The sequence below is a fragment of the Anser anser genome, assembly GCF_964211835.1.
Source record: "Anser anser genome assembly, chromosome: 2".
Lineage (NCBI taxonomy): Eukaryota > Metazoa > Chordata > Aves > Anseriformes > Anatidae > Anser > Anser anser.
In genome coordinates, this window is record NC_139721.1 from 51,429,073 (window position 1) to 51,495,848 (window position 66,776).

The window sequence follows — 66,776 nt, forward strand, 5'->3', positions numbered from 1 at the left end:
TTGGGCCAGATACCTGTAACCCTAGCCGCTTACTTCCCATTAAATTTATAGTGTCTATTCGAAATCACTGAGGCACTTTCCTGTTTGAACTGCAAGGGTATTACTTTGAGCATTGTAGTAATACATGTGGATTGGGTGGGAAGTCATTTTCTTCACAGAAAAGATCTGCTATGGCTCAAACGTCCCCAAGAAAAAGTGACCTTGACTGAAGACAAGCATGCACTATTTCAAGGTGAAAAGCAAATATTTGACAGAGACTCAAATATATCTCTCCAAATGAATACCATATGCAGCCTTAATGTGAGAAGGACTCTGCTGCACTAAAAATATCTATCCATTTCTTCAGGCCTCATGAGCAGGACTGGCCCAGGGTATGGGTGCTGGTCTCAAGCTGAGGTGTCATCTAGGGGTGAGATCTGATTTACAACCAAGCACAAGCATTCTCAGACCCAACAGATATTTGTAACAAAGATAAAGTGGGCTCTAACACAGACACAAGCACAGAATCTGACACTTCAACCTTATTTTTGCTCTGATTTCTAAACAAAAGGTATTATATGTGAGGACAGTGAGGTGCTTTTCATTGACCTCAACTCTACTACTACAATGAAAGATCCCATCACTCTTTCTTCAGATTTTAAGATATTGTTAGACTGCACATCCCTTGTTCTGTCTGGTTGCTCACCTTAAAATGTGATATAGAAAACACTTAATTTTTTTCCCATGGTTCAATGATGACCTCATCAGATGAGTCAAATTTAAGCTTTCATTTAAAAGAAACAAAGAGAAATAAGGGAACAAAAAATACATTTTCTGGCTCTGAAATTAAATTCTGAAATTTAATATTCTGAAATTCTGAAACTAAAACATGATTTGATGTTGTTGAGGTTTCTGGTTAAAAGACAGATTTTCCCAGAAGTATCTCTAGTGCTTATTCTGAAGAAATGGGTTTGCTTAAACACATTTTTGCAGAAGCCTCAAGTAACCAAAATGCAATTTTAAAGGGTCATATCTACTTCTTCTCCAACGTACTTATTCATACTGCCCCTCCCTAAAGTAAGGGGTAGAGAAGGAGGGGAATCTTTGGCCACCAAGAACTTCTTGTTGGAAAGACCTGATTTTTCAGGCACGAGAGAAGACAAAACTTGAGCCTTCTGAGGCCAATCATCATCTGAAAACTGCACCCAAAGGTCTTCACTGCTTTAAGATTTCACAGAGGGAAATCAAAAGTAGATAGGGGATGAGGGTGAATGGTGTACTTCACTGCCTGGGCAGTTTTGGAAGAGATTCCAAGCACTCCTTTGTATACTTAAGGGTTGCTGCTGGCACCAAAATCCTCCTGTTTTACAATGTTGCTTTGTACCTAGGAGAGTGAACTGTCAGCTTCAGGACAAAGATCATCTGACTGGTGAGGTTCTTTGTCTTCCAAACCAGCTTTTAGATTTTTTCAAGCTCTTTTCTTTTTTCTTGTTTCCTTTTTTCTTTTCCTGAAGAATTTCAGCCTGATGCATATTGGCAGTGCAAGGCACATTAAATAATGCATGAAGAGAGGGATGGACACAAGAAGTGTCAGTTTTCCTTTTTATGCCCTTTTCCCCTGCAGCCTTTGAAACATATTTTATGCAGTTGCTTTATAAGCCATACACATATATAAAGGCTAACCCTGCATATTAGGTTCTGATGAATATGCTATGTAAATTCATATGCAAAGCAGATGTAGCCCTCAGGCCATTGGCATATGCCCAGCTGCAAAAGAGGCACTACCGTGTTATGCAGCATTTTGTCATTTCTGGCAATCCCTCTGAATTCAGCTCAGGAATTAAACTAAATGCAACAAACAAAGCCAATATATTTTACACTCTTTACACCAAAAGCACAAGCACAGATCAGCATTCTCTCTTGTCCTATTTTTAGCTGTCTCCAAAGTAAATAAACCTTCTCTTGCTATTCTTCCTTCCCTTCTAAAATCCACACGCTTCTGTCAGTGATTTCAAGGTAGTGGTATAGTAAGACATTATTGCAAAAAAATGATTCCATACATAAAACAAACACCCTTATTTCAAATATATGAATGTTTATATTGCTTGCTTTGAGCTAAACTATGACTAAAACAAATGGATAATCTCATTCAAGAAATCTTTCCAGTAATACTTCTTAACATCATATACTTTGACAAAAAAACATACCTTGACTTACTAAGAACCTGCTGTAAAACTACTGTCGATACCAAACTAAAAACATTTATCTTGAAAATATTGCTATGGCATGATCCAAAGCCAACTGAAGTCACTGGAGACTTCCACAATTTTTCCTGAACTTAGCCCTCTAATCCCCTGCAGCAATCACAGTTCATCACGTATTGGTACTCCCACCTAAATGAAGAAGCAATATTTGCACATCAGAGAACAATTAGTCTGAGAAAAACAAGAAAAAAGCAATATTTTCAAAGAACAGTTTCGCCTAAAAATGTAGTATTAATATTTTACCAGTAGGCTAAAACACCAGAGAAAACAGCATATTCTAACCCTGAACGGTGACACAAGAAATCCATTAAAATCCTAATTAAAGTGCATTCTGCATAACAGCAGCGTAAGTCATCTACCAAACACTATGAAATGTGTCTGAGATTTTGAAAGAATGAAGGTAATTCTTTTTAAGATATAATTTAGCTTAAAAGATGAGGAAGATTCTTAGCATTTGACTTGCCCAACACTTTAAGTTTGCCTGAAAATGCATATTCATCATATAATATGATTCTTATAAATATTATTTGTACCAAACTAACAAGCTTGGGGTCCCAGTAAACCAATACTGTACAGACAGGCCACAGCTTTTTCCAGAATCATTTAACACTTGTAGATCTGATCGCACAAATGCCCTCCACCATAATCTCTTTGGCATTAATAATTTGTTATGCTTAATGAGACTTCTAACATGCAGAAAATTAGACAAGTCGTTATGTCTTCAAAGGACCATTTCCTGCCAGCAGAAAGAAAGAAAGCAACAGACACAAGATAGAGGAATGATCATTCTGGCTTAGAGAAAGAGCTCGTGAATTCTTTTTATCTCCTTTTACAATCACAGAATATATCGAGTTGGAAGAGACCCACAAGGACCATTGAGTCCAACTTCTGGCTCCACACAGGACCACCCAAAAATCAGACCACATGTCTGAGAGCACTGCCCAAACACTTGAACTCCAGCAGGCCCAGGGCCATGACCACTGCCCTGGGGAGCCTGTCCCAGTGCCCGACCACCCTCTGGGTGCAGAACCTTTCCCTAACCCCCAGCCTGACCCTCCCCTGTCCCAGCTCCATGCCGTTCCCTCGGGTCCTGTCGCTGTCCCCAGAGAGCAGAGCTCAGCGCCTGCCCCTCCGCTCCCCTCGTGAGGGAGCTGCAGGCCGCCATGAGGCCTCCCCTCAGCCTGCTCTGCTCGGGGCTGAGCAAACCAAGGGGCCTCAGCGGCTCGTCATGTCTTCCCCTCCAAACCATTCACCATCTTTGTAGCCCTCGTTTGAACACTCTCTAATAGTTTTAATTTTTTATGAATATGAATTAACCACCTCCAATTACCTCTTACAAAGCCATTGTTACTTGATGTTTAAATACAACTGTATTGCTCAAATATTTTTTCAAGTGTTGCATACCTGTGCATTAGCATTAATGTTAATCAAGACTCTGTTAAGTTCTCTGTTCTTGATATGTTTTTCAAAAGCTGAAGGTAATTTCCTCCTTCAACTGAGGTTGCTCCTTGTTAAAAAGCCTAACCTAAAATCAGTACTCTTCTCTTTAAAAACATATTTTGTTCATCTCTTTGCCAGCAGTAATTCTATTCCTTTACACAAAATCTTGGTATTTCTTGACACCATGACAGCCCTTTCCCACAGCAATAAAAGCATGGTTCTTGTCCTCTTCCACTACTCCTTCCCTACCTTCTGATTATACATGCAACAGACTGGAGATAGATGTCAAGGATTTTTATGAAAAAAAATACTTCCCCAGATGCCTTTCCTGGATAAGGTTGACTGGTTCAGATTAAAACTTCAGATTGATGCATGCTCAGAAAATAGCTCTTACTTCAGCCAGAACATCTCCATCACACATAATCAGAAGCGAACATTGTTCTTGACAAGTAAGAAGGCAATTTCTTCACCCTTGTGAAGAAATTTTAAGACCAAGGAGATTGAAATATCTGACCAAAGTCGGCACCTGTTCCTAACTGAGCTTCTATGGATGAAAGGATGAGCGTAATTTTTCTTCTGGCTCCAAAAGCAGATGCTCCTATAGGCTGTCAAAACAGCAAGCACGGGAGCTGCAGAATGCTCTCTTGACTTCAGATCATTCTTCCTCTGAAAAACAGTGAACTGAAGACATTCATACTATCAACAAAGGCAAGCCACAAAAGCTTCCAGCACACCTCTGAAAGCAGTAAATTACCCGTGCAGGAGAAATCTGAAAAAGAAGTCATCAAATGACTCTGTGGGTGCTAACTTTAATGGTTTTGTAAATATATTCCCGTAGACATCTTTGCAAGGATTAAATCAGCCTGTGCACTCGTCATGTTGCCTGGGTATGGTTTTAGTTTTAGGTTAGAATGCAGTATAAAGAAGACAAAAGGAAGAGAAGAGAAAAATGGGAAGATGCTGGGGTAGAGGAAAGCACAGAGACCAACATAAAATGGAAGGCCAGTTTTAGAAATAATAGGATATGTATTAACACTAGGAAAATAAAGCCTTGTAGGATTAGATAAGGCAGGTGAGTATAAGACTAAAGTACATGGATTTTAGATTTCTAGGGTAAGAAATACACCCAAAAGAGACTAATTTTCAGGATCTGATCTGCTTTCTGCTTTTCCATTCAAATATCACAGATCCAGGTCCCACTTTTTTATGCTGTGGGACTGTTCCATGTGAGAGAAGAAAAGTAGGAGATGAAAATGAACTTTACCCACTGTAGAGGCTAAATATTGACTTAGAACTGGCCACTGTTTCCTTAAGGGACCTTGGAGGAAGAGGCTGTAATCAAGACACAAGATTCAGTTGGTTTGTTTCAACATCTTACATTGCTCCAAGACAGCATGTTAGAGCATGTGCAGAATGAGGGCAGACTTAATCAGTCACCAACTTTTGGCTTATTTTGTGACCAGCATAGAATAAGTGTAAATATATATATATATGCTAAGGGAGAGCAAATATAATATCTACAGTTTTTCCTGTGCTATGATTATTTTAGCTACCACATTTTCAATGTACCAAATAGAATGCAAGCATCAGTGCTTCTTGTGGTTTCTTCCACGTTTACCTTTTCTCATTAGAATTTATCTTAATAATTATACGTTACTATGAAGCAGCAAAAATGTGTCCTTGATTCTGTCAGAAATATTGCTTTCAGTATGCAAAGTTGTTTTTAATCTTCAGATTGGTCTGCATGCATATAGATAATGCCTTACAGCATTGTTTTTGCAGCCTTAATGGGGAACATGTACGCACTGGGGCAAAGTAATTGGATTTCAGCCGAGAAGCAGCATTTGAATGAAATCAATAAAGATTCTGTCATCTAATATTTTAAGTTTCGTACAATGTGTACACTGCAGGTCAGCGTAAATTCATTAAAAAGATCAATGCAATGGAATTTGTCTTGGGTGCCTCAAAATATCCTAGGATGAAGTTGCCAAGGAAACAAGAGATGCAACTCAGAGAAACATTTAGGTGTTTTAAGTTGATGGCTGAATTCTACTGAGTTTATAAGATATTATAATATAGGAAGTTGTCATGGAAACAAAATCCAACAAATGGTTAATGAAGAGCCTAGCTGGGCAATTGCTGCAGGTGGCAGTGTCAAAAAGAGTTTGGGAAAGAACACCCTTAAAAATGTTAACTCTCTACAGGTTCTTGGTTTTTTGTTTTGGGGTGTTTGGGTTTGTTTTGGTTTTATCCCTCAGATAAAAAGAGCAAATGGTGCTTCAGGACCAAAATGGCAGCAGCATTAACAAAACTATTAACAGATAAACTTCTTTATAGCTGGGTTCATTGTGGATGTTATAAATCACAACTACTTGAGTAGCAGCAAGAAGCTCTACAATAGGTAATAATTCTGCTTGGAATTTCAAATATATTTCTTTGTATTACCATTCATATTAAATGAAACATTTTAATTAGAAATACTTTATAAACTCAATTTTTGTCTTAATTTGTGTCTTCTCCCTAACAAGGCTTACTGTTTGTGGTGATGCTTTGTTTTTATTCTTTTTTTTTTCCTGGGCTTTATTCTCACACTTACTTTTCTTTAATAATAAATCCTTGTTGAAGTTATTTTAATTTCTGTAACAGAACATAACAGTCATTTTCCAGGATCATGAATGTATCATTGTTTTTTTTTCCCTTATCATTCTGTCTTAGCTCCTCGATTTCCTCTCTTTATTAGGTATGACACATTTCTTACATTGTGTACACTGCTTTAGGGTCTCAACAATGATGTGAAAACTCAACTTTCTATCAAATTAAAAAAAAAAATCCAAGAACTTATACAGTAATACGTAATCCATTTTCTTTTTTTATGCATTGATGTGATCCATGACATTGGCACTCTCAGGGACGTTAGCTGATACAGACACTGTAACTGAAGATGTAGAGGCTGTGCTTTCATTCTCTTATATATGGAAAAAATCATGTCTAATATATAGAAAAGATAGATCAAGTAACATTTCCACATGAAAATTCCTCTCCCAAAGCTATTAATAATTTACAATAAGTTTACTTCCCCAATTAAATCCTTTTTCAAGCTCCAAAACACTTCTTCCTGGGAAGCTTTTCCTTTCCAACAGCCCTCCAAAGAACAACATGCTATTTAAGATGCTCAAAATCTCCTGCCTATTACAGTGTAGAATCACCCTGCCGTTTATTAAAATAACAGCTTTTGAGGATATTTCACAAACATTTTTGTCTGCCTTAATCAGCAAGGAATTGGGATGCCAAATACTATGTAACAGCATTTATCTATCCCACCAATTTAAGTTATAACTATAATTATAACTTTTACACTGTCACTTTCCCCAGCTCCACCACCCCCACCCCCACCCACACCCCCCCCCAAATTGTATATTTCAAAGTGTAGCTGTGCTTGCACAGAAATAGGGGTAAAGAAAGCTTGTGCCATTTGCTGGGCCAGTAGAAATGCTGTACACCACTAATGAGGTTTGGCTTTTCTTTGAACATACAAAATTCCTATTCCTCCTTTCACCCTTTCTTTACCATTGCACCCCAAGAGTGCTGCCTACAGTGCTACAGGAGCATCTCTGAGCAGATAGGCTTTGCTCTGCTCTGAGAGGGACTGAATACAGCCACTTGTCTTCATATCTAGCTCTCAAAAGCAGAGGACACGGATTGGTGGAGCATCCACACACCCAGTGGTCCTGTTTACCCTCTTTATGCAGTGCAGCACTGGCTGCAGCTGCACTGATGGCTGATGTAAGGGAAATAAAGAAAGAAATAAAGAATCAGGAAATCCGGCCCCAAAAGTGCAAAATCTTCTAGCCAAGAAAGACCTGTCTGGTTTTCTATATTTGGATCTAAAGAAAACAAATATAAGAAAGAGTGCTGTTTTCACATTTGTCTTCACATCAGCCTTGCACAGGACAGGTGGATGCTTGGGTAGGAGAAAACAGAGAATCTCGCTCTCATGATTTCTTAAAATTTCAGCATTTCCCCAGACCTTTGAGTAATGTTTTCCAGGAGAATCTCAGCTTTGATATAAAGAATAAGTTTCTAGACTTCATGGTCACGGAGAAAAGGTGTTTAAAAGGTTTAGAAAGAGAGAAAAAAAGAAAATAATCCCTGTGTAATGTGGCTTTTGGGTTGTTTTTGCTTGTTTGTTTTGTTACTTTTCTTATTTTATTTTTTGTTTTGTTTTATGTTTTTTAAAATCACTGCATTTTTGAGAGGCTTAAATCATAAACTGTGAATGGTTAGGACTGGTCAAGAATCAGTACTCTAAATGTTAACCATTTTTATCGTGAATGTATGTCCCTGGAAACCACAGACAATTTCTTTTTTCTTCACTCCTCCTAACAGATAAACTAAATACAATAATGATTTTACTGAGCACCAGATGCTGTCCCTGAGCTATGAAGGGTACAGTAAGACAGAAACAAGCAAAAAAAAAAAAAATTCTTTGTCATTTGCAATGCTGTAGTTAAGCCTACCTTGCCCTTAAATACATTTTGCAACCTGCATGATTTTGTAATTGTATGACTTCATGCTAAAGAAAACAGAATAGCCTTGAATTGTGCTTCATAGCAACACAATCAATTAACTGCTTACATGAGGACAAATACTTGAATACATCGTATTGCAACTGGATGCTACGTTATACTTCTCTCACATACTGCATTCAATTAACTCAAGGCTGCTGCTAGCTCCTGAGTGTGCAGGAGAAAAAAAGCCCTTTAGAGAAAGGGCATTTGCCTCTTGTGCGTCAACATATTCAAACTTTCAACTTGAATGCATCCTCTAAAAGTTTAATTTGAACGTTGTCATTAGTGCTAGAAAGTATCTTTTTAAGTCTTGTTGCAGTTTAAGGCAGCTGAGGAAACGGATCAGATCCTGGCTCACTGCTCATTGCCCAAGGACTGTGCAGCCAGCTGGATAAAGGCAAAAACACTTCTTTTTGTTTTCCATCTTTGCTATGATATCGAATGCCAGATGTTCTCTGTTTTTTTCTAGAATTTATTAGAAGTTATTAACTTCTTGAGACCTTAATTAAAGGGGCATGGGAATAAGAAACTTTTGAAGTATTTTTTTCTTTTGTTTTGTTTTTCATTTTCATTTTGTATTAAATAAGGAACAAGAGAAAACTAAAGGCTCAGCTGTAAAAACGGTGTTGGCCCAGCAAACAATTTTACTAGGTGCTACGCAAACAGAAGTGGAAGAGAAGTTGGAGCCCTGAAAATCCTGAGTTACGCTAAGCTACACTGCTTTAAGAGTTGTCTGTCCTTAAATGCACACACAGGTTGGTGCTGACTTATGCGAAAATTAGTGGCATCAGTGGGGCTACTTCATACACTGTGATCACCAGGGCTACAACATTCATTCAGGGATAATAAATTGTGCTTTACCTTACTCATATGACAAGGATTTCAGATCGCAACCAGTCCCAAAAGGCTATTTGCATCCCTCAAAAAATATTTGTGCAGAAATACACGCAGAAATTTTTATGGACGTATCTGAGAAATTTCCGGCAGATGTGTATAGGAAAAGGCAAAACTCCTCAAATGACTCTTTAAAGATCATCTTTCCAGTTGTAAATGTGAAAACTGAACCTTAAAAGAAATCAACAGTCCTATTTCCGTTATCGTAACTTTCAAAACGAACAGCTTTGTGAGCTTTTTATTCTTTAGAAACATAGCCAAACCAACTACGGAGGCCAGTGCTGTCTTCCCAGGAGACGCCTGTTAAATAATAAATATAAAAACCAATAACATTAAGGCACTTCAAACCAGCCACAAAATACAGAAAACTCACTGTTGTTAGTCAGTCTATCAGATCCAGGGCTACAGGCCATTTTTATTTACTTGTGCAACATGGAGCCGTGTGTTTCTCACTCAAGTGCTGTTCAAACAAAGCATCCACCACAGAGAAACATTTAAAATATCTCGTGTAACTTCCCATGAGGAAAAGCAGTCGATGTTATGACAATTAAACAAATCAGAAATTAAGTCTGTACATGAGCCCCTCAAAGGAGGAGCGAGGGAAGGTTTTTTTCACAAATGTGTTCTTCCCAGTGTTTCAGGGAAAATCCTCCCATTGCATACATGTTCCTTCAGACATTTGTAACTTTCTTTTAATCTGTAGGCCTCCCTGCACCTTCCTGGTGTGGACTGGTGTGAAAGTCTATGGCCTAGCACTGACCTAGCAAGGAAAGGCCCCCAAAAAGGTATGATTTGAGACAGAGAAATCCATCAGTCCCCTGTTAACACTACAAACAAGGTCTTCTACTGCAGGAGGTGAGCACGCACACACATCAGCCACGTCGATAGTAAAATTGGCCTGGCTTTGCAACAAACTGCAAGTGGGGAGGGAGCATAGAGCAAACACCATGGTGGGGCCACAAAATGCTGGTTGTCCCTGCTGGGGGGCTGCTGCCTCTGGGGGGTCCTCCAGCAGTGGCTCCAGCTTCTCTTCCCATTGGAAAAACAGAGCACCTGGGCTCAAATGCAACTGTTTTGAGGTCTGCTGACCCTGCTGGTGGCTTCCTTCATCCCAGGGTGAGATATGCCAGGGTGTTTCATTCTCTCCTAGCACTCTGAAGCCACTCCCTGGCCCTGTGGTTCATGGCACAGCTGCATCTCCTGGTTGGATGTTCAGAGAGTGCCCTTTAGCAGTACCATGGCTTTAACCTTTGGCCAGCAAATGCCTGTTCAAAGCTCAGATAAGCCTAGGTGAAAAATTTCAGCATGCTGCTGACAGAGAGATTTGTACTAAAATGTTGGGGGGAGCCTGCACTAAGCCTGCGGTGAAGACATGCTCTCAGCCTAGATGATCTGTCACAGAAGTGGCAGATGCAGCATGCATCAATGCCTATTTATTGTCCTAAATCATACTGTTGCTTGTGTCAGGAAAGAAAAACAAATAAAGCAAAGAGAAAATACCAGGTAAGGGCAAAACAAAGACTGAAAATACATATTTATGTTCATATGCAGACACACACATATACAGCATAACATAATTACATTTCCTCTGATAACACTTCAGGGACATGGTTCAGTCTCGGTCACAAAATACAACTCCCAGCTTCCTAGGTATGTCATAGACTTCAAGACTAGTTTCTAACTACCTGTTGATAGACTGAGGTTGAAAGCATCGCCTTCATTCATTTCACTGAGAGTAACTGTGGTGTGCAAAGCCATTAATTAAAAATGATAACCTAAAACAAGGCCAGAAGGGAGAGAGAACCTCTCAGCTCCCTCCTATCTCTACTTGCTTCCCACTCGTCAGTGCTGGATTCCTTAACCTTTGCCACAACTTGCTGGTAAATAGTCTGGGCTAAAATTAGATATATAGCAAAGGGTAGGTGTAACCATCTGCTGCATGTTGTTAATTCTTGATGGCCTGATAACATCTATTTTTGATGTTCTTTATTAGCTTTCTGGGGAGGAAGACAGAGGGATAGGCCTCTAGTGCCACCATCAGTGGTTTTTGATATTTGCTGCTTTTCTTCAGTTGACAGCCAGTTTTGGCACAACAGAGGGTTCCCAGAAGAACACGGTGCTTAAGATAGGGGACCATGGACACGAGTCTCGAGCACACAGTAAAAGAACTGGCGTCAGCCTCTGGATCTGCATTCAGTTCATTTGGTAACCTGCATGTCTTCTTTTGATGCAAATGTGGACTGTTTTCCCTGCTGTGATCTTTTTGTTGTCTTACTCGATAGTCGAATTAGAAGTAAGCAACAGACTGCCCATCCATCTTGATTGTCTGGCAAGACAAAACCTCTCCCAGGCACTGAGAACATTCAAAATCTATGCACACCACAATTATCAGCTTAGGTTGGAAATGGGCAACTGATGACACTACTAGGTCAAGCAAAAAAAGTACTATTTTGTTCTATTAATTGGCTGAGGAAGTACCAGCTGTACCTGCTGAGCATTTTTGTTGTTTAGAGCTAAAGAAACACAATACTTCTGTCTCTAACTGCATTTTCAAGAGCCAGACGGCCATGTTTAGTGATATTCAAAATCATGTGAAAGCATAAATAAATCTCAAGCAAATGCAGGTCTAGAATGACAGAAGATCAATTGCTGTGAACACCACAATGTACCACAGCATTGTCTAATGGAATGCTGTTCCTTTAAATTACATTATTTCAGGCAATCCTTTATTGCAGCATTTTGAAACCATCACTTCTGCTTTTTCTCATCTTGTTTTGGAGCTTCTGTTTTCTTTTTTCTCCTACAATTATCCTTCCAAAGGTGGACTAAATAAAGCAGAAAACTGTGTTATGGTTGTTCGCATACATGACTCTGAGCCACTTACTTAACAATGAGAGTGTAAAAGGTAGTTCTTTAAATACAACAGCTGAAGGCCTGAGTTGTCTTTCTGATTTTTTTTATTATACATGGCTGAGCATTTTGCATCATGCATGGCTGAGCATACTGCCAATATAAACTGGGAGGAGAAAATAACTCAGAAATGAGCTCAGACTACACAAGTTAAATGAAACTTTCATCACAAGCAAAATTTTCAAGAAATAAGGGAAAGGTTCATTAAACATTTTAAAGGTTAGTAGTAGAGACTTCCTTTCTCTTTTTTAACACAACTTTGGCATGCATTCAATTACTACTTTTCACCGGGAATCCTAATGTTTATACTGACCCTTTGTTTTGGAACTCAGAGTTTGTCAAGGCTTCTTACTTTTTTCTTGGAGGTTCTCATAAAAGCTCCTTCATTTCATGCTACCAGTCATCTCTTCCTGGACTCCTCGATGGTCATACTCAACAATTCCCTTTTTTCTCCTAGGTGCTATACATTGCCTGACACCATCCATGACAGTTAAGTGCTTCCTTCTCTAATGAACCAGATGATGAAGCAGTCCAGCTCCTGCTCCCGTTGAGTTGCCATCCTGGCTGAAGTGTTTCTGCCATCCTGACCTGTCTGCCCAAAATCCTTCCTAAAAAGTCTGCTTTCATCCTTCCAACTTCATGAAACAGCCAAGCAGCCAAGCGCTGCTACAGGGCTGGCAAGTGTATTTGTTTTCAGCATCTCTGCAGTGACTCAGTGAGACAGATGTACTCTTCGGGGCTAGCAAAGTTGCATTGCCTTTTTATGGATAGCTGAGGTATTCGAAACTGCAAAACAACTTCCCAGAGGAGACAAGTGAGCCTCAGCCTGAGATTGCTCAGACCCTCCTGGAAGACTCGCTGCCTGGAAATGTTAGAAGGTAAGAAATGGCAACAGCAACTGTAAATGTCAAAGAAGAAAACATTCTAGTCACCGGTGATACATTAAAGATCCCCATCCAGGGGGAGAACTCCATGATATTAAGCTCTCCCCAGGCATCGAGCTGTATTAGGTAGAGCGAGGGTATTTCTAACTGAAGTAGATAAATGCTCCAGCTGCTTTTAGAAAAGATCCTGAAATATTTGGTGTTTTTCAACCTAAACAGATTTATATCACAACATGAACATGTTAAATAAGGGCAGGTAGATAAAAGGGAACGTCTGCTGGTAAAGGTGTTACCGTAAAAGACAGAGCATAGCTTCAACATGCTGCATGACTTAGATGCAAGCATTGCTAGACACTTAGCTCAGTATTTCTAAACCTATAGTTTGTGATGTTTGTAAGGGTCAATAAAAGATATAAAAGATGTTGAAAATGTTAAATAGCAGCAGCAGCTGTAGTTCATTTCTACAGGAGGTGGTTTAGGAAAGCAAATTATAATACCAGGCTGCAACGTTCACAAGGCAGGGAACTGCAAACACCCTTAACTGCCAGCAGCAGCTCAGCTCCTTCAAGGCAAAGGATTAAGCATAAACACATGCAGCCTGTAATTTTGGCTTGGTTTGATGCCCCTGCAATACATGATAGGAAATACTGATGAAGAGAGCAAAAAGACTAGGGTCACATTAAAAAAAAAAAAAAATAGTCACAGATGGTTTACTACACCTGCCTTATAGGGATCTGCCTGTTATTTTTTACAGCCTGAACATGCTGAGAAATGCATAGAAGGGCTCAACGGTGATGGGGAAAGTGGATATCAATAACTGCCAGACAAAGGACTACGGTTTTCCTTCTGTAAAACAGCACAGTTTCATTAACTTCAGTGAAACTTCCAAAGTCCATGGACTGTCACATGTACCTCCGGGACCCGCTATGCATAAAGGTGAGAAAAAATAAAGGTTTGACAAAAATGAAGTCTTCACCTATGGTACCCACAGGGAGAAAGAGAACTAAGTACCTTAGTACTTGTAACTCTTACTTATATACCCCCTTCTCTCACAAACACAAATACAGAAAGTATGCAAAAAGATGAGCACCATTTGCTAATCCCTGGATACTGTGAAGAACTATAAGTAATCCTCTGTAATCAGATCTGTATGAGGCTTCCATTTTTTCATAATAAAACATTCATGTTACAGATGCCCTGACAGATTTTACCATCTTGCCATTTTATTGATTCTTAAATAGGAAAGCTATCATACTTCTGACTGCTTCTCATGAGGAGACTAATTAGATTATTTCATCATCTGGTTCATCAAAGCAGGAAATACTTAAGTGTCACAGCTGGTCTCAAACTAAATATCTAGTACCAAGATTTTAAATGAAAACTATTACATCTTCACTGGGTAAGCATTTCATAAATGGCTAGACAGTAAAAAAATGATGAAGACAACAGGTATCATCTCACATCTCGAGGCTGCAAGGGGAGTCTTAAGTCTACCAGTGCATCTGGATTTATTTGCACTTGCTTTTGCTACTACTGTCATGAAAAAATAAAGGCTTTGCATAATGATCAGATCTGGAAAACTCAGGGAGATATTTAGATTTCCAGTGAAGATTTATGACCGAGAATTTAAAACTTAGAATGTTCATTTTAAGTGAATCCCCTGTTCTTGATGCAACCTTTCCAAACAGAATGCTCACCACTGCAGAGGGACCAACAGCAAGGAAGTGCATCCCCCAGAGAGGACCAATCCCATTGTCTGGTCCACTCACTGCCCATCCTTTCCCTCTGGATTGCTGGGATATCTTGTTCTTTTGCACACACAGCTGTGCATAAGAGGCAAATCCTCCTGAAAAGAAGCGTATTTGCCAAAGGCAGGCGTGCTCTTTCTGTGCTTCACCTTCTCATACTTGTGTGCAGGGGACAAGAACAGACAAGCTGCTCCTTTAAAAGGAGAGTTTGTTCTCCATGGCAATTTGGAGTAAAAATGCTAACTATAACCAGCAGACAGTTAGCAAAAAGCCTAGGCTTTCAAGGTCTACTTAGGACCACAAAACCAGCAGCGTGATAATGGATAAATCATTTCCTTTAAATAGCATTTTCATGAAAATTATATGTAAAAGCAGAGTCTTAGTATTAGTACAATGCCAATAGCTCGGTAACTTTGTTATGGAATAATATAATCCTGTTTCTCTTACAGACCTATAATGTTATTATGTAAATGGCTATACAAAGCCATGATTATATCAACAAAATGAAATTGTTGGGTAAGACAGTTCCCAGTCTCCGTAAACGTGGCTTTTCAGCACTATAAAAACAGAAAGTTTCCTCCTGTAATGGTAGGTCTTAATACTGTTGATTCCTCCTGAATTTTCGACTTTGAGGGTTATCATAATGAACCCTGATGATCACCGTACCAAAAAAAATAATGCACATGTAAGTTGCATCACACAGTGAAAATTCTAATAATATTTACATTCCTCTTAGGTTCTGCACTTCCTTGACCTTATTAGAAATTTAGAAATCATTGCAACTCTGGTTGCCCATTAGCTGGTCAAAAATTGCTCTTTGTAATCTAAAACCTTTTGTGGTTTTTTTTTTGTTGTTTTGTTTTTTTTTAATGAGTTAGGCTGCGGGCCTCATAAAATTTTCGATGAATACTTTGATGTGGGGAAACGTAATTTTTATGTCAGAACTGTCTCTTTGAAGTTACATGAACCAATAGATGAACCATGAACCTTGGAAAAGGACACATGCTTTCTTTCTGAACTCAGCCTAACTTCTGGAGTGCAGAAAGTAATGAAATACACAAAGGCCACATAGTTAAAACGACACACTGAACAAGTTGAGGGCAGTAACAGTGTCATAAAAATATTTTCAATAAGCTTTCTCCTGAATTAATAGCATATAACTATTATATGACAATGCCATTAAGTAAAACACTAAAATATAGCTACAAACTTCAGTTAATAGTCCTGTAAAAATCATGACCTGCATTGCTGATTTTTAACATATTACTTTATTACCGATTCTTTCCGTTTCTAATATGAGTATAATAATGTCTCCTTCCTCTAAGTATATGAAGAAAAAAAAAAAAGTCATTTTTCTCTGTATATGTTTTTCTCTTGCAATCTGCATGAGTAACACAATTGTCTATGTGGATCCTCCTTTAAACAAAATAGGGTGGCTTTTTTGTTTGTTTCTTTGTTTGTTTTTTTAAAAAAAAAGGAAAATACAATAGGGGAAAAAGGTCAGAAATCAAATTCAGATTTCTGTACATTCTGCAACTGACCTTTAACCAGCAGCATGCAACATTTACTGTGCTAACGATGCTGGCCACAGGAACTGCGCTCACTCTTTCGTGTTGAAAAACGATGCCATCTCCGAAAGGCTGAAAACTGGATTTTTACAGCTTGTAAAACTCGGGCTTCTTTATGAATTGGTCAACAACAGTGGGTTATAAAGACATGGGCATTGCAGTGGTAGTAGCTGTGGACTAGAAATTATAAAATTAACTCTTTATTGTTCTACTGCATTTTGGGCATCACTTTCCACTTTGTTATCTCCTGTTTACGTTCCCTCATTTTCTTACCCATAAACTGGTAAAGAAATGCTCCTTCAGGAGGGAAAGAGAATGGAAAAAGCAGCAGGTCTAAGACAGGCCCAGGTGAGAAATATCCCAGCAGCCCTGGACAGTTACCAGACTGTCAGCTCCACAAGGTTCAATCTGAAGCAAATAGAGGCAATGTTACAGGCAAAATGAGAATGCCTGACTTCCCTCTCTCTCAGCAGATGTTGTTTATTTAGCACAAACAAGAAGGAAAACTGAATAAGGGTGACCAAGATTCCCGCTAATGATAAGCAATGTTGTTATTTTATTTTAACATAATTTACCTATTGGCAGGGCGGAAAAGATGACATAGGACTGAATATTTAATTTCAGGGGGAAAAAATCTTACTCAAATATTTGCTTTCAGAGCATTTTATTAGTAGTATGTTAAACATTACTATCTCCCTAGCTGATCTGAAATAAGTCCCCTATATTCAGATGTACAGCTATCATTTCCTTCAGGGTCACCAAACGAGGCCTCACTCTTTCCTTCTGCTATCAAACACATAGTACAAGAAAATTGATAAATAAAATTCCAGTTATGGGAAACAATACTTCTATGATACTATTATTGTATTTACATCATTTGCTGCTGATTATTTTCTGTCCTTACCCCTACAAATTAGGCAACAAAAGAATTAACAGAGAAGTCACAGCTTTCCCTCAAGTGTCTTTCACATTTTGATGTCCTTGTGACAGCAGACAATTTCGCTATTGCCACAATTTCAATTCCTCAATTCAAAGTGTGGCCACATGGTACTTCAGATGCCCTAGGTACTTCAGATGCCTCAGACAGGCTGCCATTCGACATGCAGTGATGTTGTTGCTTGTGTTTACTAAGCAGATTCTCTTTCTTTCCTCACCTCCAACTTGTTTCCAGCCACATACCACACTCTGGTACGTAGAGTTGTTTGTGCAGACAGCTGTGAAATCAACTCAAAAAAACTGATTAGGCTGAAAAATTACCTACTGAAGAGAAAAGGGTTATTAGCGAGAGGAGGCACAAAGGCAGCTTCAGCTCACGCTGCTGCTGAAAAAAAATGTATATAGAGCTCCAGCTTAAGAGCCTGTGCCCAGAGGAATTCACACTATAAGTCACTAAGCCTGCAAATGCATGCACACGTTTAACTACACTGCCATGAATTGTCCCACGTGCAGGCTCAAATCTCTAACAATACCGGGTATTCTGGAAACAAGTTTTTGAGGTCCATGGACAATTCATCCTTTGAAATTCTGTACTTCAATAAATAAACTTTAGAAAACTTTCCTAGGGTCTGTGTATGCAGGGAAATATATAGACAAAAACATGTTGTTTTGGGTTTTTTTCCTAAAATGCACAGCCTTATGGCCAAGCCTTCTCAACAGTTGCGTGAAATCCAAGGACAGTCCAATAACACCAATGAAACTTTGATGTAACAAAACAAAGTTATTGATGTGTACATGGATGCTTTGATCGAAGCCATTCATTTGAGAAACAGAAGATGAAAAGGGAGAAAAGAAGAGTGAAACAATAATAACCAGAGCTTACAGAAAGTCCAGCTTATTTTTACTGAAGTGGATGGCAAACTAGTAACCAAAATGTGTAAATGTTCTGAAATGAGTAACAGAAATTTCTAATTTTCTTATCACAGGGAAAAGATTTTAAAAAATGCCATGTTTCTTAAAAAAAAAAAAAAAAAAAAAAGCAGCACTGGGATTCCCGTGCCAAGATCCCAGCATCAACCATGGATCCCAACCCTCCTTCTCACAGGACTGATAGGGGGCTAAAAAGCTGGAAGGAAGGACCACTAAGGGGGACCACCTGCAGGCAGAGTGCTTCCAAGACAGGAAGCCTGGAAACCCGAACATTTTGGGCCTCAGACCCCACAGAACACGTCAGGAAGCCCATTGCTTCAGACCCAGCACAGTCCACATGGAAGGCTCAAAACCAAAGCTGAAAGCCCAAGCTCTGCAGCACACCATTAGAGTATAACAAGTTTAATAACAAAGTGTTTCCACGTGAAAACTATTTTTTTTAGAAAATTTCCAATTCCCCCCCCAAAAAACAGTCTTGATGAGGTGACGACAGCCTTACCTCATTTATACCAGCAATGAAGATTCCCATGGTTAGGCCCAGCAAGGTGCCCCTTTCAGATCAGTGCTTAGTTAGGCTGCTGTTACAGCATTTTAGTGATGCTAAGGCAAATTAAAACTGCCCGAGGACCAGTGAAATCAACTGCCCAACTCTCTGTGTGATTCCTGCACTGCGGGGATGTGGCCAGGGACATGAGAACCCACTTCGGCAGCTGCAGTGTGCTTATCACAGTTCTAAATGTCTGGGCTTTGAAAAAATAACAAGTGAAGACATATCATGCAGGCAAGTTTTTACAGTGTGTGTGTCATCAGGGCATCTCTAACCAAATAAAAATTACTTATTCCCTACAAATCAGTAACGTTAGAGTGCTCACAAGTAAAAAGGCAAAATTATTTAATTTGTAGGAATGCACAACTCTGGTTGTTAGTCAAAGGACAGTACAGCCCTGATTAATGCTCCTCAAGCAGATCAGCTCTGCACGGGCACACAAATATGCACACACTCAGTTCTCTCTACAAAACGCTGGTCAAGTAGTCACTCTCCCAGGGCTGTCTGATCACAACCTTACAAATGCTCTTCTCCCAGAACAAACCATGGACTTAGTGTCTGTTGCCATTTGATAAGCGGGATTGTCCCTGCTCTCTTCTCAGGTTACCACCATTTATTGTGGAGCGTGCAACTAGCCTTCTCCAGCAGCAAATGGCGCTTGTGTTTGAGCCATGGGAACAGCTTTCTGGGAGAGAAGATTTCCATCTTACTGTTAGTGTGAAGCTCCCCTCTCTCCTTGGGAATAACCCATCAAGCCCAATTTAGGAAGGCTGTCTTGCAGGATCATTGTCTCCCAAAGGTCTCTAGATAGACTGCTGCATGTAAGTTGCCTCTGACAACCGAGCTCCCCATTCACCTCTCCCAGCACGGTCATTTTCAACTCTTTAACATCTGCAGGCTCAAGCTTTGTCAACACCACAACGCAGATTTTTGTCCGTACGCAAGACTCATTATAGTTAGTGGTTAGACTGCAGATCACTCATTTCGCACTACACCACAGCATGCACCTCTTCTGCCTACACCAGCCCTGGCCTAAGTACCACAGGGCTCCTCCAGATCCCTGGCTTCCTTCCCATGGGGTCAGCGTGTCCCCAGGGCACACGGCTAGATCAGAGAACATGGGATGGCAACGTGCTGCTGAGCTGGGACACTCCTAGTCCTTACATCTCAAACGTGTTCCTGTGGCAAGGTGTTCAAGCCCAACAAGCTCCACCGGACCGTCAGACCGTTCAGGAAACAGCTGCCAACTGGGATGTCACAAGACTTCTTGTAGCACCTTAAACAAACTTGATGCTTTATGTTATGTTCATGATGTTATGACGTTATGTTCGACACAAGGACAAGTGTAAGTAGGTAGGTAAGTCTTGAACATTATGTTGAGATTAATCAATATGACTCTTAAGGCCTAGTAGCATTTTCCTCCTGTTACTTCATAATTGTCTATATAGTTTAGAAATCAATTTTCAAAGTCAACTCTTCACTGCCAGTGACACCTACCTGAGATGAATGTTATAAAGAAGAGCAGCTCACTTACTTACTTCAATTTTTTAATAATGTTTGGTCTTGCAAAAGAAACTTTCCTGTTTCCACGGGACTTCACCCCTAGCAATCACTATTCCAAAAACATATCTTACCCATATAATTCTTTTTAATTCATAGAAGTTCAAAAATACAAGTAAAGGTCATATGCTAATTTGGTATTTCAAAATCATACTCAGACCTGAAGCTTCATAAAAGTAAGTTTGATTATGACACTTGATGTACCCTACATATAGGAATAGCTTAAAATTACTTGTTATTACTTTATGAACTGAGCTTTTTTTGTTTTGCAGTAAGACATAATTTTAAAAAGCCTTAAGTAATGGAAAACACCCAGCCAAAGATTTTTTTATCATTGTCCTGCTAAAATAACAGCAGATGTACCAAATAAAGTACTTTTTGAAAATTCTTGAACAAACACAGTTCCCATTTCACCAAACTGCCATAACAAAAAGAATTTAGAACTGGAAAAAAAATTTTATTTATCTATCTTCTGCTAGTCATATGCACAATACTTCACCTATTTGTCCTTGGAATGTGTGAATTTTTCAATACCAATATAAAAAAGCAGAAAATCTTTAATAAAAAAAGGGGGGGGGAAACCTATCATTTCTGAGGAGCATTGAAGATGTGCATTATTTAGACTGCTATTTACCATGTTCACTTCATCATCTTATCACTCTCCTGTATTCCTTCATCCTTATCTTCGCTCTTGTTCTTGCACCATTTTTACCAAGTTTGTAACCTCTTCAGAGCAGTCTCCTTTTTTTATACGATGCTTGACACAACAGAGGGCAGCTTTCCACCACAAAAGTAATATAAACCAATTTATATAAATAATAGTATTCTTTTAAAAAAGAAAATCACTTAGGTCTTATATTGTCCTTTTATATTAGCAAACTTTACTCTTCACTTATTTTTCAGTATGCTTCAGATTGTGGCTCACAGGAACCATATGACTGACACTGAAAGATCTGACAGCTGATTAGGGGCAGCTAGGATTTTTTTTTTCAACAGCTAGAAAAAAGTGACTATTTAAGTTAAGAATTAAGCATACCAGATCGATAATTATGTTTAAAAGATGATCCTAAAACTATCAGCTGCTAATACCATCATGATATTTCTGAGTTGGTGACAAACTGAGAAGATACACTGAACCTCCTCCTGAGAAAATCCAAGAGTTTTAGGGTGGCTGCAGCTGTAGCAGATCATCACTTCTGTCATATTCACAAGGTTTTCTTTATAGCCAGAGCTCCTATAGAAAAGTAGCAGAGCAAAGAATTGTACAGAGCACTATTCTGTAACTACGTAAAACACGATTAGGTACTATTTAGATCTAAATCTTCAACTTTGGATTTCCAGTCTGAGAAACTTGCGTCCTGCCTGCGTGGGCCCTTCTGGCTAGATAGCTTGCAGATTTTAATCAAACCATACTTAAGCAGCTGGATTCCCAGTAGCTGGAATTAGCTGCTCAGCTATCGTGCACTGCAGCTCAGGAGACAGCAAAAAGGACTGGAAGTCTGCAACTTGCAAAGGGATTCCACAGCAAGGACAGGTTAAATAGGCCATCAATTCTTACAGGGCTTGACGGTCATTCTTCTAGAAGGTTTCTGCTGCTCAGCTCACAGGAGGAGAAAAGTAGCTTACTCATCTCCAAGACTGTTCATCCAGTGTCTTTATTTGCAATTAAAAGGTAATCTAGACCCATTCATAAATGTGGCTGTAGAACAGACAATATTGTCATTTCTTGTGCTGTTTTAGCGTACAAATGGAAAACAAAATGTGGACAAACTAGATTTGTTCCGTATTTAAGGGTCATGCACTCATTTAATTCTGGAGGGGACCGGCAATATATAACACCTTTGTCAGTGACATGGTTGTGATGGTTGGATTGAATGCACCCTCAGCAAATTTGCCAATGACACCAAGCTGTGTGGTGCAGTTGACACACGGGAGGACATGGATGTCATCCAGGGGGAGCTGGACAGGCTTGAGGGGTGGGCATGTGCAAACCTCATGAGGTTCAACGCAGCCAAGTGCAAGGTTCTGCACCTGGGCCAGGGCAATCCCAAGCACAAACACAGGCTGGGTGGAGAATGGATTGAGAGCAGCCCTGAGGACAAGGACCTGGGGGTGCTGGCTGATGAGAAGCTCGACATGAGCCAGCAACATGTGCCTGCAGCCCAGAAAGCCAACCATGTCCTGGGCTTCATCAAAAGAAGAGTGGCCAGCAGGTCGAAGGAGGTGATTTTCACCTTCTGCTCTGCTCTCATGAGACACCACCTGGAGCACTGCATTCAGCTCTGAGGCCCCCAGCACAAAAAGGACATGGAAGTATGAGAATAAGTCCAGAGGAGGGCCACAAAGATGATCAAGGGGCTGGAGCACCTCTCCTATGAAGACAGGCTGAGGGAACTGGGGTTGTTCAGCCTGGAGAAGAGAATGTTCAGGGGAGACCTTATAGTGGCCTTCCACTACCTAAAGGGGGCCTACAGAAAAGTTGGGGAGGGACATTTTGCCAGGTAGTGTAGCGATAGGACAAGGGGTAGTGACTTCAAAATAAATAGGGTAGGTTTAGATTAGATACAAGGAGGAAATTCTTCACTCAGAGGGTGGTGAGGCACTGGCACAGGTTGCCCAGAGAAGCTGTGGATGCCCCATCCCTGGAGGTGTTCAGGATCAGGTTGGAAGAGGCTTTGGGCAACCTGGTCTAGTGGGAGATGTCCCTGCCCAAACCAGTCTATGATACTATGGATGAGACCTTCATGGTATGGGAAGGAAATTCTTCCTGCTTGAAACTTCTGAGTTCCCATGTAATGTCTGTTAAAACTGAAAGCAACTGAAAGAAACTTCTTATCCCTTATAGTTGAAGGTGAGGTTGCTTATATACTGACAGTTTAAAGCACAGGATCAACAAAATCATGCAGCAAGGAGTGCTTTGCCTGGTATGCTTACATTGTTATGTTGTTTACTTAAACATATGCTCAATTAAATATAACTACTGTAAAAAAGCTTATTTTCCTTGTTTCGTCAATTTTACTGCTACAATAAGCTAAACATGAAACTAAACGGTAATGCAGAAACTGAGTCTGCAAATAAGACACTGACAAGTTTTTATTTTACTTTTTATTACAAAATCATAAAAAAGGTCAGTTAACATTAAAAGTTTTAAATTAAAACTTCACCAGCGCATCAGACTACCAAAAGTGAAATAAAAGTAAAAAGAAAATGCGTGCAATGCATTTTGTTCCCCATTATGAGCAGTCAGAACACAGGAATTTGCCATCATGAAAAACACTGTCCAGCCATTCTGCCTCTACAGCTGCAAATGAGCAAGAGGCAGAGCTTCAGTAAGTCTCTTATTTTTCCTTTTCAAAGCAAGTCTAAGTGCAGCAAAGGACACACAAAATGCACTATTCTTATAATACAATTTTTAGGTAAGCTGAAAAATACAGCTCACTGTGAGGGCTTTTTTCTGCTTCACGAATATAAGGAAAGAGAATTTATAAAATACCTAAAGTCTATTAAAATTTCAGTTAAATCAGATAAGCTCTTAGATTTAACTGAAGAAATATGCAGAAATTGTAAGATGATTGAGACTTTGATCATTCACAATATATTCATATAATTATCATACACAGAAAGATGGAACTGATGACTTTTCAAAGTCTAATTTTTTTACAGAATGCACTTGATCAACAATTCATTTGCCAATTAACACAAGCATTGCCCTCTGTATTTCTTCTGAGGTTGACAGACAGATACAAATATGCAGGAGAATACTTTGCCTTCATAATTATTTTAGTTCAAAATCCACTGTTTTGCAAAGATCAATCTACTTTCAGGAAACATTTGTAATGCAGAACTATTTACTTTGATTGCCACTCTCTAAAAATTACACTCTTTAAAAGAATACATTATGTGTGTAATGCTGTAGCACTTAGGATGCTTAGATTTATGATAGCTGTAAATAATATTCAAAAATATCTTTCTTTTCCTGATTTTTTTTAAAAAAAAAAAAACAGGGATGGAGGTACACTCTAACATAAGTATTTAACTATTCCAGGATCCTCAAAATACAGGAAGAGCTTGTACAAATCTTAAGATACTATTAAACAGGTATTTTGTCACTGCAAGAATTAACTGAAGTGCAGTCGGTTTCATTTCTGTTATCTTCTGAGTGCACTACCCATAAGAAAAGCAAGTTCTTGAGGCTGCTAGGAAGGAGTGGAATTCCAGAATTAAGCTACAAGACCCAGTCAATTTTCATTCCTCAAAACAGTGAAATAATCAATGTGCTGAAACTTCAGAACCTCATTTCCCCAGCTGGTCCAGCCAGGCTGTAGGTTGCGAGCAAACAACTCCAAGCACTCCACATCTGGTTTGATAAACTCTGCCAGAACCGCTGTGCAAGATAAGAAAAAAAAAAAAAGTTGAGGATAACAATGACAAAGGTACAAACAGCAACAGTAATCATACATATAAAAATAAATAAAATCTCTCCTGAGCTGTCAGCAGATGAAAAACGGAATGTTTCATTAAAAAAAGGGAGAGACAGCAAATTAATTTTAGAGTTTTGATTAAACAGCTGGACTATTTGTACTGAGAAAGTCATTTAAAATAAGTGCCCTTGAGATTCTGAACAATATGGTCAAGGCCTTCAATAGCCTTGATTTATTGGTTTTCATTTAAAGAAAGGGAATGAGGATTTATTTCATCATCTACATGGGTGAGTTCTAAATTTCTCACAAATGTCAACAAAACACCTCCTAAAGGCTCAATTAGCTCCCATAACACAAGGGCAACATTTCTATAAATAGACAGGCTCCTTCCTTGATTAAGATTGCATTCTTTTCCTCTGCGTCTTAAAAGAGGATAAAAACTTTTTTTTTTTTTGATGAAAATTGTGGAAAAGTCAAAATAAGAAACACCAGTTTAAATAAACATAGCATTAAAAGGGCTATAAAAATGCAAGGACTTCTTTTTTCTCCCTCAATAGCAACTTGGCAACTAAAGAAGTATCTGTGTAACTGCGTTCTTTCATTCAGTAACAAATCTCAAATTTCTTCTACAGTTGGACATTTTTACTGCTTAAAACTAAATAAATAGATGCCTATCACACACATCAATTGGGTCACTGATTATGATTATTCTTGGAGTGACAGAAGACAACCTTGGTTATAACATTTCACCCAAGACGTACTACTGCAAACACTTTATTGTTAAACGTGTTACCTGCCAAACAGAGACATTTATTTTGTGGCTGGGTCAAAGAAACACTTAACCAGGTTTCAAGAAATAGGTACAAATTCATTATAAATCCATGAGAAAAGCAAACGTTTAAGGAATACCCTTAAATACAGAGGGGGGAGAAAGACTGAAAAACAGGTTTATATAAAAAAAATTATCCTGAGTTTTTGTTTTTGTGACTGAGGACAAAATAACAAAAGCTAAGAAATTACTTCCTTATTTAAAGTATATCTGTTCAAATCTCCCTGAAGTCTCTGAATTTCTGTAGCTTAAAAGTACAGTTCAGAAATCCTATAGTTTGACAGATATGATTATATCAGAAAGCATAAAACACATCCAATCAGCATATATTAAAGCATGAGAGGGAATGCTTTTTCAATCCAAGTTCTGACTTTTTGCACAGACTTTGCCAGACAGACTGCCCATGTGAGACAGCTGCTCTTGCTGCAGAAAGGTAAGCATCCACTCCACATGCTAATGACTGTTAATGAACCATAGATGCATTCCCTACCTAAATGATTGCTTCCTTCAAAACTTCATTCAAAACTTCCTTAAATATTTTGTAATGGGCATTTTCCAACATTCCTCTATTTTGGTACAGCATATAAATCCGTTTTCCTTCCCCCAATCTTTAACAAATGTCAAAAGAATATCTCAGATGGTTATTCATCAAAAGACCGCTACCAGCAGGAGCCTTATTCTAAAAACCCGCTCCTTTCAGAGGCAAGCTAAAATGTTTAAACAAATCTAACATTTGCAGAGAAGAGCTTTACAGGAGAGTGTACGTTCTGACAGAAAACTTGCTCACCGAATATTGCTGTTCAGTGTCAGTGAAGTTCATCTAAATTGATACCACTTCTGAGAAGCTGCTTTTGTACTATTTTGCAAACCCACCATATTCCAAAAAAAAAAAATAAGGCTGTAAAGTTATTGTTTCTTTTCCAGGCTCTATTTAATTAAAGATTTCTTGTGCACTATTTGCTGCCAACGTTTTAACAAAGGTCTTCCAAAAATCTATTCTCCTGCTCATCTAAGAAAGCCCGTATTGCAGGAGGATGGACTTTTTCCACAGAAGAGAAGGGAGGCTGTGGAATGCAAAGCTCCAAAGCTTTTGGTAAGCTCCCTGTGAGCAGACCCTGACAGCTGTAGGACGCTGCATGATCTTATACCCATTAGGGTCAAAACAGCGTACTGCAGAGTCCAGGCATTACATGATTTTTTTCTCCTCCGTATCAAAACAAGACAGAACCATTTTATACTTCAGCAGCAGAAGCAATTATTAGGTGACAAAATTTCATTAGTACCACATGAGGAGCATTGACATTTGTTCTTGAAACGTATAGATTACAAGTATCATCACAGCACTACGTCCAGTAATCAGAAGCAGCTACTACTATGCACCAAAAACTTCAATCCCTAAGAAAAAAAAGTTTGAAAACATATTTAGTTGATTTAACCACACACCCAATGGATTGGTTTGCCAGAAAGCGAAAGAAGGGGTAGCCAAAAAATGGTCAGTTCATCAGGAGCCAGAAGACTGGCACAATCTTTCAATCGAATTGGTCATAAAAATTAAAAAGGAAGTCCCAAGAATCTTCCCCTCTCACACTCCCAGAGAAAAGGCATTTCTATATAAAGCTATTCTGAAAAAACAGAGACAGATTACATATAATTCAAGATCACATTATGCTACGATTTTTCATTGCTTGGGTATGATATTTACATAATCACATCAGGCAGTAACCTTCACTGCAAGGGAAATTAGCATATCAAGAGGGCAATAACGTGGCTCTATTTTGTTGGCATAAAATCTCATTACACTGGTTTCCCTGAACACCAACTTCTCCTATTTTAAGTTATAAACTACAGCCTCTTTGTTAGGCTTCTATGGCCTTCATATTACCAGGGGACTACCTTAACAAACATGGATCTAACTTGCAGTCCTTAAAGAAATTCTGGAGTTTTTCCCCTGACAACAGGTTAGAGGATCTATATCAGTAGAAATACTAAATATTCATTTTTCAACAATAGGGATAGATTTAAAAAAATCAAAATAAATTATTTCTATATGCTTACAGGGACACTGACAGTAAACAGCTTAAAATGAGAGTAAATAGATTATTCTTCATCATTTGCAGGTGTCAAACATTACAGCAGCAACTCAGGCATCTGTACCTGAGAATCTAATGCCCACATAGCTGGCAAAAATCTGGCAGGTAGATGTAATACCAGTCTTCTCAAAAATCCATCTCCTTCTAAAACACAGTCCTGAGGTCAGGCATGATACCTGTCAAACCTCCTTACTCTTGATCTCAAACGGGTTAGCTAAAATGCATGCTGTTAAAAATGTTTAAATGAGCAAAAGGAGGAACCATTACTGAAACAAGCAAAAGTCTCCCCTTCTCTTTTAGGTAACGTTTCATTACCTAAACAATAAATTCTGCACAGCAAATTGGATATATAGTGTGTAAATGATTTTACTGTCTTTTTACTGTCTGATTTGTGAGCCATACAAAGCACAGCACACATGTGATTGAACTCATTTCACAGTAACCCTTCAGAAGATTCTGCAATGTAGAGGCCTTTATTGCCTGGTTTGTCTAATCCTTGACCAGAACAGGACCAGAAAAAACAATGAGAAACTGAGGACAAAAATGGCCTTACACACCTCTGTATCTTTCCTGACCTTCAGGAAACCTAGATTTTGATGTACCTATCAATTAGTCTAACACAAGGGCTCACAAGGTACGTAAGGAAACAACAAGCATGTACTTCTTTTTACTTCCAAGATCACTTTCGTAACAGTCTAGCAAGCCACAGATTGCTACAGAAGAAGTGAGTTCCCAAGACTTTCCATTGCATACCTCTGCTGAAGATCTGCAGAGCAGCTAGAACTTAAGCCAAGAACGAATACCAGTGTTTTTAAGCATAATCCTATATGGCAATATCGTTTTCTAGTAATAAGTGCACATGCTAGAATACTGAAGGAGAAATGCCTATAACAAGAAGAATCTATAAAAAAGAAAAAGGTGTTTGAAGTTCAACATTGTTTTATAATATCCCTCTAACAGAATGCCTTCTATGTCTTCTAAGAGCAACAGCGAATTGAATTAGGAAGAAAACCTGCTGTTATTTGAATCAAAACCAGAAGTGATAAAATTTCATTTTAATGCATTTGCATAAAGCAGTTTAAGTACATTTACAATGACATATTAAGGCTCTAAGCATTGAACACAGCACATGCATCACCAAAAACCCCTACAGTCGCAATTTCATAGTTAAATGCACTGCAGGAACCCAAACATCTCTTTTTGATGGCTTACTTTAATTTACATCTTCCTCTTCCCCCAGAGAGATCGACTGTTATAATCAGTCATTAAGTGGCTACGTATATACCAACATACAGCCTTTACAGTAGTAACTAGAAATAAAGTGCCAGACAGCATCAGTAAATACTAATATTTTTGGCTTTGTTACTACTTAAACAAAGCATAAAGAATGTGTGTGACTCATCAAGTGTCCTTCTCCCCCATTGCCAAATCTCTGCTTCTGTTCACTTTTCTTCTGAACCACTCTAGGATGTAGCTCAGCTGCTCTCTACTGGCCGCTTGAGAATATTGTCCGATCGTGAAAGCAATCCCCTTTCATAATACCGAAATCAAATCATCAGCAATTAGTTTTTGTCTTACGGTCTACCTTTTCATTCCATGACCCTGTTCTGAATGAAGCTGCCAGTACTGTATATACACATGGACTTCTTATAAAAACCGTGTAAGCCACTGATATTGCTCAATAGCAAATTCATTCTTCAAATAGAAACATACATGCTGCACAATGGTATCAAATCATCCAAGTAAAGACTTTAAATATCTAAGTAAAGACTCAAGAAGTTATTACAGACAAGTTCTTTCAAAACCCATTCAGGATCATTATTTTAAAGGGTTCATCGATACAGTTTCCAGATTCTGCCCCACAGAGAGGAAGTGTTCTGAGAACCATTCTGGCACTAGAGTTCTCTCTAATACGTACAAACTGCTGATTTGCACCCCTGGATACCTCACAGGTTTCCTGTTTGTGTACAAGTGTGCTGCTAAAGTATCGGTTTTCTGAAAAGGCCCTAGGTGGCTGCCTCACAAATCAGTGCTCTGCCACTCATCAGCTTAAATCAACACACACACTTCCTGCCGTAGCCATCATTTTTAAAGATGTAGCTTCAGAACTGGAAACAGATCTTCCCAGAATAGCTCTTTTTTTTTAAGCTAACCAAAGCATGTGTCAACTACTAGTTTTTGAATAGATTATATATATGCATGTTAATTTAATAACAAATACAAGCCTCACACACAAATTTTGAAGCCTCCCTGAAGAGTAAACAGCTGTTCAGATTAGCTTCTTAACGGAAGTCATTCTGTTCCTTGGGAACAGAAAGAGAAAAGCATGTCAGCACAATGAAGGGAACATTGCCTGTGATGCCTCTCCTCTCCAACAGCAGCATGCATTTCTTCTACCTGCCTTTTGTGATGTGATTACATAGTACCATGTGCGCCAGGAATATTTATAGATTGATCCATCCTGAGTTTTCCCCTTGGGGGAGGATGACATCATTTTTGTGATAAACATATTTAAAACCTCTTACCACATCATTGTAAGGCACTCAGGTGCTACAATGATGAAAGAAGAATGACTATGTATTGATAAAAGCAGTCAAATTAGGCTTTCTCCAGGACAACATGCAAAAGATAACACATCATACAGAAGTCTTCAAATCCTTTAAGCTAAACTCTGAAAAGTTGGAATTATTCATGCACTTTCTAACTGACTAGTTGAAGTTACTACATCAATTTCAGGAAATTAAATACAGCTCCTAAGAAATAAACAGGACATGGCTTCTTTGTTGCCTATTGTTAAGTTTGTAAAAGATTAAGATTTTGGATTTAAAGGCAGAACTGTCCTGCTGGTGTACAAACAACTCATGCAGAAATAAAAACATTTCTTTCAGGATAATATGTTAAAGAGGTTTCTGCTTCTGTTAGCTAACTAGAAGATATTTCATTTTATATATTCCCAAAGTTCCCCACCACCACCAAAGGAACTTTACGTCCTTTGGAATAACTTAATATAAGCGGTATTTTAATCTGTTCCTGCAGGATTTTGAAACAAACGAAGAAATGTCTTTTTAAATAGAAAATTAAAAAATAATTAAAAAAAAAACATTTCTACCCCAAATATTCACACAACAATGAAGTTTTACTCTTCATATTCATTTTTAGGGACTAAAACTTAGATGCCTTGAAATAATTTTTAGAAACGTTGAGGAATCACAGGTCCTATTGAGCCAAACTGTTTGGCATATGGGAAATTAAAACACACCACTTATAAAGTTATCTCATTCTAGGTACACCACCTCAGATATCCAAGTCAAATGCTCTACAGAACTACCACAAATCAACAAAAACATACCAGCGAGAGGGGGTTTATGTGAATGCAGGCCGCAGGGTATGCTGACAATTAACTTATGTTCTGGAATTGGAAGTACATCTTCAGATTTCCTGTTGTATAAACCAGAAGAAGAAAAGAAGCATGAGAATGTATACCACCAAATGTGATGCACATAGCTCTCACAGAGCTAACTCTGATAATAGACAGTGTTCATTCACAATCAAACTTCAGGTAGGTGTAAGGGTAGTTAAACATTGCTCACTCATATTACGTAACAGGAGTTTCTGAAATCCACAGAGGCTTTAGACAAAACATGGTTAACAACAGCTATGCAAACCTAATTAAGGACAAACCCCACAGTCCTGTATGTTTTCATGTACAGAAAAACACCAGCAACCCTAAAATGGCTTCAGCTTGTGCTAAGGACTCATGCTCAAATGGAACTTGTCAGCAAAGGAAGCCCACACACCTTTTATTTGAGTCAGTTCCCCAACAAAGACAGACGTAAGGAACAGGCAAAGCATTCTGTCCTTTAATCTCACTAAAGAACTCCCTTACCCCAAAGCCATCCAAAAGATGATGTCAAAAGGAGATTTGGGGACATAATACTGTATTATGAACAAGCGACGCACAAGTAGTGACACAGCAGCCTCAAAAAGAGACTTGTACCACTGTCTGGCATACCTTAGGGCTTCCTTTACGCTTCCTTGAACTCTCCCCAGTATAAGAACTTCGTATGGCTTTTTGTGGAAAGAATCCAAGGGTAAAACAAATTCTCCAGATCTAGTAATCTGACACAAAGGAGTTAAAGATACACAGTGGAAAATTTTCATATCCCATTCTCCCACCAAGACATCTTTTGTTTACAACACCATACCTTTCAATACAAAAGCACCTGGTAATAAATGGACAATTTATTGAACTATGGAGTATCATAGTGTAAGCCCTCTCAGTCCCCAAGAAAAAAACAAAGCAAACTGAGAACTTACTTTTACCCAGTGCCACTCAGCAAGCGTTTTCACAGACCAATGAGGATAAAGTTCATCCTTAACAAAACGCAAGTGCTTCTGTCTGTTAGTCACCCACGTGACGATAAGACAATCTGGCGCAGCCAGTGCTGCTACAGGAATCTGCTTGATTTGCCATGAAGACAAGTGGCTGTATCTATACACCAATACAGTGAGAAAGCAAGTTAGCATACACCAAAAATAAAAATTGCAAAGCAACAAAAACAGATAAGGAAATTACAGTGCCAAGATGCTTTAAGAAATATCTTCCGACAGCAGAGGAAGTCATAAACAATAGGTCAAGAGTGACACCCAGTGGCCAAATCTGTTGGATTCTGATATAAAATCATTACTGTACGTACTTAAGTTTTACTGAGCAAAATCTTTAACGACATATTTCTTCTATTCCCCCAATTTAACTATAATGATAGTTTGATCCTGAAGAAGCCTAAAAGCCCATGTTTAATTTAAGAACTATCATTTGTAATTCAGTACTCTCATCTTTACACCACAACAAATCTATTTCATGGAAATTAGCTCTTTGCTCTAGTCAATGTGAAGTTATTTCATACCAAGCAATCTATCCTCTGAATGAAAATGAGGAGTGAGTCATTTACAAGTGCAAGGGCAACACTCCTTTGACTGGCAAGTTAAACGGTCGCAAAAGAGTAATCATTTCTCCAACTATACGCAAAAGTTATTCATGATTTTAAGTTTCTTTAGGTTATTCAGAGGAACAGTTCTGCAAGTTTTTGAGTTACCTGTCTTCTACATTGGTGAATACAGTATGCTTTGCAGATTCTATCCTGTTCTACCATTTTTCTTGTGATGCTATTCTACATTTTTAGTAAGCTGCAATTTGTGAAACCTACACATTACGGCATCAGAAACATTGGCACACTGCTTACTGGAATCCACAGCCACCGTCTGGGCACCTGGGATCCCTATACAATGCAACAGCAAGAACGAGAACCCTGTAACAAGGATGAAATCCAAAATACCTTCTGGACTAGATCACTCAGAGAAAACAGGATTCACAACCCAGATGTGAAATAAAGATTATCCATCAATAAGGTAACTGACAGCAGTGACAAAGCCACCTTCTGGCTTTATTTTGTAAGGGAGAGAGGGTCTAGATGGCTAATTCATGTCTGTGAATTTATATAATTTTCCTTTGAGTAACTTGCATAGGTAAGAAATACATTTGAATGACTTTCACTAAGTTCCTAGCGGTTTCTGTAGGGCTTTTAATGTAAAACCTACTAGTCAATCTGTGCATCTGAAATCACATCTTCATAACACATTTAAAAAGTTACAGCAGATATTATTCTGGAAAGTTACAAGGCTGTATTTTCCCCTTGTCCTTCTTTTTCACATGGATGCAGTTCTATGGCAATCAAGGGAGCTCCACTGGCATAAACTTGATGTTACTCAGTAGAAAAGGAGGCCCATAAAGTTCTAAGTTAATGACTTCATAAAGCACATTACTCTGAAAGTTCCTATTGCACTTGAGGATTTTACTGCTGCATTATCACTTTCTCTTCTACTCAGACAAGCTCAAATTAAAAAGAAATAAAAAAAATAAACAACTAAAACTTCTAAAGTGGACCTCAGTCCTAGAAATATTTGAAATATTTATCTAGCTTTATGTGCACTAAAGTAACTCTATGAATTTCAAATGAGTATCTGCATGACCTAGACCTTAAAAAACAGTTGACTCTAGGCCTTCCTTAGAAGTCTAAAGAACTACTATTCTTTCACCAGTTAGGTAATTTAAGATTTACTCTTGCAAATATTTTTTAAAGAAAGTATTCAAGCCATTTCAGTAAAATCCCTGAGACAATTATTTGTCTTGGATTGTAACACTATATTAACATGTTAATTATCCATTAAGCAGAAATGACATTTGATTTTACAGTAAAACCTACCTGTTACTCCTTTTAACAGATTTGTTCTCCCATGGTGGATCAATCACTATTACATCGTATTTTTTCTTATCTGGGAAGTAAAATCACAAAAAATTAAATCAAAGAAACCAGTAAATTAGTTTTAAAACAACCATACTAGTTAAAAAATGATAAAGGTTTAGCTACCAACATACCAACAACTCTAGGCAACAAAGATACAAACTTTCTTTTGTTTCATTATTTGAAAAAAAAAAAAGTTTAGACTTCTAGCACGCTTGTTCGACTTCAGATAACCATATACTTCTAAGAGTTTTTGGCTGAGGAAAGAAAGTTTGTGTGAGTTGTGCTAGATTCCTCCAAGAATTGCTGAACGTCTTGGGGAATTTCACATAAAAGATCACACTTCTTCAAGCTGAACATCCCCGGCTCTCCTCATAGGACAGGAGCTCATCTCACAGACAAGGTAGAGGTATCCCTGCCATTGGCAGGGGGGCTGGAACTAGGTGATCTTTAAGGCCCCTTCCAACCCAAACCATGATTCATCACAGTTATTCCCAATTTAATGCATTTGCATGACTTCTAGACCCACTACGGCTTAGAATACACTCACCAACTGCGGCATTCTGAGTTTCATGTAAAATGCCATGACTGAGATTTTCAAAGGAGCCTCCTGGAGACTAACTAATAAGCTCCCCATAACACAGGCCCCTCACTCCATTCAAGATTCCTGTGAAAACCCCCACCTACCTGCACAAAGTTAAAAACACCACTTTGAAAGCCTGTATATTAAGAAAACAGTTCACTGAATCCTTAGTTATCTTGACAATAACCTGCCTTCTCAGGCAGGAGACAAGTGATACATTCTAATGACTAAAGATACTTACATTTCACCAAGGGCTGTAAACGTGAAATATCAGATAAAAGGAAACTGCTTTTTGGTGGCACCAAGTACTTCTGCCCCATTAACACAACTATCTTTGCACGGTTTGAGTTGTTCTCTGTAACACATGAAAGCAGGTCCTGCTCTGGAATGGAAGTTTCATTGTCTAGCACATGCACAGCTCGATGGTCACTGTCATTTACAGCTGGAAACTGCTTTGCCATTTCACATAATTCAGCCAATCCACAGCCAATGTGCCCAGGAACAACGTTCTTTCCGCAACTGAGTTCTGTAGTAGCATGGTGAAGAAAACCACTTTTGAGTCCTTCTTGGACTAAATGCAAAGTGCCTTCCCAAATGAGCTTCCTGACCTGTATGGTCATAAAGAAAAAAAATAAATCTTTTGAGTATCTGCGTGGTATCATCAGGGAATGAAATAGAAATCAAAACATTTTCAATTTGCAAAATGGGAGAAGAATTCTTGCCAAAAACTTAGATCATTGACTGAAAAGCTATGTGTGCATGCTAATGAGGGCATGCTAACTTCTGTTTTTTGATTGTTTTGGTAAAATGGCAATAGTTGGAAGCCTGAAGAAAGATACCGAGACTGATGAATAAAACGTTTCACAGACAGAGGTGGAATACTACTGTTCTAAACAAACATGAATGCATAAGTTAAAGTTCTAACCTAATTTCATGCTACTGTCCACAAACATAACTTTCACTGAAATGTATACTTGGCTCTAAAACCAGTATTTTCCAGGTTTTAAATCACTTTGAAAAGCTTACATGTCTGATTACCAACTCAGATGTCTTATTATAGACAAAGTATGTCTTTGAGTTTAGGCTTCGAACAAAAGACAAATAAAGACAAAAACCTATTTTATTGATTCGTTCCCTTATTCCTATTGTTAAAGAGCTTTATCTTAACTTGAAGGTTTACACTCATAAACCTATGTTTGATGTTGAACTTCAAAATTCTCTCATTTAAGGCAGTTCTTCACATCCACAGCTTATTCACAGCAATACTTACAGGACCTCTGCACCATAACATAACAAACTGCACATTTACTACAAAATCAATTTCGTATTAAAAAAAATTAGTTTTTTAAATATAGTTTAGGAAGAACAGAATTAAACAAAAAGCCCAATATGACTACTACATTCAATAAAGAAAAGCAAACAAGCGTAGGTCCCAGTTTAGATTCACATCACTACTTAGGAGAGCCTAAGTAAACTTAATCTGTGGATAATGTTTTATGTATTCAAGATTTACTATGACGTTTGAGTACTAGTAGTTTCACCAGTGCATCACTGACGCAAGCCTAAATAGAGGCCTGAATTCCAATTCATTCATGATGCTTTACTATGGTTATGGTAACGCAAAATGTTTGAGAAAATAATTCTTTTCTCATCAGCGGAAACAAGACACCTTGGAGCACTTCTGGTCAGAGAAGCTTCAAATAACTTCGGCAGTGTCCTGATACATTAAAAATGAGTCGATCTTCAGCACAGGTTATGCTGCTTATTTCAAATCAGTCACTCCCTGTTCAACTAATATTCAACTCACCAGTGCATAAAGTTCAGTAATCCATAAACAAAAATATTGTGTGAATACAGCTTTCAGCTCTTTGAAATTTCTGAGCTACGGTTTGATGTCTAGTTTATTTTCACATATATTTACCCAGCAGATATTCTCAGTATGCACTTAATTCATTGAGGGACTGGAGAGATGACCTTTCTATTAATGGAACAAGCTATAAAAATAGAATTTATTTGCAACAATGTCTTGCACTCCATACATAGCCCAAAACCAAGTATCACATACTTGCAAAATATACTTTAGTTCAAACTTACCTTTGTATGATATTCTAAGGCATCCAGTTCACCTTGGTTGAATACACATTTCCTTTTACGTTTCTGCAGAATGAGCAATGAAAAAAAAAAATATTACTTCATAATGAAAAAATAAATAAATAATCAAACATACATGAATAACAAATCAACTCTTTTAAACTGGAAGAAGCTTTCCATATTTCTCCTATCACAAGTATAAATCCAGTAAGCAAAAATAACATCTCAAATACCTAGCCTGCTGCAGGCATTCTCATGACAGAAAGGCTTAATGAAGCTGTTGAATTATTTGTGGCATTGGGATCTAACAGTATCTAGTGCATGCCACAGTTCACATTCAGACCTCCTTCGGGCTCACACTAGAAGATACTTGTTCAGCTGCCAAGTGCAGTTTACCAGTAACAGATCATTAAACAGGTCTTCACAGTTTCATTTGTTGGTTTAGACCTGTGATACTTTGGGGCTTTTTTGGTCCACAAAGAACAGTACTGAACAATCTACATATTGAAAGTAAGTTCATACTGTCTTTCCCACCTTGTTAATCTGGACAATCATGACAGCTACCACAGTTTAGCTCAAGTCCATGATCACAACAAACATCAGATTTCATGAGCAATTGACAGCTTTTGGGTCACAAGATGCACATTACTGACACAAGGAACCCAAGAATACCCTTATGAGTGCGTACATTTTCCATGCACCTTGAAATCTATTGTGGAAAAGCTCTTGCTCTCCTGTGTAACTTCACGAAACAGAAATTTGCAAGACAATGTTAACGTAGGTCAGTTACCTGGGGACTAGTGTAGGTTACTGTATTACAGAGAACATACCTTCCTAGCACCAGCAACAGAATCTTCACCACCACTCTTGGTTCCTTCTCCGTGTTCCTCTGCACTGCTGCTGGCCTTTATTTCAGTGAGACTCACCTCTGGATCTCCCTGCAACAGCTGCTGCTCAGGAGCTGCAGCTATATGGGGCTTAGAAATGTCAAAGAATTCTTCCCGAAACACATATCTTGTTTTCACTGTTTTACCTTCTGTTTCTTCTACAGCATCTCCAAGACCAGGACCATCTCTTGAGGAGGTGGCAGGAAACGTAGAAGTAGCATGATATTCAGAAGAAGTGACAGAAGTACGCAGGGTGACACCACCAGGGTATGGAAGGGAGTCACAGATCTCATAGCCACACTGGTTGATGAAAGACAGATGATCCAGGAGCCATCCTGCTCTCAGACGATGTACCACAGACATCACTGATCCCCTGCTCTTCAGGGAGAAAATTCAACTTCCTGAAACCGTAGCAAATAATCACACACAATTCCTGGTGAAAATTCCTCCTGTGGAAATATTTTTTTAAAATTTATTTTTAAAGAATTCACTTTTCAGAATTATTATTGTTTAACAGAGTAACACCTACCTCGTGATAGACATTTCGATGTGCCCAAAAGACAATCTGTAGAAATTTCTTCCGATTTCCCTGTTAAAGCCTGTCTGACCCTTAGTGCACTCTTTTAGTTTATTATATAATCTTCTATAAATTCATGTGGTGTAGAATTATTTAAGATCCTTCTTTTCACAAGTTAGAAAACAGCATTTTATCGTATAAAGTTAACACTTTATACCACAGCACTCAGTCATAAAAACACAAGTATGTTTTACACACTTGAAGAAAATCATCACATTTTTAGGTATGGTAAAAAAAAAAAAAAAAAAAACATTTTAATATATGGTTAAAAGCACAAGTACGTTTTACGTGCTCTTGAAGAAAACCATCATATTTTAATGTATCTCTGGATCCCATCCAAGTTTTCACAGACAGAAAATGAGTTGATCGATATGACTTTTATGAAGTAAATGGAGATGTGAGAGCCTACGGCCTTTTGATAACGTTTGACTTTTCATAGTCTGTACTATTACTTTAAAAAAGTAGGTGGTTTTTTTTGTTGGTTTTTTTTTTCCCTTTCCGACTCTTATGTAAAACAGGTTGGGTGTTAGTGCTTTGTTTTTTTGTTTGTTTTTGTTTTTTTTCCAGCAGCCGGCACTTGGAGGACACACGTCCCTCCTCCTAACCCTAGGCAGGAGGGGGTCACTCGCCCGGCGGCTCTCGCTGGGACCCCGGCATCGCCCCCCCGTCCCCGGGCGAGGCGAGACCCCGGCCACAGCCCCGCGGGGGGCACAGGGGGCCCGCGGCCCTCGTCGTACGGCACCCGCTGCGGAGCGGGGAAGCGCCGCGCCCCGCCACCTCACTCACCCTGCGCGCCGCCATCTTGTTGTACGGCATCAGCGGCGCCGGGCGGAACGGCGGCGCGCTTCGGCCTGCCTTTTCCCGTGTGACGTCACGCGGCGGCGGATTTGAAACGGGGAAGAGGGGTCGGCGCCGTTAGCGGTAACGGGCGGGCGGCGGCGGCTGGCCCCGGGCCCCGCCCGGGGCGGGGGGATACGGGAGTGGGGGTCGCCATCTTCTTCGGTGGTAACGCGGCCGGGCCGGGCCGGGTCGGGCCGGGCCGGGTCTTCGGCCGGAGTCAGCCGTTGGCAGGGCTCGCTCGGTGTGAGGGGGGAGGATGAGGCGGCCGCCCCCGGGAGATGAGGCGGCGGGGGGCTGCGCTGTGAGGAGGGCTCCGGCCAAGTGTTTATGCCCTGGGTTTGTGGCTTGTGGTTTATTGCATGTTCACGGTCTTTTCTGGTAATATCTATAACGTAGGGGGTTGGTAGTTTGTAGTTGTAGTTTGAGCCCCCCCATAAATAATATACGCCCTCTAGAGAGGGTAGAAGGTAACGCTTTTCACTAACTTACTTCCTATACAGTTATTTTCTGTCTAATAGCACTGTAGAGACAGTTCAGTGCTTCCGGATTTACTTTTATCAGTCTTGCATGTGTAGCCTGAAGATCTGCAATATTACATGGCCTTTGCAGTTACCGCACTCTCTGACAGATCATTTGCAAGACTGCTAAGCGGGCTCAGAGGTAGCGGCTGAGAAAGTGACTGATGGATGCAGTGCTAGGAGCAATAGCCACGCTGGTGTGGCTTTCCTTCTAGCTGACTGCAACAAGAAACTTGTTCAGCTGTTCTGCTTTTGGAGCTTGCAGTTAAAAATGACCAGATATAAATAAAGGCAAAATAGCAGGTTTGGAACAAGCACAGGCTTTCATTGCTAAAATAATTAATATAAGAGCCTGTGGCTGCCACTACATAATTTTTGATTCAGATGTGCATTGCTGCTTTTATTTCTTTAATTGTATTTTAAAAAGAACCTAATGTGTCTAGAAACAGTTTTCCTGTTGCATGTTTGTTGGTCTAATGTACACTTGCATATTCTGACCCCTTAAAAAGTCATTGAGGTGTTTTCAAAAACACAAGTATTCTCAGAGCCAAGACTCTCCACAGCTGACAGATTGTGATTTACAGCTCAGTCACAATGAGACGAAGCTCAAGTACTGCGGGGAGTAGCGGTCGGCAATCTACGATGGTACTGCGAGTGCAGGACAACAACAAGATGGGTCTTCAAACACCTCAGATGTAAGTGTTGTAGATCGTGTTGCTAAGAATGCGTACGTGAAGCCTAAGTCCCTGAAGATCTGCTGTTGTTTGAGAGTGTGAGTAGACACTGGAAAAGAGGGAAGCAGGGAGAAGAAAGCTCCCTGCAGCCAAGGATATCTGCAGAAGTACTCTGGTTGTGCAAAAAAAACCTCTCTTGCATAATTCCAAACATATGTCTCCTACTGCTGGAGTGAATATGAGTTTAAAACTCTATAGTTCTGAAAAACACTTTTCTTGGATTTTTTTTTATTTGGTTGGTGTTTTGCTTTCTTTGTTTTAAAGATCTATAGGCGTCAGAGCTGGTGGCATATATGTGCGTATGTGGTATGGTCAGCATATAACTTGAGATCTAAAACTTTGATCTACTTGTATGCCTGTGGCACGTTTCATGTTGTAATGCTTTTCCTTGCTTATTTGTTAGAAGGTAGCTGGGTATATGGTATGTATAAAATGTATACTTAAAAAACTTATTGCAAAAGTAGCTTTAATAATGAACAAATAATGCATTAAAATCAGTTGACGTTTCTAAGACACTGCTATACTGAGTGTCCTTAGACTTAAATGAATGTACTTATAGTTTTATGTGAGCAAAAGATGAAATGGTAGAAATAGTCACTTTGATCCTTCTCCTTATCCCTCAGGAAGGACAGAGGAACGTTTGGGAAGCTGAGCATGAGCAAACCGATGTCTGGAACTTCGGAAAGAAAAGTCAGCTTTTTTGGGAAGAGGTATTGACAGCTTTAGTTCTTTGTGCTGTAAATTAAAACAATAACAATCCCACAGCATCTTGCAATTTTTCTTCCTTGTCAGATATCCATTATAGGCAATAATGGATCTGAGGCCAACAGACCTTCTTGCACTCTGGTCACTAAATAACAATACTGTAGAGGAGGAACTGATTTGAAAGCTATTCTTCCTCTTGGGATTTCAAGGGGACGAGTATGCAATCCAGAACTTAAAAGCTTCTCAAGAGAGCCTGTTTAAGGAAGAACAATCCAACTCAAAGCAGCTTTGGGACATGTTTTTATTAGCAGATTTTGATCAGCCTTTCCTACAGTAGCATTCTGACTACCTAGCTTTATTTTGTCTCTTCAGTTCAGGAAAACAGACAATGTCTTTTGCAGAAAGATAATACTAAGCCAAGATTAAATGAAGTACCAATCACGCAGAATAAGAATCATATCAACAGTATTCTGTCTTAGTTTTTTCTTCATTCTGAGAGACAAACCTTCCAAAATCCTATTGTCTTCATCTTAGTTCATGGCTTTCTGTGTTTTGATGTCTACAGGTATCTCTTTTCATTGGATCCCACTGTTGCTGGGAACCTTTTAAATATTCCTTAAATATTTTAGTTTTTACTTTCAACCACCTATGTTGTTTGTTTCTTCACCTTTGGTTTATTTTTCTGCTTTGTAAAAAACTTCTGTTTAATAAACTGAAGAAAATATTCATCTAGGAAGTAGTAATCCCTCTGTATGTGGGCATCGTGGCTTCCAGGTTGATGTTTTGTCATCTTCTTAGTTAAAGAGAAACCTTCAAGTATTCCTTTGCACAACAAATGTAAAAGAAACATTAAAAAAAAACACTGTTGTAAGGACTTACCCAAGAACTTTGTTTCTGTTTATTGTCACAAGAAATGTAAATATTTTTTTGTTCTTAGAACTAGTGGGGCTGGAGGTTCACGCAACAGTCAGTATGGCGTGTTTGGTACAGAAAAGATCAAGGATCCCAGGCCGCTTCATGACAAGGCATTCATCCAACAATGTATCAAACAGCTTTGTGAGGTAACTTGTTAAATTACTTTTAAAATTTGTTATAAGGCATAAAGAAAACTAATAAAAATATTTATTTTTAATGGTTTTGACTTTAGATTTTACTTTTGACTGATATGTTACTTTATATATCTTTTTCTCAGTTTCTTGTTGATAATGGTTACGCCCATAACGTCTCCATGAAATCCCTACAGTCTCCATCCGTAAAGGACTTCTTAAAAATCTTCACTTTTATCTATGGTTTTCTCTGCCCTTCGTATGAACTGCCTGACTCGAAATTTGAAGAGGAAATTCCTAGAGTCTTTAAAGAGCTGGGGTAAGATTCTTATTATTAGTCTGTTGTGCTAAACCAATATGGTCGAGCTAGAAGTTAAACCCAGGGATTCTGAACTAAAGCTGGCAAGAATGGATAGGCTGCTTTAGTCAGATTCGACTCTGAAACTACAATGTTGTGATTATTTTGCTTCATTTTTTGTTTACCTCTAAGATTACTTGCTGGTTCCAAGATTGTACATTTTCTATTTGAAATTCCAAAACTATAGACTCTTGGAAGCTTGGGAAGCTTGCTTTGTAAAGTAAAATGTAATTCATTATCTGTATTTGTATTGGATTTTGAAAGACTACTTTCTTGAATGAAAACTGCAGGTTTTGTCTTAATCTGGTAGTTTATAACAGACTGTTCAAACATGTTCTGATCAAATCCAAGCACTAAAAACAATTTCAGATTGTTGGCTCCTGTTCATTTAGTTAAGAATCATTTTTTTCCTTTAATTTATATCATTGTGCATTTCAAGCAGGAGGCAGAATTAATAAAAATGCTGCTGAGGTTAAAACACCACACAGTAGCTGGGTATTTTATTTCTAATCTGATTTGATACAGTAAGTGTTTGGTATCATGAATGCACCAACACTTTCCAAGAAGGAAAATCCACTGCCCATAGTTAATGTTTAATTTTCAGTCTCAGAAAAGTCAGCTGCTTTCTGCTTCTGTAGACTTGAGTCCATGATGGTGTGCCAGGGTTCCGTAGGTGTATACATGTCTGTTCTGCTTACTTCTCAGTATTTTAATAAAGTTTTGTTTTAATCTGTAACATATGAAATTGCTGCTCTAGCTGAAATATGGAAAAGGAAGTGCTCTCAAGAGGCCTTATTCTGCTGCACCAAAAGCGTAATCCCCGATAAAAAGTTATTTTGAGAACTCAGTTTAAGAAGTCTTTTGAGAGCTAGAAAATTGATGTAAATAATTCATTTTTTAAAAGTCCTCAAGCTGAGTGGTTCATGAGTACTTATTTAGAATTGTCATTATTTCAGTGGCTTCTTGTCCTAAATTCTTAAGATAACTTGGTGCAACTGTCAGTTTAAAGATGGAATAACATCTGCACTTCTGTTCATTGATTTGTAGAAGAGTTTGAGAGGATGTCTGTTGTTAGTAGTATAGCCTTTGTGTGTCCCATATTTATGGGTAATATTAGTACTTTGATATTAAGCTGTTCTGAAATTGTTTTCTGTTGTTGCGTGGCTGTAAGCTCATTGTCAGGTGCTCTTCTGTTTTCAAAGTGCATTTGATCCAAGAGGTAAGGATCTTGCCTTATAAGAATAGGACTCCTGCATCTCAGTTGCTGTTCTCATGTGCTAGGAACTCCAGGCTTGAACATCCAGTGGACTAAGCATCCACTGAACTGTTATTCCCTCTTTTGTGTTTGTTGTCTTCCCTTTGAGGTCTTTTGTCTCATCATGAATCACCTCAAGCTCACAGGGCACCCACTCTTCTTCCCTAGTACTGCAGTGAGCTTCTCTCCCGTAGTTCTTTCAGAAGGAGAAAGACAATCTGGTTTAAGGGCACTTGCTACCAAGACCCAAGGCAACATAGTAAACTGAATAGGAAAGGACCAAGGAGCTAATAGTGCATGCATTTTTGTATGAAGCCTTGATTGTTCCTAGTCTCTGCCTACGAAAAAAAAAAATCATTCAATCATAGAATGAGAAACCCATGATAATAGAATAACATACTGTGGTGTAAGACCTCTGCTTATCTCCTCTTGATGTACAGTATAAAGTACAATTGAGTTTGTTCTTCCTTGTGTGGCTTGATCTAAATGTAGAAACATGCTGGTTTTAGTTACTTGTTTTCCACAGCTATTTAAAATGTTGGGTTTTTCCCTTATAGGTACCCTTTTGCTTTGTCAAAGAGCTCCATGTACACAGTGGGAGCTCCACACACGTGGCCTCAGATCGTGACAGCTTTGGTTTGGTTAATCGACTGTGTCAAGGTAGCATCTGAATTCTTAAGCAAAATATTTCCACTTTTCAGGCTGGAATGTTGGTTTCAATACTGATGTCTTAAGTGTTCTAAAAATTTTCTTTTTTATCTATGTGAAGAAAAAATATAGGTATTCTTATTTGCCATCCAGTCCTTACTTTTAGTAACTTAGAAACTGAGTTTTTAATATTATATTATGATTTTAAATTTTGTTTTTGTGACTTTGTGCACCGGATAAATTTGTCTGAGGAAAAATGGCTTATTACATTTTTATATTTTTACATATATATATATATATATATATATATATATATAAAAGTGATAAGTTTATAAGTATAATCAAGCATCTTTTGTGCTGAACTTCATATGATAGCTGCCATCTTCTGTTAAATTTGAAGTCTAAGGATGGAATTTTCAATAGCAATTATTCCAGTGTCATGTGATTGTTTGTACAGAGTATGCTTTTTTGTATGCTTATCTCTTAATAGTGGCAATTCACTGTTGCTTCCAGCTCGGATCTGAAACAAGTTTGGAATCTGTTACAGAATTTCAACACCGCTAAATTGCATACACCTGAAAATCCCATCCATTATATGCTGAAAAGATACATTTAGCTTACCAAGGCAATTTGGCAGTGTTGATAGTCCAGTTAATGCCTTTTCACTGGTGCTTTCAGTTAACATAACGCAGGGCATGTTACTCTGTGATTGGCAGCACCTTTACACATTGCTTGCTGAAATCCTAAGCTGATGTTACTGTGACTTTTATGAATATAAACCTAATATGACAACTAATGGAGATATTCATAATTGTTCTTTGTATCTAAACACGTGCCTCTCAGTTGTATTCTGCCATGAGGGAAAATTCATCGTCATTTGATGATGGACAGAACTGGGGAGGAGAGACAGATGATGGAATTGTACATAACAAGGTACTATGAAAATGTAAATGATTAGCAGAATTGTTCAACTGAATTTTGCCATATACTGTAATACAACAATTCAAGTATGATAGAATAATCTGAACTGAACTGTGTTTGTATATTCTGTTCTGTTTTATATTCGGAGCTCTCTAGGAAGTATAATAGCATTATATAAAAAGCCTGTTCAACTTGCTTCCTGAGCAGGCATCCTGGCCAGTCAAGAGTGGGTATTAAACTGAAATGTCTTATTCTCCGAGTTGCTATGAATCCGTTCTCCTGGAGAAAGGGAGTCATTATGCTGTTTGTTGTCTGAGTTGGGTCTCAGGTATATCTCTCTTTAGCACTTGAGTCTTCTGTGGATAACAGCAGTACAGTGTAAAGATAGTGACTTAATTGGAAATGTCAATCCTGTTGATATCTACTGAGTTTACCTTTTAAAAATTGGTGGTAATGTTTAGCTAGAAAATAGGGTGGCAATGTAACTCAGGCACTTCAAAATCCAGCTGCTTTCTTACTTTCTGTTTTTATCACATTTTACTGGTACTATTCAGTTTTAACTCTGTGTCAACTGAAGCTGAAGTTTTGGAAGGGGATGCTATGATGTGCCAGAAGATTTAATTAAGAAAATTGAAAGGGGGAGGAGGGAGGTTGGAAATCAGAATTTGGGATTTTGGATCAAGGTTACAAACCTGACAGTCAACAAGTAAAAATGCTTTTAAACTGAATGTGTTTATGCACTCGTACATTTGCACATAAAACATATATTAAAACAAAATTTACAGTACTGGTATAGTTGCTTCTGAAAGAAAGTCTCCAGCAAATTTGTTGTTGGTTAACCTTCCTGTAATTCTAGTAGTAATTCTCTAACATCTGCACATCTAAAGTATAATGCTCGTATTTACCTACGAGGTGTGTTAAACAGAACTACAGTTTCTATTATCTAGCTTCAGAGAATCATATACTGCAAGATAATGAATTACTTACTATAGTACCTACTACTATTGTTAAGTATCCCAGAGAAATGTGTGAAGTGTTTCAAGAACTTTGCTAACAATGCAAATTCCAAATACCTACATGTAATCTTATGATTTTATGATTAAAGGGGGAAAAAAAAGTACTTTCCTACAGAAAGAAGTGCAGTCAACTATTGGAAGATATTTTTATCATCAGCTGTTCAATTCCCATTTAACTTCCATTAGTCGAGTAGATTTAGACTACCTAGCTATTTTACAACCCTTTGAATCTTCATGAAAACTTTTTAAATTTTTCTCAGCTTTTCATGGACTATGTTGTGAAGTGTTATGAGCACTTCATGAAAGGGGGAGATACGTTTGAAGAATTGGATGCAGAAGTGCAGTCAAAATTAAGTAAGTTTTCATGTTTTAATAAAGTATTTGATTTTGTTATTAGTTTTTCTCCTAACATGAGTTTTGCTTAGTTTCCAAGTAAAAATGATCTGATGTAAGGGAATGTGGAATTCCCAAGTACCTCAGTTGCACCGCCTTGGTTTTCTTTTCATGCATTGTTACCAGTGAAGATATGCAGGATGTGTTCTGTTGTCAGATGTACATGCGTAACCCTGTTGTTTTCAATGGCTTTGTAATAGAAAAGCCATATGCTGTTCCTCAGATGCAAATTCCATCTGTGCAAATATTCTTGTTTCTATCTAAGTTTTTATTTAAATGAAAAAGCCATAGGCTGCACATCTGATGAGAAAAGAAGTTCGGCTTCTTCTAAAAGTTCTGAAAACAACAGGTGTTCTAAACTGTTGCAAAGATTCCCATATGTGATTCATGTATCATACATTACCAGATATTAGTAGGAAAAATTAATCATGTCATTTTTTGGCAAAGACTGAGGGAAGTAAAGGAAGTCTCAAGATGCAAGGAAGCACGTGGATGAGGAAGGTGTGTACAAATAAGATTAACTTGTGAAGCTGGAACAGAGGAAACTTGTCTAACCCCCACTGTCCTGTCGTTTGGGTTTTATGGGAGTTTGGACACTGATGTCACAGAAGTGATTTGTGTCATATAAGAGCTAAACACTGTTTGGTTTGTTCTGTTGCCTATTTGCAGTAAAATCTTTTTTATAGTTTCTCTTAGTTTTCTCTTTAAAATAATTGTTCAGATAACAGATATTCACTGTGCTGAGGCTAAGACAATTACCCAGATATTCTGAATAGGTGGTGATATTCAGTAAGACTAACTTATAAACCCACTCTCTTCTCCCCATCCCCCCACAGAGGATTTATTTAATATAGATGAATTCCAGATAGAAGGTTTAGCAGCAGAAAACAAAAGACTTCATGAAGAAATTGCAAGACTGGAAAAAGAAAGGGAAAGCGAGCCGGTTAGTAAACTGTCTGTCCTTGTGTATGTGGGGGGCTTGAATTTTCAATTACTGAACCTTTTGTTGTTATTCTATAGGAAGAGTCTGGTGATACGTTACAAATATGGAAAACTATTTTCAATGCTTTATAAGATTCCAGTTAGACCTGGTTATTGCAGATTCTATACTATTGTAGTAGAACACGTTACTATTGTAGTAGAACACATCTACCATGGTGTCACTATTTGTTTGATATTATGCAGGTATTTTGGGGGTAATGAGATCTTGCATTGGCTGAAATATTAATAAAAATACTTGAACCGCTGTTTATCTGAATTTCAACAGTATCTTTGCCAAAAATGTTGGTATGAGAACTTTAGTGGATGAAAGCACTTGGTGCTTTAGTGGTAGCAATCAATAAAAATATTTTTTAGGGGAAATACTTTGTTAGAAAAAGCAGCTTCTGGTATTAATATGTCATGAAACTAAAAATAGTTTACTAGCTGTGTAGCTGACAAACTGAGACTCCTGTCTGCTGTGCAAAATTTACATGTTGTATTCCCACTTTCCTTGCCCTTTTGTTTCATCTGCCTTTTGTGTATTATAATACCTAAGTTGTGAATTTCCTGCAGTAAAAACTTTCTTTATACAACATTCTTAGTGCCTAATGCAATTTTTAGTGCCTTATGCAAATCAAAGCTTTAAATGCTGAAGTAAAAGATTTAAGGTACAAGCCATCTTTTCAGCCTCTCTTGCTATTATTCTAAAGACTCTAACTTGAGTCAGCTGTCACAAATTAAAAAATAATAATAATGAGTTCTTCAATTTTATATTTATACTATTGAAATTGATTGTAATTGTTCTACCATCTTGGTGGGAAAGTAAGATGATTATTTTAGGTTAATATTATACTGTTTGTTCTTTCCATCTATTTTTACTAGGATCGTTTAGTATCACTACGAAAGCTGAGATCATCTTTTCAAGCTGATGTTCAGAAATACCAGGCTTATCTGGCTAATCTGGAATCTCATACAAACATCCTTGATCAGAAAATGAAAGGTGTTAATGAGGAAGTTGAGGCAGCAGGTAAGTTGGCTTTGGTCATAAATGATTAGTAAAGCTAGAAATAAGTTTAAAAAATAGTTTGTAATTCTCAGCTTTGGGAAAGAGTGTGGTACTTATTTTGTGTATGCCAATGTTCCGCATAAACTTCACGAAATTAATTGTTAAAGAAAATTTTGGCTTATAGCTGTTTGCAAGCTAGAGAAATGAAATACAGGTAGTACTTACTCATAAAAATATAGAGAGATAAGGCTTAACTATATAGGCTGATATTTTTACATTAATGTAAACAAATGGTTTATGAACTTAGAAATGGAAGTAGAAGCAATGAAGCAGGAGAATGCCCGGCTCCAGCACATCTTTGATAACCAAAAGTACTCAGTTGCGGATATTGAGAGAATAAATCATGAGAGAAATGAGTTACAGCAAACCATTAACAAGCTGACTAAGGAACTGGAAGCAGAAGAACATCAACTGTGGAATGAAGAGCTAAAATATGCTAGAAATAAAGAGGCGGTATGTAAAAACCCTTCCATAATGGGAGATAGCTATCGGTATTCATGATGTGAGCTTAAACCTGGGACTTGATCTACTGCTAAATTTTGCTAAATGATTTTAGAACAGCATAGATGTATATTAACCGAAGAGCTTCAGTAACATTAGCCTGAAATAGATTCTGTTAAGACTTCACAAAGAATGCAAAAGTAGTGCTTTGAATCAGTATCTCTGTGTGTGTTTAGGGACAGACTGGCACCTTATGTGGAAATTCTAATAGAAGGACTTTAAGGGCTGGATTTATTACCTTTTACCCAGAATGAAGACAGGTGGCCCTGTAAGTGACGAGATTTAAAAACTGCTGCTTCGCTACATAGGAACATAAAATAAAACCCACATTTGTTTCAAATATCTTTTGCATTTGGCAGGGTTGTGCTTTCTCAAGCACTTGGTATTAAATTTCTCATATCTTACAACAGTGAAGCACATAAAACTGGAAAAAATACTTGTATTACTTGACATTTAATATAAATGGCAGAAACTCAGAACTTTGAGCGTTTAATAAGCTATGTCCATAGATATGCTGAAGTTAAAAGTATGTTGTTAGGATGTGTGACTGATGTTTCCTGGCAAAACCAATGAGAGAAGGCATATCGACGTGATGAGTGATTGTTTTAGCAATTTGTATTATTTCTAAGCACGTTTCTCCTTTCCTGTCAACTAATCCTCAAAAAGTTGAAACAGGAAAAATACAGAAGTAGGGAAAACCATAGGTGAAACCATACAGTCTTACCCAAACACACTGAGAAATCTTGTAGAATAAGCTCAGAGAGGATCCTAAAACAACATTTACTCCAAAGAGAGCAAACTGCTGGATTGCTAATACATACAGCTCTTTTGTACTGTGGCATGACTTGGAATTCTATTTGTGCAGAACAACCCAGAAATCTGTTTAAAATACCATACAAATACTTTTTGCAAAGCTTTTCACTTGTCTTTCTTCTATGATTTTTGTCCTTTTCACTTCTGAACAGATCGAAACACAGTTGGCAGAGTATCATAAACTGGCTCGAAAGCTGAAATTGATTCCAATAAGTGCTGAGAATTCCAAAGGCCATGACTTTGAGATTCACTTTAATCCTGAGACAGGACCAAATTGCCTAGTCAAATACAGAACTCAGATTAAGGTAAGTAGAGTCAACACAGAATGCATCTGTTACCACTCACAAGGAAATGCTAGTGTTTATCTGGAAATGTTAGGAAAATCTCTCTTAAAACTTGCCATGAAATTTCAGCGAAAAGCTTCTGGGGTGAATTGTCATAGCTACACAGGATATATGGAAGAAAATGTAGTATTGGAGGTTACAGCAGCCTAAGTTTAAAAAAAAAAAAAAATGGAGAAAGGAAAAACTTAGTTTAAACTAACAAATTGCATTAGCTAGATTTTCTTGTGTGTATTACAGGCTCCCCTTATGGAGATCATAAACCAGACTGAAGAAGAAATTAGGAAAGCTACTCAACGGAAAATGAGTTTGGAGGATACTTTAGAACAGGTATATTTTGGTTAATGAAAATTAGTACTAAGATACCGCAATGTTGCCTGTTAGTCCCATTTGACCTCTTGCATGTGTGAACTGTGTGTTTTTTGGGAAGCTGTGAGAAGACTGCTTTAATTATGTTACTTATTTTTTGTTATTAAAAGCTTTTGTGAGAATTAGGTTGAAATAGTATGTATTCCCTACGCTGAAGGTAATGCAGCTACATGTATTTGATCATAAAAATTGGAAAGAGTTGTTTTTAGTAAGCTGTCAATTCCATTCTGTTGTGTGGCTTATCACTGGCATGTTGTAAGTAGGAAGATTTTCAGCAATATTGGATTCAGGATGGATTGGAAGGAGGAGAATTTCTGGTCATATAACATGCTGCCATATGCACCGCCATGAAGAACTTAAAGCACCAATTGTTTGAAAACACCAAACAAACCAAACAAAACCCCCTGCTACTAGCACAGAAATTAGATCATTAAATATTTGCTAAACTTTGTATAGGGACTTCCAAAAACCTTAGCTTATATTCAAGATTATGGGTCACTCTTTCAGAACATATAAAGCCCCCCCCCCTTTTTTTTCCTGAGTCAGTATGGTTTTGTTGAAATCAACCTTAAGGCTGAAGTATTGAAAGTATATTAGTATTTTTCTAAACCATAAATAGCTGAAAGTTTTCCATGTCAGTTATATATTCAAAACCTACTCTTCTAGAAGAATCTTCATTTCTAGCCCAACATATTTTTACATGTAATGCAAATAAACTTTTATTAGCATTGTATGCACCAAAGATAGTATGTTTATTTTGTCATCCCCCTCTCCCTGTGAAATTAAGATTCTGTGGCAAAAGGTGTGATTGTATAGATACCAAATGTCACTTACAGTTCTTTGCATTAGCACTTGAGGGGTGGGTTGACCCTTGGCAGTAGCCAAGTTATGCAAGTGTTGCTGAGCAATATCAAAAACATTGGTGTGTTACTGATGCCACTTTAGCCATTTATCCAAAACAGAACACCATACAGCCTGCTATCAAGAAAGTTAACTCCATTTTGGCCAGACCTAGTTTAACACAGTGTTTCAGGGCTAATGTGTTGTCTGCAATGGCATGCAGTTATACATAGGAATTCTTTTTACTTTATATTTTCTTAGTCACATTTTCATTCTAGGTGAATGCAATGGTAGTGGAGAAGAAAAGCAGCGTGAAAACACTGAAAGAAGAAGCGGAAAAGCTGGATGATCTTTACCATCAGAAGCTAAAGGTAAAACTTTTCTGTATATTGATGGCAATTTATCATTAATGATATCCTTATCCTTAATCCTTGTATTTATACGTAAGATTTTGTTTTGCTTTTCTGTTTGTTTTGAACCTCTGCCCACACATCTTGCAGATGATAGTGTTCTCTTATTCAGAACTACTCAAGTATTATCTTAAGAGTTAGTTTCCACTTTCTCCTAAGATCCTGGCGTCATATTTTGGCAGAGCCAAAATAAATCATAAGCTACTACAACCAGTAATAAAAGCAGCCATGTCCATCTCCTGACCTCAAGATGTCACAAAACTTGCTTTAAACACATTTTAGAGTTAATAGGATCTACTTTGTTTATGATTTGTATATAGTAAATAAACTTACAGTTTGTAATAAACCTGTTACCACATTAAATATTGAGGAAAACATACATTTAATGTTCTTTTAGCCAAATATTTAATGATATAAAATTGTTTGGTTTTTTTTGTATTTGTTCTTCCCCCCAGCAGTTACACTGCTTAGGTGGGTGGAAGCAATTGTTTTAGTTTATAGCTTTCAAAAATTCCTGAAATGTAGCTTTTGATCCATGTCGCTACATGCACCTTTCTTTTAAGGCAAACTCATAAAATACTCAATAACATCTGGATGGTTATAATAGAACATAGTCATGTAATTTCTCTTGTAACTTTTAATATACCATTCATAAGACTTCAGTATTAGTGTTTTTGAAGTATTATGTTCCAGTAATTTACCAGAATTAAATGTTTTAATGATGGGGGAATTTGGTTTAGGTTTTGTGCATTTGTTTGATTACTTACATTTCCTACATTCCTTTCAGAGGCAAAAGGGAAAAATCTTTTTGTAGTCAAAACCCAAAAACAGTTGTTTGTAAGTTCTATTTCTAAGCTACTTAGAGAAAAAATACATATAATATCCTTTTGAAATGATTTTTGAAGGGAAGACAGCAGCAACACAGACGTTGAAATTTTGTTAGGAAAATAAGGGGAGGGTTAAGTTGGCTTTGAATGGCAGAAGATACAGAAAATGCCTGAAACATTTGGGTTGAGTCGGGGGTGAGAGGGAGTTGTTCTTGGGTTGTGTATTTTGGTTTGTGATTGATTTTGTTTGTTTTTTGAGTTCTGAGTGTGAAGTTCCATGTGTCACGAATTCCTAATTCAAGTATCAGGATGAATAATATACAATGGAAAAAAATCCTAATTTTTCCTAAAATATGTGATTTCTTTTTTCTTCCTTAATATTTACAGGAGGCAGAAGAAGAGGAGCGAAAATGTGCAAATGAGCTGGAATTGTTAGAGAAGCATAAACAACTACTTGAAAGTGGTGTCAATGAAGGTCTCAGTGAAGCCACGAATGAACTGCATGATATTCAGCGACAGTAAGGCCCATGACTTCTAGTTGTTTGTGTAGATTATGTAGGGGAGTAGATAAAGACATTCTCTTGAGTCCTAATGTAAAATTCTTTGAGTGGATATCCATCTTGATATATTAGTTTCACAAATTCACAGTTGAAATACATTTCTTCTTGACACTTATTTTTGCAAGCATATTTGTCTGTTGTACCAGCACTCCTGTTTTCCATGTACTTCTTCCATACGACACAGCCAGGTTCTTTTCAATGGTGCCCAGTGACAGGACAAGAGGCAACGGGCACAAACTGAAACACAAGTATCCCTCTGAACATCAGGCAGCACTTCTGTGCTGTGTGGGTGGCAGAGCACTGGCACAGGCTGCCCAGAAAGTTTGCGGAGTCCTTGGACATCTTGAAAAGATGCCTGGATGTGGTCCTGGGCAACCTGCTCTGTGTGGCCCTGCTTGAGCAGGGGGGTTGAACAAGATGACCTCCAGAGGTCCCTTCCAACCTCTGTGACTCATGTGGTTGTAGTAAAGATATTAGTTTGTTTACCAATATATGTGACAACCATATTTTACAGTCTGAAGTCTGTGATGCTCTAAGGTACTTTTGTTTCTTACTAGTTAGCACAATATGGTCCTTTTTCTCCTGGGTTGCATGTTAATAAATCTAGCCTGACTTAAGTTTAATATTAAAGTTAATATTAATAGGGAAAATTATGACTAAACATGACAATATATCTACCGTGGTAAAGAATTTGTTGTAGATGTCAGGAACTTTAGAATTACAGTCACAATTTTCTGAATGTCTTTACTTTTTAGATATCAAATTGTTATGCAAACAACAACAGAAGAGAGCAGGAAAGCAGGTGATAATTTGAATCGTCTTTTAGAAGTGATTGCCACTCATGTAGTATCTATAGAGGTAAGCTGCAGTTCAATACTCAGAATTAAATCTTTCTAGAGATATCAGCAACTATAACTGAACACATTACATTAGAGCTTGCTCCACCCAGTAAATCATCAGTTATTTATGCTGCACTGAGTCTAAGGTTTCTATGGTTAGTCATGAGACTATGGTTAAATTTATTGACAAAATATTTGGTATAAGTAATCAGAATTGATCATTATATTTCACTAGTAACATCTTGTCAGATTTAATCTGCATCTGCTCCATGTATTAGCGTTTAACTGAAATCACTTAACCCATGTAATGACTGCTCAGAATACTTTAGCAGAACCAGCACAATAGAGACCACAATAGATCTAATAAACTTTCTGTAACTTTTCCAGAAATATCTTGATGAACAGAATGCAAAAATTGACAGAGACTATGAAGAATTCATGTCTGAAGATCTACTGTCAGTCTTGACTGGAATTCTAGACAGTTATAAAAAGAAGGCTGAAAGCGTGTAATTACTAAAAAGGTGAAGATGAAAATTTTGTGCTTCTGAAGCTGTTGTGGTGCCTCCTAAATGCAGGAAGCAACCATCCTTTTAGCAGCTAAATTGGTTTTAACTTTAAGAAATGTTCATGAACCTCCTCTGCTTTATTAATATAAATATAGTAAAGGATTAAAAGAAACATTTGCAATTAAAAAAAAAAGGTTTGCTTACACTTCCTCCTTATGATGTATTTATACAAAATTACAAATGTCTATAACAGGACAACTATGGAACAACTTAATTTCATTTTTTTTCCTGTATAAATAAATCATATGTGCTCTTCTAGTAACATTCAGCAAGGTGAGTACTGTCAGCCTGTTAAAAATAACCAGCTGCAGTGAACTTACAGATAAGACTGCAAGTGACAGCACCAATGCAGGGGATACTGACAAAAATAAAATAACTAGTGGCTTTTCTACACTTTGAAGATTGCTAACTGAGAAGAGTCACACTTTCCTTTTTGGAGTATAGTTTGCGCATTTGCTAGTATACGTATGTATAAGTATGTATTTAGTGTGCACACGTGATGGTGCACATCCTTCCTCAAGTCTTCAATTTACCATCAAGACCAAATGTAAATGTCTTCCAGTCTCCTGTCTGTTCTGTTATCTATCAAATGCTCAGAGACCCCCGGTACATGTGTAAGGTCTTTATTATTTTTCTTTTAGCAAAAACCTCTCTGGAAAGATCAGTAGTAGTTATACGGTAGTCTTGTAAATCATCTAGAGAATGAAAGATAGTTTGAAAACAAAGTTCTGTCTCTGAGTGCTTGTAGCACCAGATGAAAACTTACTGTACTTCTTCAGTACGTGTACTAGAGAGAGTTCTAAGTAGGGCAACATGAATTCTGTCAATCTAGCTCATCAGTTGAAGATGTAACTAACTAGTCTTGTATACATGAAAATGATCTGAAGCGAGTCTGCATTCTTTTGCTACACCAGTAGGGCAGACCATACTTAATTTTTTTTCTTCCTCAGGAAAGTAGCAGTAAAGTTAGTATATGGGGAGCTCCAGTCCAAATACACTGAAGAGAATGTATCCCCATCTCTTGAGCATGTACTTCTTTCTTGTTTGATGCCATGCAGAAAGCAGAAGTAGTATCTGCTTGTCTACTGTTATATACTTTTGTGTTCTTAAAAAAAAGTATTGGATAGTTTAATTTATGATGGTATTCCCTGTTGTATTGAAGTATTTGAGGTTTTTGAATACAGTTCAGTGATAAATCACTGATTCAAATCTACAACAAAAAATCTGCAATCTATTCAAAAGTTTCTGGTGGCTCATAGCTAAATAAAGTTGCTCCTTAATTCTCTAATTAGACAAAGTATTCACGTGAAACACAGATCCTTCAAATACCCATAAAAACTTAAGTTAGACCCTCTAAACACAGAATGAAAGTTAATAGCTGAATTGTGTTTAATTCTAGGCTATTTTTTTGCATGAAATTCAGTCGTCCTCATTAACATAGTATGTGAATTTTCTAGCTCTGGTCTTGGTATTTTGTTTCAGATGCTTTAATTATGGCAGTATTTAAATTTCAAGCTCTCTTTTGTTATATTCTGGAAGATGAATTAGCTATAACGGCTTTCTGACAAGCAGGTAACATTTCTTTCTTCTGTTTTCCTCTTTTGTCTTACCTTTACAAACTCTTGCTTTTTTCCTCAAATCTCAGTTCTTTCTTTCTAGAAGCTTGTTTCTGTGAACTTTCTAATATATTTATCTAAAACAATATTCTCCTAATTAAGCAAAACTGTTAGAAATACCAAACAATCATGTTCCTTTAAAGTGTTTCTTTAGGGATTACACTCTTTCCTGGCTTCCTGACTTTTCTATGCTTCTGTAACTGGTTGTTCCTGTTTCTTAGTATCTGCAGCCTCTTTGCCATGGGGAGTAGTCAGCTGGCTGAGTAAATGTAATTTCAAAGGCCAAAATGTAACCCAATGGTAATGGGTTAAGGAATCAAGGTCAGAATGACCTTCCTTCGTGTACTTGCAAAGCTAATGTTCTGAAGTTAACTTAGTCCAAGTAATAAAGTCCACACAGGTAGTGTTGGCAACATGTTTTCATTATTGGTCTGTATGTCAAACAAAATTGACTTCAGAATTAGCTCAGGATTTGACCTAGGTTCTGTAAAATACTATGGTGATTTTTGTGTCACGATACAATATAGTAGGCATCAGCCGATGTTAGTCTCATACATCTTCACACTTTAAAATGCAAGGAACTTTTCAGTGTTTCTTGAACATAAGGCCCCTGTGGGATATTTGAAGTCAGTTCCTTATTTTTTAATTTGTATTCTGGGATGTGGCTTTCAGATTTATGCAACAGACACTAGAACATAATTACTGCTTGAGTTTGTTTTTTAAACCGGAATGTGAAGTCTTAATCAAAGTGTACCACTGGCACCTGCATATTGCAATAGTATTAGTAGTTTGTAATTTTTTTTGGCTTTTGTATGGATACAGTTCCCTTATTTACAGCTAATGTATCTTTTGTACAGCTTACTTAATATGCCTTAAGTTTATGTATTTTCAAACCCAATAAAATTTCTTAAACATGTTTCTTTGAAGGATGAATTCTTGCTGGAGGGATAGAAACATGACATAAGGACAATGAATAAGTCTCGTATAAATTGCATAAGCAAAGGAATATAAACTAGTTTGCTTTAACATATTAAAAATAGGCAATTTAAAAACGTGAAGAAACAGAAGTACAAGTTACTTTGACAATTTATGAACCTAGGAATCCCTTTGGTGTTGGTCTTGCCAACCAGCCTTTTGGTACCTCAGGCATTAAAGGACTCTTCCCTTACATGACCACTCTTTTATGTGCCTGGTCTTTTTTTTAACATAGTTACTGAAAATTAAAAAATAGATACTGTAGAAGCGTGGTAGAGCTTTGTGTGTAGCTTTCCTTTCTTCCCTGAGCTGTGCAATTTTTACAAGTTTGTCATCAAGATACATCACTGTCAAGGACAGGGTAGTTGCTTGAAATGCTTCTTGAGTGCATTGTATGTGCCTTATGAGGCTTTTTATTTTTTTCTTTTTATTCTTAAATAAAATTTAAAAAAAAACTTTGGCTTGTATGTATGAGACTTCACAGTGCAGCATTGTGTCCATGCAAATCTCTTTTCCGAACTGGATAATAGTATATTCTTCTGTGTTGGATCCCTAATAATTGTAATATTCTCTGTACTTCAGTCTTTAATGGGAATTCTCATCCCAACTCCACTTCGTGCAACAGAATTTAAATGTTAAGTATCTATTTTTTTGTTTCCTATTTCTGATAAGAGCATAAAAGCGGGAAAAGGCCAACAGCTGAAAGCATTCCTTTGATAACAAGATAAATTCCCTGTGGAGATGTTGTAAAACAAAAAGAAAATTTAGGGTCTGTGTCAAGTGACTCTATGCAGAAGAATAGAGAATTTTGTGGACAACAGTACCACTACTTATGTTTACTCCAGGTTGTTTCATATGTAAATATTTTTAGCACTACAAAAGGCTCAGACTAAACTTAGTAGCTTTCTACTCTGCTCTGGGGCACACTCTTTTGTTGTAATACTGGAAACCTCAGTGTCTCCTTTTGAGCCAGTCATTGCTTGTTTGACAATGGTATGAAACAGAGAATCAACCTCTTTTCTCAATACTTACTCTCCAGATTTTTGGCTGTGGAAGGGTGGCTTCAGTATGAAGGCATATACTGTTGAGAGGTTTTTTCATGGAAAGGTTTCCAGCACATACAATTATTACAGCTGTGTGTATATTTTACATTTTACATGCTTCTTGAAAGTTTTTCATAGCATTCATTCCTTATTAAGCAACAGGAGTGCAGAAGACTCAGGCAGTCCTCAGCATCCTCACACGCTACTGATGCTCGAGACAATGTCGTATCAGAGAAGGGTGCACCTACATCTTGTATTCTGTTGCATTATGTTAGGGGACTGCTCAGTCAGTTTTCCGAGGATAACTCGAATAATTTTGCAGGCTTCTCTACAACTTGCTCTGCTAGTTTATGGATTTTTTTTCTGGAAGATGTCAGTTCGCATCAGTACAACAACAGGATCTGGCGGAAGAGTATCATCCCTATGCCACTTTGCGCTCTCTTTTTCAGCTTTGCAGATTACAAATTTACTGAAGGAATAAGAGGCATTTGTTATCCATCACAAGTCAGGCACTAGCGACAACTGCAGTTAGAGAAAATGTACAAGGTTATGGCTTGTTATTCTATGATAATGTCAGGACAATGCAGTTACTGCTGGCATCTGATGTCTGAGAAAACCTGAATAACCTGCTGGTTGGATGTTTTGTTAACATTTCCTATTTACAAGGGCTGCGTACCCTAGCACAAAAGAATGATAAATTCACGTGTCGCCTACATGGAAATCAGCTCCGTGAAATTCTGCTGCAAGGGATTCTTAAATCTGCTTAGGAAAAGAAAGGACTATCTCTTCATCGACACTGTTCTTTGACAAATTTATTGGAATTTGTAGACTAATCATCATCTCCCACCCTAAACACTATAATTTTGCATAATCTTTGATACTGAGAATCTGTTTCTGTCCAGTATTTTGTGCCAGTTCAAAAACTCATCTTTTGAGTATGTTGTTTATTGCTTCACTGGGGGATTTGCAGAGGTTGCCTTGCTGCAGATGGAAAAAGTTAATCTTTTTGTGCAATTGTTTCCTTACATTTTTGATGCCTGGAAAAGTTCAGTGCCTTCCAGCAAATGTAACAAGATGATTTAAAAACAGGGGCACCACTTCACCAGAAGCTGGCAGGCTTCAGCCCATCCATGGTAGTGGCCTGGCCTTCGAGTACTGTATAAAACACAGCAGATTCCCAAAGGGCCTGTTGTGCTCTGCTCCCCTCTAGGGACCCGGCCCTTTGGGAATCTCAAGCCCTTTAGCAAGGGCCTACCTGTCCTGGCGTTCCCATAAAGCAGGAGACAGGACTGCGTGTCTGCCTGCAGGGTGCTTGATCGTGTTTGTCCCTCCCCTCTACAAGTTCTTAGCAACATCTTTGTGATAACTGGAGTCTTTGTGATGTGGTCCCTTTGCTGCTTTTCTTACCAACACATGCATGAAGTCACAGCTTTAATTGGTGTTGTCTATCTGATCAGCGTTTTTTTCTTGAGAACTCTTTGCAGAGGGCTAAGGTTTTAAAAGGCACACAAAATTATCTATGACCCAGTTTTTGCCTCCACTGAAATAGTCCCCAGTACAGCAAGACTCCAAAGCAGAAGGGAGATGTATGAATATTTTGAAATAACCAAGATGATGTCCTGAATTTTGTTTCACTTTTCGTACCAGGATTCACAGTAGCAAATGCCTTTGCATCAGGAGGATTTGCACAGCCCTTCTGAGAATGCTGGACACCAGCAGAGCCACATACAACGGCAGGTGCACCCAGCTGAAAGGAAAGTCTCTTGTGTCTATGCTGCCTAGAAAACAGCATCTAGAGTTACCAGTTCTAATTATCCATCAGGTCTTAACTAGTGAACGCATCTGAAACACAGAGGGGACACCAAGATAAAGTGCTCTGCTTGACTAATAGTGTATAGCAACTTACTGTCCTCTCCCACTTCTAAGGGTTTGGCCACCAGTTGTAAGAAAAGCATAAAGAAAGCTGCAGAGTAGAGCCATACAAGATAAGAAAGAAAACTACACGCAGAGGTTGAACTGTTTCAGACAAGTGTAGGTTTTTAGGAGGAAAAACACCAACTCAGAAGATAGAAAACGGGAGAGGAATAAACAAGGAGTCAGAGAATAGTAGTTCAGCAACACTGAGGATCCATTCCAGCAACCAGCAGAGATCAACCTTTAGCACCTGACTGACTACTCAGAAGACTCCTTTGGTGTTTTGTGGCGGGTGCTGAACATCATAGAATGGCTTGGGTTGGAAGTGTCCTTAATGATCATCTGTTCTTCGGGGAACATGCAAGTGCTCTGCCTAGAAGCTCTTTAAATGCTGGGTATCTTCTGTGTGGGCTACAGCAAAAACTCTGTCATAGAATCACAGAATGGCTTGGGTTGGAAGGGACCTTAAAGATAACCTCGTTCCAGCCCCTGTGCCATGGGCAGGGACACCTCCCACCAGACCAGGCTGCCCAATGCCCCATCCAGCCTGGCCTTGAACACCTCCAGGGATGGGGCATCCACAGCCTCTCTGGGCAGCCTGTGCCAGGGCCTCACCACCCTCTGAGTGAAGAATTTCTTCCTTATATCTAATCTAAGTCTACCCTCCTTTAGTTTAAAACCATTCCTCCTTGTCCTATCATTATCTGCTCAAGTAAGAAGTTGTTCTCCGTCTTTTTTACAAGGCCCCTTAAGTACTGGGTCGTCTCCCCAAAGCTTTCTCTTCTGCATGCTGAACACCCCCAGCCTTTCTTCATAGGAGAGGTGCTCCAGCCCTCTGATCATCCTTGGGGCCCTCCTCTGGACCCGCGCTAACAGCCCCACATCCTTCTTGTGCTGGGGGCCCCAGACCTGGACGCAGCACTCCAGGTGGGGCCTCACAAGGGCAGAGCAGAGGGGGACAGTCACCTCCCTCAGCCTGTTAGCCACTCCTCTGGTGATGCAGCCCAGATGGCCAACTGCATCCTGAGCTGCAAGCACGCACTGCTGGCTCATATCGAGCTTTTTGTCATCCAGAACCGCAGAGTCCTTCTCTGCAGGGCTGCTCTTAGTGAGTTCTCCCAGTCTGTGCTCATGTCCAGGATTGTCCTGACCCAGGTACAGCCCCTTGTACGTGGACTTGTTGAACCTCCTGAGGTTCACGTGGGCCCACTTCTCAGCTTGTCCATGCCATACGTGCTTCCAGGATCTCTGCACAGTGAAAGATGCCCAAAGTAACAAAGGAGGGGCAATGGTTCCTGTGTCACCACCCAAAAACCCAGAGCATCAGGAAAGGCAATGCAGTGGCATTTAATTGAGTAGATAGTCAACCAGTCAACTGGGACCAACCTGTGGAGCTGGCTTGGGCTCCATGCTGCCACTGATCCTGGAGCTGGTGAGGAAGACATTCTTTGACAGGTTCAGGAGAAAGCAGCACTTAGTTCAGGATAAAAGGGAAGCATGAGAAAACAGTGCCAAACGCCAAGGTTATAGGAAGAATAAAAGTGGAAAGCAGTCATCCAGAATAGAAGCTAATAGTGATGATCTTCAGCTACAAAAAAAAAGCTGAAAGCTACTGAAATAGGACCACGTAGCAGCAGTACCAACTTGAAATGAAAAGCACAATGTCCCATACCTGTATTAGAACCTTCTCTGTGACAACTTATGGAGTTTTCCTATTTTGTTACATATCTTGTCAGTATGATCTTGTGAGTATGATGGATTTGATCCCAGTCTTTATGACCTATGAGAGTGTGGCTTCAAGGACTTCTTCAGACATGGTCTTTTCAGGATCTTTGCTAACTCAACTGCAACAGTGTTCTTTAGAAACCTTTAAAATATTAATGGTCAAAGACATTCAGCTTATATTCCAAATGTCTTTCCACAAATTAAACTGTTTTCTCCCAGTGAATACGTGAATACATCAGACACTTTTTCATTTACCTGTTCAAGAATCATTTGTGTTTATTTGCCTTATAGAGTAAGCAAGTTTTTAAGGTTTGGTCCATGCAATCATTTCCCGCATGAGAGGTGACTTTGGTACTCACAAAATGGAATGAATTGCCATCAAACCTATTTCGTGACCACTGCATTTTTGACTGTAGTCATCTGTCTCTGGTGGGTGAATGGCAAGAGCTTACTGCAGTTCACTTTACACAGAGGCTCCCTGTTATCGCCATGTCTTCCCTCCAAGAGTTCCACAAGCGTCTCAGCATCCAAGCCTTCAAGTATTCATCTAGTTTGGTGTCCTTCAAATTTTGGCTTCAGGAAAAGGTGAAAAACCCTACAATGCTCAGATATGGGATGACTGTCTTCCAACTTAAACTACCACTCAGGAATATTTGGGTATTCTATCCTAAGACCAAAGCATATGATTTGTATGTCTCCCAATAACCAGTTCACTATTTATTTTCTTCTGGCTCTTGATCTCCTTTAGAATGTATAAAAAAAAAAAAAAATCTCACTAAGTTATTGATTCTAATTATGTGATGACATATTCCACAGTTAATTAAATGTTTTGTGAAAAGTATATCTTTGTATCAGTTCCACATTTTTCCATGCAACTCCACGTCCCTTTTTATTGCTTTATACAAGTGACTGGAAGTTCCTGATTATCTTTTCTATTTTTATACTTCTAATTATTTCTTAGTTCTGAAATGAACAATCCCAGTCTTAGCAGACACAATTTCCACAACTAATTATACCTTATCTGTAGTCATCAAAGACAGTCCATTGGATTTTTAAATGAGCATGTTGCGTAAAGCCCAGATGGTAGAGTTATTTTGGATCACAAAAGGATGAACAAATGGTTCACTGTCCCTCCCCATTCTCCACCATCTCCCCCTGTGTTGTATCCAATTTTTTAACATATAATTTCATCTGTAACCACATTGGTCAGATTTTTATTCTGACCATATTCTAATCAGTATTTCTATTCTTTGGTTTCTGTCTCTCAGACTGTTTTCTCTGACGATGTTGTTTTTTCCACACCTCAGGGATTCTCCCTAAGGTACTTCTTGTAGTGGACCTTGTAAAAAGGTCAATGGAGATACCAGGTTCCTCCTGTTAGACATAAAATCTTGTTCCCTTAACAAAACCTATGTTTTATTAGATAATTCAGAATTTGCTGTTTTGTGCTCAGAAAGTATACATAGGCAGTAACATCCAATATCACTCAATAGACAGTGCACAGCAGTAGACTGCTGGAGGGGCCATGCCCTTTATTCTAGCTAAGACAAAGCAAATTTCATTATATTTACAAAATACGTTATCTAACAATATCCAGTGCTAGAACTTAGTTCATGTTCTCCCTCAATACAAAGAAATCAACTACTTAATTTATTCCTTGAATGAAAAATGTAGGCTCTGGGTACAGGCAAGACATATTGATAAACACATTCTCACACATTAAAAAAAACAAAAGAGCATTCTTGGGCATCACATGAAATATCAAACCAGAACATGAACAAATAATTGGTTCCTCCAGTGACGCTACTAATTTTGAAAATTAACATCTGACTTTAAAATCAGATCAGTCACTGTAAGCAATAACCCTTTTTCCAGCAGAGAAAGTTCTTTTTCATGAGAATTGAACATGATTACTTAATAGTTAAAACAAAACAAAACAAAACAAAACAAAACAAAAAAACTTCGCATTGCAGAATTAAAAGACTTGTAACTGTCGGTACTTCTTAATCCAGCTTGCAAATAGGCTAAATAACAAGGACCTTGTTTTCATGCAAGTGAAGTGCTTGCACTTCAGGTAGAACCATTCTTCCCCTTTGGCACACTTATTTTGAAGCTAGATGAAAGAATTCACCAGTTTGATTGCTGTTTTTTTCCTCTCTGCCCAAAGTAATTAACATTCTGAAATGGAAGCGCGGTCTTAGGTCTAGAAATACTCTACAAATCTTTTGAAAAACAAAATTTTGTTTGAGGAACTTGAAAAGTAATAACGTTTAATATACTCTTCCAAACTTCACAAAGACATGATTTAGATGGGCTCTGCGTCACAGGTTATACACCTACTTTCAAACAAACAAACAAACAACAACAAAAACACAAAACAAAACAAACAAAAAGAGCACCTGTAGAGACCCTTCTCCCCTTAACTGGGTAGTAAACGTTCTTTTTTTTTTCTCATAAAACTCTGCAGTGCCGAGTTCTGCTATGCAATCATGCATGGAAAAAAAAGTATTTTAAATCTTCTTCCTCATGTTGTAACTGCATGAACCTCAGTCCTTGCATGACGTTTTCTCTTATTCATTATTAAATTTCACAGCTTTACAGGTCTTCTCCTTACGCCTTCACAAACATTTCCTTTACAAGCTGAACACCCTAACTTACTTAGCAGTTGCACTGTGCTGAGCGTTGCTCTTTGTACCTTTTCTAGACAAGCAGAGGCAAAGCCCGTAGAAGGTCTGCGTTCCTTTAGACTGTTTTCTCTTTCATTTCTTATTCCAACCCCAAGAACCCTACACGCCCTACGTACTCCCTTCACTACTAGTGAACATACACTTTTGTACCAAGAAAGTCTGAAAGTAATTTATTTATAATTAGGGAAAGGGAGAAATAAACACTTTTTAGAGGACCTGAAGAAGCTATGCCAATACACCATGTATACCTATTGTACGTTTAAAAAAAAAATGGTCACAATATCTGTGACCTTAGGTCATAAATCAAAGTGTCCAGCCACATATATCTTCCAGTTTCTGAATCAGTACAGGCAGTTGACCGAAACAATGAAAATGTCACCCTCAAATTAAAGAGCAACTACACTTAAATGTTTTTTTTTTTTATATATTCCTTGACCAGATTTCTCTCAGAAATGACAGCAAATGAGGAAACTCTTAAAATGTTACATTCGACTGACAGTACTAAAAGGCTACGCATAAAGCCAAAATATATGAACAACATCCAGCATGAAAGAATGAACTGTACATACGGCGAGAACACACAAAGCTCAGAACGCATTCCGTTTCTCTGGGTTAACCACATCAGAAGCAGAACCTGCACCTTCTGGAAATTTGGATGCAAACACTGTGATTACTGAATTTCTTTCTCTGAGCCAGTTTATCAAGTGTGTCCCAACAACGTCCCTATTGTTGCTGGTGGGACGAAAAGCTATTAGCCTAACTGAGAATGAATCACAAATCAAAACATCATGATTTTCCTCACAAGTATGTTTCTCTGGTTCCTTAAAGACCACGAGGACTTTATTTATTTCTTTAACTGCTGTACTTCAACTGCTATTTTGCATCTACTACAGTCCTACCACTCTTCAAAAATGGCACACATGCAGAAATCATTGGTTTGCATATACAAGAACTTTATTAACTTTTAACTTCACCTAAACTAAATTTTACTTGAAATTTGATTCTGAGACTGAAGAGAATATACCAACACTGTCCTTCAGAAAATGGAGGTGTTACAAGCCCATAGCATTAACCATTAAAAAGACTAAAAACCAGTTTATGGATCTTAATCAAGGATTCCACCACCACTTCTCTTTTATTTATATTACTCCTTCTGCGTAAGCTATTCAGTAGGAACTTATGACCAAAAAAAATATACATACATAAAATTACTCTTCTTGCTTAGAAAAATATTATTTTCTTAATTTTCTAATTTAAAGCAAGTGTGAAGAGTTGCTTGCCAAGAGGAAATCATCATCAGAAAGACTGTTTATAAATGGGATTCTCTGGGTGTTACATGTAGACCTGACACCTACTATCACTGCTAATGAAGCGCAGAGAACCGAGAGGGGCAGTTGGTTGGGATTGCAGTTGGCAGCTGGTTGCCAGTTGGCAGCTGGCGACCAGTCACCAGTGGTGGTCCCCAGGGGTCAGTGCTGGGGCGCATCCTCTTTAGTATCTTTATTGATGATTTGGATGAGGGAATTGAGTGCACCCTCAGTGAGTTTGCAGATGACACCAAGCTGGGGGGAAGTATCGATCTGCCGGAGGGTAGGAAGGCCCTGCAGAGGGACCTGGAGAGGATGGGTCAATGGGCAGAGGCCAGTGGGATGAGGTTCAACATGGCTCAGTGCTGGGTCCTGCACTTTGGCCACAACAACCCCATGCAGCGCTACAAGCTTGGGGCAGAATGCCTCAAAGCTGTGCAGAGGAAAAGGATCTGGGGGTGCTGATTGATGCTCGCCTGAATATGAGCCAGCAGCATGCCCAGGTGGCCAAGAAGGCCAACGGCATCCTGGCTTGTGTCAGGAATAGCGTAGCCAGCAGGACCAGGGAGGTGATCGTCCCCCTGTACTCAGCTCTGGTGAGGCCGCACCTCGAGTGCTGTGTTCAGCTTTGGGCCCCTCACTACAAGAAGGACATCGAGGCCCTGGAACGTGTCCAGGGAAGGGCTACAAAGCTGGTGAAGGGCCTGGAACACAAGTCCTGTGAGGAGCGGCTGAGGGAACTGGGGTTGGTTAGTCTGGAGAAGAGGAGGCTCAGGGCAGACCTTATTGCTATCTACAGCTACCTGAAAGGAAGGTGTGGGGAGCTTGGGGTCGGCCTCTTCTTGCAGATAACCAGTGACAGGACTAGGGGGAATGGCCACAAATTGCACCAGGGGAGGTTCAGGTTGGAAATGAGGAGACATTTCTTCTCAGAAAGAGCAGTCAGGCATTGGG

At 38.4% G+C, this 66,776-nt stretch overlaps 2 protein-coding genes across 5 annotated transcripts; one reads left to right on the plus strand and one right to left on the minus strand.

Moving 5' to 3' along the window:
• Nucleotides 1-23,318: 23,318 nt before the first annotated feature.
• On the minus strand, nucleotides 23,319-38,896 carry METTL4 (methyltransferase 4, N6-adenosine). Of its 2 annotated transcripts, none has more exons than XM_083822693.1 (9): nucleotides 38,795-38,896; nucleotides 37,375-37,880; nucleotides 36,548-36,610; nucleotides 34,695-35,061; nucleotides 33,832-33,901; nucleotides 31,886-32,060; nucleotides 31,581-31,687; nucleotides 30,918-31,006; nucleotides 23,319-24,612 (listed from the first exon to the last, which is right to left on the minus strand). In XM_083822693.1, the coding sequence occupies exons 2-9, from the start codon at nucleotides 37,792-37,794 to the stop codon at nucleotides 24,467-24,469; spliced, it is 1,437 nt and encodes a 478-aa protein (XP_083678819.1). In that variant the 5' UTR covers nucleotides 37,795-37,880; nucleotides 38,795-38,896; the 3' UTR covers nucleotides 23,319-24,466. The 2 variants fall into 2 exon arrangements, with proteins under 2 accessions (XP_083678819.1, XP_083678820.1); XM_083822694.1 differs by lacking the exon at nucleotides 38,795-38,896 and adding an exon at nucleotides 37,961-38,781.
• On the plus strand, nucleotides 38,790-57,087 carry NDC80 (NDC80 kinetochore complex component). Of its 3 annotated transcripts, none has more exons than XM_083822690.1 (17): nucleotides 38,790-38,929; nucleotides 39,951-40,061; nucleotides 40,724-40,810; nucleotides 41,743-41,866; nucleotides 41,998-42,170; nucleotides 44,022-44,124; nucleotides 44,956-45,045; nucleotides 46,310-46,403; nucleotides 47,279-47,385; nucleotides 48,306-48,450; nucleotides 48,737-48,942; nucleotides 49,956-50,108; nucleotides 50,385-50,474; nucleotides 51,632-51,724; nucleotides 52,978-53,108; nucleotides 53,906-54,008; nucleotides 54,377-57,087. In XM_083822690.1, exons 2-17 carry the CDS (start codon nucleotides 39,961-39,963, stop codon nucleotides 54,497-54,499), a joined length of 1,923 nt encoding a protein of 640 aa, XP_083678816.1. In that variant the 5' UTR covers nucleotides 38,790-38,929; nucleotides 39,951-39,960; the 3' UTR covers nucleotides 54,500-57,087. The 3 variants fall into 3 exon arrangements, with proteins under 3 accessions (XP_083678816.1, XP_083678817.1, XP_083678815.1); XM_083822691.1 differs by having other exon boundaries at nucleotides 38,794-38,913; XM_083822689.1 differs by lacking the exon at nucleotides 38,790-38,929 and adding an exon at nucleotides 39,009-39,184.
• The last annotated feature ends 9,689 nt before the right edge of the window (nucleotides 57,088-66,776 follow it).

Bases quoted from the DNA above. Each gene is read 5' to 3' on its own strand.
- METTL4 (XM_083822693.1), bottom strand. From the start codon at position 37,794: ATGTCTGTGGTACATCGTCTGAGAGCAGGATGGCTCCTGGATCATCTG. The intron at 35,062-36,547 runs GTAAGTTTGAAC...ATGACCATACAG, and splicing joins CCTTAGAATATCATACAAAG to GTCAGGAAGCTCATTTGGGA. The intron at 31,688-31,885 runs GTAAGTTCTCAG...CCTTTGTGTCAG, and splicing joins CTGAGTGGCACTGGGTAAAA to ATTACTAGATCTGGAGAATT.
- NDC80 (XM_083822689.1), top strand. From the start codon at position 39,105: ATGAGGCGGCCGCCCCCGGGAGATGAGGCGGCGGGGGGCTGCGCTGTG. The intron at 41,867-41,997 runs GTAACTTGTTAA...TCTTTTTCTCAG, and splicing joins GTATCAAACAGCTTTGTGAG to TTTCTTGTTGATAATGGTTA. The intron at 48,451-48,736 runs GTAAGTTGGCTT...TTATGAACTTAG, and splicing joins TGAGGAAGTTGAGGCAGCAG to AAATGGAAGTAGAAGCAATG.